Consider the following 68,523-nt stretch of genomic DNA (forward strand, 5'->3'; position numbering starts at 1 on the left):
TCGACCCACTCACCCTCTCTCCACCAGCGGGTCACTTCCTTCCCCAACTACTGGGAGAGTGAATCTTGGGATCTAATCTGCATCCCTTCACACCAGCGATCCAAATCCCACTGGGTTTGTGACAGTAATTTCAGTTTTGAAAATATTGGGTTAAAAGACTGCCATCTTCAGTGTAGCTTAATATTGTCACGTGTACCGAGGTACAGTGAAATGCTTTTTTTGTCAGCTAAAAGACTATGCATGATTACAATCAAGTCATCCATAGTGTACATAGTGATAGGCATATGGATGAGAAGGGAATGGGGGGTTATGGTATGAGTGCAGGCAGGTGGGACTAAGGGAAAAAAAAGTTGTTCGGCACGGACTTGTAGGGCCGAGATGGCCTGTTTCTGTGCTGTAATTGTTATATGGTTGTTATATGTTATATGGTACAGATACAGGGTGAGGAAATAAAGTTTAGTGCAAGGTAAAGTCCGATTCAAGTCAAAGGGTCTCCAATGAGGTGGGTGGAAGGTCAGGACCGCTCTCTATTTGGTGATAGGGTGGTTCAGGAAGAAACTATCCAAGAATCTGTGGTGCATTTTCAAATTCTGCATCTCTTGCCCGATGGGAGAGAGAAGAGGGAGTGATCATGGTGAAACTTGTCCTTGATTATGCTGGTGGCCTTGCTGAGGCAATGTGAAGTGTAAATAGAAGTGAAAAAAGGAGAAAATGGACACAAAGTGCAGGAGTAACTCAGCAGACCAAGCAGCATCTCTGGGGTACGTGGACAGGTCAGGACAAGGACCATCCGAAACATCACCTATCCATGTTCTCCAGAGATGCTGCCTGACCCACTGAGTTACTCCAGCATTTTGTGTCTTTGTAAACAAGCATACGCAGTTCCTTGTTTCTAGAGACAAGATGGGACTAGCTGCATGTTGCAAAGCCCCATATTTGTGATTGGAGATCTCCCCCATCCTGTACCATGACTGTCTGAGACCAGATGTGACTGTTCACACAGTGTGGTCATGCAAATCATTCCATTCTGTCATTCTGCTGCCTCCTACTGCCTTCTGTGAAGAAGGCAGCCCAAGCCAAATCTGTACAGGGCAACTTTAGATGAGCAGCAGATACTGGTCTCAAACTGCCATTTCCTCTCTCCCTTGCTCATATCATTCATCCATTCTGTCTCTCTTCAACCTCCTTTCCCACTGCTTCTCTCTTTCCCACACCTTTTTATCCGCCCCATTTTCTCTCTCCCACACACCTCCTCCAATTGCCAATTCTTCCTCACTCTTTCTTCCATTTCTCTTTCTCACATTCTTTCTCTTTGGCTCTTGCCCATGTCCCCTCTCTCGCACTTCCTCTTTCACTCTGTCTCTCCCTAATCCTCACCCCCCACTTCCCCTCACATAATCTATCGCTGTTGCTCATGTTATGCAGGCAGTAAAACTGTCAGTGAAAGGGTCAGAAGTGATGTGATCAAGCATCACAAGCTGGTCTTGGCAGTAATTGGCTCCAATAAAAACCTTTAACCTGCTTGTGGAGCATTTATGATGTTAGTTATTCCCAAACTGTTTTGCTTGTTGGTGAAAATATGAAAGATAACTAAACAGGATATTAAAAATAATCTCAAATCTTTGCTAAATGATTTGAAAGTCGGTTGATTTCCCAAGCAATTTTATTCCACCGTCATATCTTTACTCTTCAATATAACCTTCCGGGCCAATGTTTACTTACGACCTCAATGTGATTATTCTTTCTGTAAAATGTATTCTACATTATCATGGTGTTTAATCTCATGTACGCACTGTTTGCAAATTCCAAAGCAGTTCTGAAGGTTCGCTGTCTAGTTTTGAGAGATACAGCATGGAAACAGACCATTTGTCCCACCGAGACCACATCGACCATCAATCACTAGTTCTATGTTATCCCACTTTCTCATCCACTCCCTACACACTAGGGGCAATTCACTGAGGCTAATTAACCTACAAGACTGCCTGTCTTTGGGATATGGGAGGAAACCAGAGCACCCGGAGGATACCCACTCGGTCACAAGGAGAATCCACACAGACAGGATCAAACTCGGGTCTCTGGCGCTGTGAGGCAGCACCTCCACTCCAGCAACATATCACAATGTTTAAAAGACATTTAGACAGGTGCATGCATAGGATAGGTTTAGAGGGATATGTGCCCATCGCAGGCAGGTGGGACTAGTGTAGCTGGGGCATGCATGTTGGTCAGTGTGGGCAAGTCAGGCTGAAGGGCCTGTTTCCACGTTGTGTCACTCCATGACTAAATGATCTAAGAGAGGGAGATAGGCAGACTGTGCAAACTTGTGCTGCATCCATGAGGTGAGTTGGAAGCTGCCCACACAAAGTGACGGAGGAACTCAATGGGTCAGGCAGCATCTGTGGAAGGAATGGACAGATCATGTTTCGGGCCGGGACTCTTTTTCTGATGTACACTCCTCCAGTACACTCCTCATGTCCATTCTCAAGTCCCTACATCCACCTCAGATGCCCCTGTCCTCTGCTGACCGGTTACATAACTTCTTCAATCTCCTCCTTAAACTCCTTTCCTTCCCTCCTCCCTTAAGAACCTCCATAAAAATATCCTCCTTTGCTCTGGTGTCAACTTGCTGCCCAGGTTGCTTACAGTCCTGAGGTTGGATCCCAGCCTAAAACATTGACCGTGACTCTGCCTCCACGAGGGTGCCCATGGGGCCCATTGAACTCCTCCAGTAGTTTGCTCTTGCTGCAGATCCTGGCATCTGCAGACTCGAATGCCACCTCGCAATTTACTTTGGAGTGGTTTCTCTCTGCCAAAAGATGCCTATTCAACGCAAGTTGTTATTGAGAGGAAGAATTAATGGGGGGTCAGTGTCCGTGGGGACAGATCTATTTGCTTCAGTTTTCCTGTGTCTGAACATTTTGTTACTGTGTGGCTTACAAGTCGCCGTCACTGAGGTTAATGTTTGTTGCTAAATGCTAAAATTAAGAGCGTTAAGACTCCCTTATTTTGTAAGCTGGTTGATGCTGGACATCTCAGATGATACGGCACAGAAATAACCCATCAGCTCTCTGAGTCCACACTGACCGCCAAGCACCCAATTGTACCAATCCTACACTTTAGTCTCCCCATTCTCCCATCAACCTGCCCCTGAGTCTACCACTCCCCTACACACTGGAGATTATTTACAAACGCCAATTATCCCACCGACCCACGCATCTTTGAGACGTGTGAGGAAACCAGAGCACCTGCGTGAACCCACATGGTCCCAGGGAGAGGTATATGAAATCAGGAGAGGAATGCATCATGAGTCTCCTGCCCAGAGTAGGTGAATCGAGGACCAGAGGACATAGGTTCAAGGTGGAGGCGAAAAGATTTAATATGAATCTGAGGGGTAACTTTTTCACACAAAGGGTGATGGATGTATGGAACAAGCTACGGGGTGGAAGATTGCTACTTTCACATGGTCCGCCATGTTTCGACTAATGCAATCAACTCGACGTGCACAAACAGAAGATCAAATAGAACAAGTTGTCCTACAACTTTAGGCTGTGCACGCCACATGAAAGAAGACGAAGAATAAGCTGCCAGAGGTGGTAGTTGAGACTGGGACTATCCCAACGTTTTAAGAAACAGTTAGACAGGTACATGGATAGGACAGGTTTGGAGGGATGTGGACCAAACGCAGGCAGGTGGAACGAGTGTAGCTGGGATATGTTGGTCGATGTGGGCAAGTTGAGCTGTATCACTCTATGACTATGACCTGGATCACTGGAGCTCTGAGGCAATGCCTGTACCCGCTGTGCCACTGTGCCGCCCTATCTACACCACATTAAATAATGACCACTTTCATAGCTTCACTATGAAAAACATCTTGTTTAGTGACTCCCACCATATCTTGCCAGCTATGAAGGTCTTGCTCAAAGTGCAGCCATGGTCATGATGTATCAAACACAACAGCCAATTTGAACAAGGAAGCTCCCAAAAACAGCAATGGGAAAAAGATCTAGTGAAAGATAAATATTAGCAAGGAGCACACAGGTAAACACCCCGGTTTGTGCTTCAGTTAAATTTAGATGACACTCAGACAAATCTATGGGCTTTAAGCAGCATCTTAACGGGTGAGAGGTGGAGCTATGAAATAATTTCAGAGCTCGGGACCCAAGCTGCTAAAAACACTGCCTTCAGTGGTGAACGGGTTAAATTCCAGGATTTTGAAATCACATTGTGAAGTGCAACATTCTCTTCCAAAGGCTGCAGGAGAAGATTACAGAGAGGGAAGGTCGAGGGGTTTAAAAACTGAGACAGACATGTTAATATCGACTCATTGAAAAACTGGGAGCTTGTGTATTGTAGTAAGTACGGGCGGCCAGGTGGCGCAGCGGTAGAGTTGCTGCCTCACAACGTCAGAGACCCGGGTTCCATCCTGACTACGGGTGTTGTCTGTAAGGGGTTTGCACGTTCTCCCCGTGACCTGCGTGGGTTTTCTCCCAGATCTTCGGCTTCCTCCCACACTCCAAAGACACGCAGATTTGTAGATTAATTGGCTTGGTGTAATTTTTCTCCCTAGTGAGATCTTCGGCTTCCGTCCCACATTCCCACTGTAAGACATGGCTGCCAGAGGAAGTACAGAAGTACAGGGCCTCGGACAGAAATGTGTTCTGACCCGCAAATGGGAGTTACTGGTCAGCATGTACCTGGGCAGAATGGCCTTTTCGTGTGTATGTCTGTCTGCAATGAGGACAGCATCTCCGGTTAGGTCAGCCTCGACCAGAAATTCATTCTGACGCTGAGTCCAGAGACATGAGAACTGAGCAGAACATGAAAGGAGATGAGATGAGACTGGAATGGAATTCAGTAAATCCCTCGGGAAGTGACTCATCCGTGGTGGCACTAGCCTGACCAGCCTCTGTCTCCCAAGAACAGTTTGTGTGTCAGTCTCAAGCATGTTTGTGCGTCTTGACAAGGCCAGATGGAATTAATGGCCAGCAACCTGCCAAGACGTCTCTCCCAACAAGACCATTAATGAAGAGGCCTCTCTTCTCCAAGGGAAGGAAATAAATAAGACATTTATTTGTCTGAAGTATTAACATTGGCCTCTCGAAAACAAATCTGTGAAAGATATGCACTGACCTCCTGAAATATTTTCCTGCCGTAAAGAAAAACATGAAACAAGCTAAAGAACACTAAAAACATACATGACATACTAAAAAAGCAACAAAGAAGAAAGGGACAGACAGACTGTTGGCGAGGCAGCCATTGCTGGTGCCACCTGGTATTTCTATTTAAGCTGAGAGAGGTAAGTTTTAAAGGAGATGTGCAGGGCAAGTTTTGTACACAGAGGGTGGTGAGTACCTGTAATGCACTGCTAGGGGGCGGTGGTGGAGGCAGATACCATAGTGGCATTTAAGAGGCTCTTAGATAGGCACATGGCTATGCAGGGAATGGAGGGATATGGATCACGTGCAGGTGGAGGAGATTAGTTTCATGGCATCAAGTTTGGCATGGACATTGTGGGCTGGAGGGCCTGTTCTTGTGCTGTAGCGTTCCCTGTTCCCTCTTAATATTGTTCCTTAATACTGCCCTGTGCCAAGTTCTCACAGTGGAAACGGTGGACAAGGTGATGATGGGGCTGTGGATAGTGCATCCTGGTTTCCCATCTACTGAACGAGTTCATGCCAACCTTCCGATGGGTGAAAATTCCCCACATTCATCAGCCTAAATTACAGGACATGGCAATTCGGAGAATCGTGGGGGAAACTTAAATAATTAGTTGGAAAGAGACATCTCTTGTCTCTGTGGGGTCCACATTCTTAAGTGAATGAATCAACATGGAAAATACCTTGAAACTCGAAAGAATCGTCAGGGATTATTCTCAATATCCGGTCAGAGAGGAAATCAAAGGCATTTCGAAAAGAATTCAACTAACTAAAAATATCTTCAGGAATGCTATGAATATTGATGCCAAGCAGCAGGAGTGTGTAACTTGTTAGTGAGGGGGGAGGGCAGCGTTGCAGAAACTCCTGCTGCCCCTGGTCCTCTCTCACCCATCTCCTGTCCCAGTGATACACCGAACCACACTGCTACCAGGGTTGGGAGAACAAGGGTCAGGGTGGAGGGGTCATCACCTTTGCACTACCCACGGTCAACGAAAGCTCTGCCCATCAGATGGGGCAGTTGCTGATACTGACACAGGACAAGGCCATTCAGCCAACTAGCCCATACTAACCCCCAAGACAGTAAATCCCTCACATAGTGTGAATGCACAAAGACTTTTTCCCCAGGGTGAGGGAATCAAGAACTAGAGGGCAGAGATTTAAGGAGGGAGGAGAAAGATTTAATAAGAACCTGAGCGGTAACCTTTTCACAAACCGATACTGACACACTGCCCCGTTCTTGAGACCACCTATAAACATTGACAATCATTCATTCAATCCCTGGGAAGCCCTGCTGATACTGACACTCTCCCAGCCCCAGACTACCTTCGTGGGAATGCAAGCCAACTAGAGGGCCTTAGATGCTATAATTGTGCTCTGTGAGGTCACAGAGTACCTCAGCTTTATCATTCAGAACCTGAGCGGAAACCTTTTCACTCCGATACGACACACTGCCCCGTAGATAGATGATACCACCTATAAACAGAAATCTTGACATTGCATCATTCATCCCTGGGAAGCCCTGCTGATACTGACACTCTCCCAGCCCCAGAATCTACTACCTCCGTGGAACTGCTCTGCCATCTTGTGGCCTTACCTGCTATTACAATTGTGCTCTGTGCTGCCCTCTCGTCACAGCACCCTGGTACCTCAGCTTTATCATTCATTGTGGCTCAGAATAGAAAGCGCTTGTGGAACTCAGTGGGTCAGGCAGCAGCTGTGGAGGGCATGGATAGGAACTGGTGGGACAGCATAAGATATCCTATTTGGATAGCTTACAACCTAATGGTATGAACATTGGAGATACAATGAACTGCAGATGTGTAAGAAAGAACTGCAGATGCTGGATAAAATCGAAGGTAGACACAAAATCCTGGAGTACAAAAAAAGCACACAAACGGATCATGCGGCATCTCTGGAGAACGTGGATAGGTGACATTTCAGCTTGGGACCCCTCTTGACAACTTCCACAGGTGTACTTATAAAGCTTATATTGACTAGTTGTATTGTGGCCTGGTTTGGCAACTCGAACGCCCAGGAATGAAAATTATAAAATGCAGTGGACATAGCCTAGTCCATCATGGGTACTCACCTCCCCACCATCGAAGGGATCTACATCGGGAAGAAGGTCCAGGAGCCTGACAGCTGTGATCTCCAGGTTCAAGAACAGCTTCTTCCCAACAACCACCAGGCTTTTGAACGCTGCACAACACTAACCTCAGACTCTGTGGAACCTCTCCGCTTATGGCTATAGTTACCAATTTACTCACTCCCAAATAAGGGACAAAAGGTCAAAGTAAGTGGCAAGTTCCGACGGCAATTCATTGACCGACACGGCCGTGGTTGGGTGAATGATGAGTTGGCCCGACTGCTGGACTGCACACAAAGCCCAGCCGGCCGGCGGGCCAGCTGTGGAGTTTCAGCCCGGGCGCCGGACGTTGCACGCCAGGGCCAAAACCCCTCAGCTGGCCCGCTGGCTAGACCTTGTGTTCTGCTGCACGCAAAGTCCGGCACCCCGTCCAACTCATGAACCGATGATCGGCCATGAGAAGGAGGGGTGGTGGTGGTGGTGGTGTCGGCGGTAAGCGATGGTCTGAAGGTCAGACAGCTGGCCGGGCTGCCGACCAACGGGGCCACGGGCGAGGCGCTGCTGCTTCACTCCATGGGCTGCACTACGTTGGGATGGGTGAGGGGGGGGGGCCGGACGCGGCGCGGACTCGACAGTCCCCTCGACCTGAGTAGTAGCGGTCATATACGGAACAAAGGCAGTCCCCTTTGGGACAAACCTATATAGCCCAATGTACGCTTTGCCCGGCTAATACGAGACAGTTGGGAACCTTACCTATGGCATTACCGACAATTACAATTGTGAATATAGACACAAAATGCTGGAGCAACTCAACGGGACAGCCAGTATCTCTGGAGAGAAGGAATGGGTGATGTTTCGGGTCAAGACCCTGTCCCACTGAGTTTCTCCAGCGTTTTGTATCTACGGTTTAAACCAGCACCTGCAGTTCCTTCTTACAAATTATAATTGTGCTCCGTGTTGCCCTGCTGTGATAGCACCCTGGTATGGCAGCTTTATCATTCATATGGTCACAAGTGATAGGAGCAGATAGACCATTCGGCCCATCAAGTCTATTCCCCCATTCAATCATGGCTGATCTATTTCTCCCTCCTAACCCCATTCTCCTGCCTTCGCCCCATAACCTCTGACACCAGTTCATTGTGGCACAGAACAGAAAGTGCTGGGGGAACTCAGCGGGTCAGGCAGCATCTGTAGAGGGAATAGATAGGAACTGGTGGAACAGCATAGCATATTCTACTTGGATAGCTTACGACATTGGAGACACAAGGATCTACAGATGCTGGTTTACACAAACAGACAAAGTGCTGGAGTAACTCAGTGGGACAGGCAGCATCTCTGGGGGAGGAAATGGATAGGTTACGTTTTGGGTCAGGATCTGAAGGAGGGTCCCAATACATCACCTATTCATTTTCTCCAGAAATGCTGCCTGACCCGCAAAGCTACTCCATCATTTTGTGTGTTTCTTTGGTATAAACCAGCATCTGCAGTTCCTCCTTATTACACAGCATCTCTGGAGAACATGCTTAGTTGGGTTGGGACCCTTCTTCAGGCTGCACTCCTGTCTGATTTCACCTATTCACAAGGTCTCTTTGACACTGACTGCATCTCCACTGACGTTAATGCAGCTTCCTCACTGAGCCCTGTGCCCCAGGACCCTGTGTAACTGACTGTATTGTCACTGACTGGTATGTGTCACTGACTATATCCCCGCTGCAGTTAATCTGGTGACCCTCTCCCCTGCGCCCTGTGTCACTTCTTATTATTATCGAGTCCACACACGGGGTGGAAGATTACAACCTTCACGTGGTCCACAAACAAGATTAGAAGTTGTTCAGCCAGAGTTGAACACGCCACAAGATTAGAGTTCTAATGTGAGAATGAAACAGGAGAGAGATAGGGAGAGAACACACTTCTCGGCATCTGCATGCAATGGTGTCTGTCTTGTGTGTGGCGGTGGGAAGATTGGTGAAAACAGGGCCGCGATCGACGTGAATGCTCTTTCCTTGACCCCCGTGTCACTGACTGTCTCCCCGCTGACGTTAACCCAGCTCACACACACACACACACTGCCACCCGTAGAAGGCCTGCTCTGTAATTGGTCTCAGCCTGGCTGTGAGAGCTGCTGTTCGTGTTACTCGTGGCCACGGAGAGGCCTGCCTGTTCCCAGTCAGCGTAGAGCTGTGATAACATCCCTGGAGGCTTGTGTCAGCTGCGGCCCTAGGTCTGTAGGCGTTGTGTGATGATCCACTGCCTGTGTAATTGGCAGACACCAGCAGTTAATTAGTAACAAATGATGCAGAGGGCTCCCTCCTTCAGGCACAGATTTGCGAGCGCATTCCTCCGTGTGACGGAGAGAGAGAGAGAGAGAGAGAGAGAGCGATTACGGGAGAGGGAGGATTTTCAGGAATGTTGGATGCTGAGGGGAGACCTGATAGTTTATAAATTGATGAGAGACATAGATAGGGTGGGCAGTCTTTTCCCCAGAGTAGAAATACTGTATCAAAGAGGTCATAGAAACATAGAAACATAGAAAATAGGTGCAGGAGTAGGCCATTTGGCCCTACGAGCCTGCACCGCCATTCGATATGATCATGGCTGCTCATCGAACTCAGTATCCCGTCCCTGCCTTCTCTCCATACCCCCCGATCCCTTTAGCCACAAGGGCCACATCTAACTCCCTCTTAAATATAGCCAATGAACTGTGGCCTCAACTACCTTCTGTGGCAGAGAGTTCCACAGATTCACCACTCTGTGTGTAAAAAATGATTTTCTCGTCTTGGTCCTAAAAGATTTCCCCCTTATCCTTAAATTGTGACCCCTAGTTCTGGACTTCCCCAACATCGGGAATAATCTTCCTGCATCTAGCCTGTCCAACCCCTCTAAGACTATCACACATGTAAATGGTGCTGTGGAGATTGAAGGAAATCAGGAGAGGAAAGAAGACATGAAAAGTTTGAGAGACATGGAAACAAATCTGACAAAGTTATGAGAGGAATAGATCGGGCAGACGCACAGCGTCACTTGCCTAGAGTCGGGGAATCGAGAACCAGAGGACAGAGGTTTTAAGGTGAAGGGGGAAAGGTTTAATAGGAATCCGAGGGGTAACCTTTTCACACAAAGGGTGGTGGGTGTATGGAACAAGTTGCTGGAGGAGGTAGTTGAGGCAGGGACTATCGCAACATTTAAGAAACAGACAGGTACATGGATAGGGCAGGTTTAGAGGGATATGGGCCAAACGCAGGCAGGTGGGACTAGTGTAGATGGGGCACATTGGCCGGTGTGGGCAAGTTGGGCCGGAGGGCCTGCTTCCACTGTATGTGGAACGAAATGTAGAAACAGCAAAAGGAAGAGTGTAACAGAGAGACAAATAGATAAAGGGGAAGATACCAATACAAAAGAATTAAATGAAATCATACATTCATTGGGCAGTGTCTATCATTCTCTGTCATCTGCTTCATTCCTGGACTCACGTTACCAAACTAGGTTGCGTCGGTGTGCTCCCTACCATACATGTGTGGAGGTTCGGTAGAGTATTCTGCGGAGGAGAGGCTAGGCTTGGGCTATGACTGTGCCAAGAACTGATGAATAATTGACCTCCTCACTGATCCTGTGTAATATTCAGCAGTGTGTTTATTGTTGATGGCTGCTCATGGAGTACTGCTCTGTGTTCTTGGACCAGGACCAACTCCAAGGGCAGATGGAAGACCATCGGAATAAACACAATGGGCTGGAAAGGGCTGTGGGAGCTGATCCATTGGGGAATTGAAAATAATTCTGTTGGGAAAGCCATGGGAAAAGGCAACAAGCATGGAGTTAATTAGTTGGCTCAATCAAAGGGCTAGCATAAACATTACAGACCGAATGGCCTGCTCCTACGTTGTATGACGGAGGGAAAGTGAAGGGACTTTGGGCTTTTACTGTGAATTATATCCTGTCATTACCTGTGTTGAGCTGAGGAGATGCTGAGCATTTGGATAGTTCCACACAGGTCAAAGCCCCTCGATAGACACAAAATGCAGGACTAACTCAGTGGGTCCAGGCAGCATCTCTGGAGAAAAAGAATGGGTGACGTTTCAGGTCGAGACCCTTCTTCAGACTAAGAGTCATGGGAAAGGGAAAGAAGAGATATAGATGGTGATGTAGAGAGATATAGAACAAAAAATATGCAACAAAAAAAATCAAGGAAAGGTGGAGCCCACACTGGTCCATTGTTGGCTGTGGATAGGTGTTAACGAGTTAGACAGATGATGAAACTCAACAGGATAACAGTGAAGCTAGTACGCTGTCTAGGGTGGGATAGAGATGGAGATAGAAGGAATGCAAAGGTTACTAGAAGCTAGAGAAATCACTACTCATACCGCTGGGCTGTAAGCTGCCCACGCGAAATATGAGGAGCAGTTTGAGTTTGTTCTTGATCTGAAAGTCCTTCCCTTGTTTTAATTCCGATGCGTCGAAAGCCACAAGTGCCTTTGACAACCAGATAAAATACTTCATGATCAATAAGGCTCTGCACATCCACAGCTGGAGCTGCAGGACTTGAAAGAAGAGCTGAAGGTGAATGAGTCATCATTGCTGCCTATACCTGGGATATCTTGTTCCACAATCCGTCCATGAGTCATCCATTCTCTCATCTTTGTATTCAGCAGCTGAGATTTTTACTTCTTGCGCGAGGGGTGTCAGTGGTGCGAATGTAATGTTGCTGACGTCTTCAGTTCAGTTCAGTTTTGTTTATTGTCATGTGTACCGAGGTACAGTGAAAAACTTTATGTTGCGTGCTATCCAGTCAACGGAAAGAAAGGACGTAATTACAAACGGGCCGTCCACTGTGTACAGATACATGATAAGGGAATAACGTTTAGTGCAAGGTAAAGTCAGCAAAATCTGATCAAGGATAATCCGAGGGTCTCCAATGAGGTAGATAGCAGTTCAGCACTGCTCTCTGGTTGTGGTAGGATGATTCAGTTGCCTGATAACAGCTGGGAAGGAACTGTCCCTGAATCTGGAGGTGTGCGTTTTCACACTTCTGTACCATTTGCCTGATGGGAGAGGGGAGAAGAGGGAGTGGCCAGGGTGCGACTGGTCCTTGATTGTACTCTCGGCAGCTCTGGTCCTGGCTGAACCAGCCGCGCTCTGGGTGAGGCACAATACAGTGGCCAGGAACTGTGCTCACATTTCATTGCTCATTTCTCACCTGTCAGTTCCCCTTGGCGTGCGGTGGGACCATCTGTCACTATCTGAATATCTGTCACTGCCTCGCCTCCCCCACAGCACAGCCGACACAGGCTCACACTCCCTCCTCCGCACAGAGACTCAAGAAGCACGCTCACCCACACTGCATATCATTCTGCCCTTCAACTCCATGCCAGCTCCCAGTGCCAATCCCCTCAATCCCAACGCCATCTCCTCCAGGTACGTCAGAGGCTGAGGGGAGACTTTGATTGAGATGCATAAAACATCGTAGATATATGGTGGACAATCAGAAGCTTTTTAGACACAAAAAGATGGAGTAACTCTGTGGGTCAGGCAGCATCTCTGGAGAAAAGGAATAGGTGACATTTCGGGTCGTGACCCTTCGTCAGACTCAGGCTGACCCCAGGCTTATGCCCTCCAGTTGATCACACTACCATCCTGGGAATGTAGTTCTCTTTCTGTGTCTCTCATCATTTTATATACTCCTTCTAGGTCACCACTCATCCTCCAGCGTTCTCCAGAAAACAATCTGTTTGTTTGGTTAGTTTTAGTTTTTGTCATATGTACCGAGGTACAGTAAAAAGCATTTGTCACGGGCTAACCAGTCAGCGGAAAGACAATACATGATTACCATCGAGCCATTTGCAGTGTACAGATACATGATAAGGGGATAATGTTTAGTGCAAGGTGAAGCCAGCAAAGTCCGATCAAGGATAGTCCGAGGGTCACCAATGAGGTAGATAATACTTCAGGATTGGTCTCTAGTTGTGGTAGGATGGTTCAGTTGCCTGATAACAGCTGGGAAGACACTGTCCCTGAATCTGGAGGTGTGCGCTTTCACTCTTCTGTACCTCTTGCCCAATGGGAGAGGGGAGAAGAGGGAACGGCCGGGGTGAGACTGGTCCTTGATGATGCTGCTGGCCTTGCCGAGGCAGCGTGAGGTGTAGATCATGGAGTCGATGGGACCAACCTCTCCTTCTAGTTAATGACCCTAATCCATGCAGCGTTCTGGCAAACCTCTTCTGCCCCTTTTTTATTTTATTTTATTTTTTTAGTTTACAGATACGGCACAGACACAGGCCTTTCAGCCCACTGACACCACAACGCCCAGCGATCCCCGCACACTAACACTACCCTACACACACTAGGGACAATTCACATTTACACCAGGCCAATTAACCTACAAACCTGTACGTTTTTGGAGTGTGGGAGGAAACGGAAGAACTCAGAGAAAACCCACGCAGGTCACGGGGAGAACGTACAAACTCCGTAGACAGCACCCGTAGCTGGGTTCGAACCCTGGTCTCCGGCGCTGTGAGGCAGCAACTCTAGCGCTGCTCCACCATGCCGCCCAAAGCCTCCAAATCCTTCCTGTACTGGAGTAACCAGAACTGCACACAATCCTCCCAATGAGACTGAACAAGAGCCCAATGGAACTGCCTCAATGTTCTTCAGGGGGACACTTTCTCCTCTCCCTCATGTAACATTGTGACCTCGTGATTGTATCTATTTAAACCCGGTTGTCACAAAAGCTTCTTACGTCACAAAGGACCAACTTTTCATTGATGTTCTGAGCCCCAAAGGCATGGAACTCGCTGTCAGGCTGCAATATTGTGAGGTCGTGACTATTTATTTACAGTTTTACACTGTTGCTCAGTAACAGTAAGATCGCCAATCGGTCTAACCGAGACACTCCCTCTGGGACCATGCTGGCAAAGCTGGAACTGGTCCACACCCAGAGAGACACCAAGTGCTCCTTCCCTCTGGGTCCATACCCGCGCTATACCTGGATCCACAAGGACACGCCGGAGGATGGGCTGGACAAGGCTTGCTACGAGATCTGGAAGCGGGTGCAGCAACTCTCAGCCCAGCTGGACTGCAGCTCCAAGGAGGTGACGGGCTCCGAGCCAGGCCAGGCCGAGGATGCGGGCGATACAGTGCGGGGCAAGGCGGGCAAGAGGGTGGCGGACAGCTGTGGCAAGGATGACGTCTCCCTGCTGGTGCAGTTGGAGTATCTGAGCATCGTGGCGGAGAACAGTGGGGGCGTGGACCTCCAGCAAAACCGTCTGGAAGGGAACGACCAAATGGTGTCCATCCTGGAGACCAAGACGAAGGAGCTGCAGGACTCTGAAGCAGAATCTCTGGATAAGACCAACTTCTTGAATAATTTCCTGAAGTCCGGCAGTGGGACGGAGCTGAGCAAAGACAGCCTGGCCAAGGAAGAGGTGGCAGAGGAGAAGCAGGTGAGGTGTGGCTCAAAGGAGGATCTGGAAGTGGGCAGCAGAGTCTCGGTGGCATCCAACAAGGAGATCTGCCAGTTACTGGCCCAGTTCTCCCTCAAGCACATCCACGAGTCAGAGGCCCCGGACAACAAGGTGGTGATGGAGGAGGCCCAGATCATCAAAGACTTCCTACAGAACAGCATGTTCAGCTCTGCCGGGGACAAGAGGGCCCAAGTGTCGCCGCCGCTGCCCCTGGCCTCGCGGGAGCCGCAGGACGAGCAGGCCCGGCGCCAGCTCCCCGTCTTTGCCAAGCTGTGCGAGGAGCCACCGGCCTGTGAGGACGAGGGCCACAGTGAGCCGCTGGCTCTGACCTCGGGCCCAGGCCTGGCTTCGGGCCTAGCCCAGGATAGGCCGTCATCGGGCAGCGAGCTGGTACGCCTGCTTTGCGGGGCGCCGAGGGAGGTTTACCGCAAGGAGGCCGAGGGCCGCGACTCGCCAGAGGCCTCGTCCCCGGATGCCAGGCCCAGCCGCTCGGAGCACAGCTACAGCACCAGCCGCCACTCGCTGAAGGGCCTGGCGCCATCAGCACGCAGGGCCGGGCCCAAGGATGTGACCAGACCCCGGGAGCTGGCTGGGCCCCAGCACCTGCTGGCCAGGCGAGGTGACGGAGGCAAAGACCTGGCCCCTGAAGCAGCCGCAGCAGAGGGAGATGCCGGGAGTACAGTGGAGGCCGAGGCTTCGGGGAGCGGCGGCCACTTGGGCCCTGAGTTCCCAGACATGGAGCGGCACCCGGTGGGTCCTGGGCCTCACAAACACCGGGCCGGCCGTGAGATGGAGGCCGATGCCTCGGTCCTAGTGGGCTCCAACCCTCCCCCTCCCCCTCCCTCCTCCCCCTCCTCCCCCTCCGCTACCCGACGCTGGCTCCAAGTACAGCAGCAGCGGCTTGTACCCCACCCGCTACCCAGCCCTGCCCGGCCGGCCGGCCCTCATCAACTACCCAGCTGCTCCGCCAGCCCCCGCTCCCCCCACAGCCACCGCCACTGCCTCACCAGCTACCGGCTACGGGCAGCAGCCCCCCTTCTACCCGGGCCGCGGCCTGCGCTTGCCGCTGCAGCAGCCTGCCTACCCGCAGGCCGCAGGCTGCTTCCTGCGCTCAGCTGGCCCGGGGCCCGGTCCCGGGGCCTACACCTACGGCCAGGTGGCACAAGAGTTTGTGCCGCGCCACGCCTACATCCGAGCTGCCTACGCCCCGCTGCTGGGCTACTGGTCCTTCGTGCCCGAGTACCCCTACAGTGCCCGCGGCAATGCCACCTCCGCTAAGCCCCTGGCCTCTGCCGCCGCTGCTGCCGCTGCCAACAACCCCCCGCCCATGGCCGGCGACGGCCCGCAGTGCCTCTTCCAGCCCGCCTACGGCTACCTCGACACCAACCTGACCGCCACACGCTTCGGCTCGGCCCGCTCCGGCCCCCTCTACAGCGGCAGCAACTTCCAGGTGTACTACCCCGCCGACAGCAGCGGCTACAACTGCTGGTAGCAGGCGGCACAGACAGGGACTCCCCGCCCACTTGCCCACCCCACCACCAAGCACCGAGCCCGTCCCCACTGGCACCCACTCTGGGGGTCCAAAACAACCCTGTTTCATAGATTAATCTCCCCACACTAAACTTCCTTCAAAGTCTGTAACCTTTATACAACTTCACCAGTCCTTTGTAAAGTTATAACGCACTATAACTTCACTGTGCCTTCCTTAAAAAGTCTAACTTTTATACTTCACTGTAATTTCCTCTATGATGTTACTATAATTTCCTTAAGTTTAAATATTCTGTTACTTCACTGTGCCTCCCTTAAATTACTCAACTTTATAAGTGGTATAACTTTACTATGACTTGCTTAACAGACAATACTCTATAACTTCCTCAAGTTACGATACTCTTGAACATCACAATGCCTTCCTTAATTTACAATCCTCTATAACATGTATGATTTCCTCAAATTACATACTCTATAAATTCCATGTCTTCCTTAAGTTACAAAACGCTGCCTTTTGTTTAACTTCAATATAACTTCCCAAAGTTACAATACTCAATAACTTCACTATGCTTTTCTCAAGTTACAAGACTATAATATTTGTAGAACTTCACTAAGACTTCCTTAAGTTACAAATGTCTGTATAACTTCACTATAACCTTTTCTGCTATAATTTCCTTGAGTAAGTTACTAAAGTCTGTAATATTTCTGTTTGTCATTGTTACTAAAATGCATAGCGGGCTCCTGTTGGATATAGATGTCCCTCAGTCTATCTAATGTATGCTACAGATGTCTATAGATCACATTATATCCTCTGTATTCTATCTATAGCATACAGTGGATCCCCAGATGGCTCACACATATCTCTGCAGCTGTCTGAAGCACATTTTAGACCCATATGAGGTCCCTATATTTTATCTGGAGAAATTTGCGTCTCACCAATAGCTTCCACAACTCCTACAGCATAACCAAAGGGAGCTGTGGGCCTCGTTGTTATGCTGTTGGAAGGGATTCGGTTGGAATTGGATAGTTTTGGGAGATTTGCTGGCTCCCTGGTATATGGAATGGTGGTTAACATTGAGCAGCCCCAGTCTGCAGCCACAGGGACAAGTCTTTGTACGACCGTGAGCATCTAGCGAGGTGTTTCAGACAAAAGTGGCCTCTCACCTACTGGAACTCCCTGCCCCTCATCGAACAGGCCTGATTACTGACATGTTGGCAAATACTCTCCTCTCTATCGCCCACAGCTTGGGGCAGTTCGGGATGCCTATTGGTGGTTACTAACAAATAAATAAATGTATTAAAAAATGAGGTTATTCATTTCTCTTCTTTGCCTTTCTAAATTATCTTCCTCAACTATTGTGGGAAGTCCAGCAGGCAATACACAATGCAATACTGACCAGGACAGTATTTTGATTAGATATGGGTAGGAAAGAACTGCAGGTGCTGGTTTAAATCAAAGAAACACACAAAATGCTGGAGTAACTCAGCGGGACAGGCAGCATCTCTGGAGAGAAGGAATGGGTGACTTTTCGGGTCAAGACCCTTCTTCAGATTTCAACCGTTAACCTTCCGACACACACGTCTATGAGACGTGGAAGGAAACTGGGGCACCCGGAGGAAACCCACACAGTCACGGGGAGAACGTGCAAATTCCACACACAGACAGCACCCGAGGTCAGGATTGAACCTGGGTCTCTGGCGCTTGGTACATGTGATAATAAAGTACCATTGAAACCTTTAAACTTTCCCTCATTTGATGCCCTTGTGATTTGTAATTAAAGTGCTGTTTGTGTATGGCACAGAATGGGGCAGCCTTTGCCTCTCAATTAAGAGTCTGTGTGGAGTTCTGACATATTTCCTTGTGATAGATGCACTGCCATGCTGACCCAAGGTGCTGCCCAGGGCACCTCATTCAATCTGTTACCTCCAACCTTTGCAGCTTATTATAGAGTTATTTATTTCCCCATCTGTGCTCCATCCTGAACTAATTGGGAGAGCGGGAGAGTTGAACCTCTGGTGGTGACGGGCCGGGGCAGAGAGGGCAGCAAGCCTTGAGCGGGAGATGGACACAAAATGCTGGAGTAACTCAGCGGCACAGGCAGCATCTCTGGAGAGAAGGGATGGGTGATGTCTCGGGTCGAGACCCTTCTTCAGACTCTGAGAGGTTGAGATTCTGCCTGTCCCACTGAGTTACTCCAGCATTTTGTGTCTACCTTCGATTTAAACCAGCAGTTCATTCCTACACAACAAGCCTTGAGCAGGGTTGGTGAGAGGGGCAATCTCCCAGCAGAGCGAGATGTCCGTCGGGGAATGTAGACTGCAGGAGTACGTGCTGAGGGACGCACTGAAGCTCGGTGCAGCCAACGCCAAGGCTCGGTGGGGGAGGTCCACAGTCTAGGGTCCTTCCACTGCGAGGGGGAAGAGGGACCATTGGGACAATATTGAATACTTTCGTAACGTTGTTGGCGTCGTAAACATGGCGACTCTTTGCACACTTGTGTATTGTGTGCAGAACACAGAATTGCCCTGTACCGAATACGTGTGCAATAAGTTATCAATCAAGCCAATCAATCATCCTACAGAAAGGGAACCTGCACGTCTTGGGAGTGTGGCAGATCAAATTTTAGGAGAACCAAAGATCTCAGAGAAAACCCACACAGGTCACGGGGAGAACGTACAAACTCCTTACACCGAATGTAGCGCCAGTCCCGGGTTCGCCAGTCCCGGGTTCGACTACTACGGGTGCTGTCTGTACGGAGTCTGCACGTTCTCCCCGTGACCTACGTGGGTTTTCTCTGATAACTTCAGTTTCCTCCCACACTCCAAAGATGTACAGGTGTGTAGGTTAATTGGCTTGGTATAAATGTAAATTATCCCTTAGTGGGTGCAGGGTCATGTTAATGTGCGGGGATCACTGAGCGGCACGGACACGATGGGCCGAAGGGTCTGTTTGTTTCCCCCCTGTATCCCTCAACTGAATTTTTTTTAAACGCAACATTTTGTGTCTATCTTCAGCGACTTGCTGCTGTCATGGGACAGATGGTCTCTGCGTGCCCTGTGTATTATCCTGCCTTCTCTGACAAGGACACGCGCCAAGCCTGGCCTTGCAAAGCTGCAAGGAGTTGGAGGAGGGGCAGCGAGGAGGAGGGGGGGTAACACTGACGTACGACACGGGGACTCAGCTGTTCCTGCCTGCCCTTGATGGCTAATGAACATTCAGCCCTGTTGTAACAGAAGGGCAGCTTCTGCGGAATTTACATCACCAGGAATTTTAAATGACCGGCTGATTGATGTATGAGTTCGCCATCCTAATTAAGACCAGTTATTTTAGTGAATCAAGGACTGGTTTTCTTGTTTTTTTAACTAACCAATATCTCCCAAGTGATTACAAACACGGAAACAGGCCCTTTCGCCCAATTAGTCCATGTCAACCTGCACTCCCCATTAGCTTACATTTGGCTTGTATCCCCCCCTCTAAACCTTTCCTTTCTATGTTCCTGTACAAATGTATTTTAAATGTCGTTATAGTCCCCGTCTCAACCACTTCCTCTGGCAGCTCGTTCCATACACCCACCACTCTCTGGGTGAAAAAGTTTCCACTCGGGTAATCGCAATAATGCAATTTAGTTTTTGTAACATTGTCGGTGCCAGAAACGTGCGACTCTTTGTGTACTGCCCAGGTGAGGTCTGCTGTGTGATTTTACCAGATTGTGTACAAGAATAAGGAATTTCACTGTACCAAGGTACTCACGGCATTAAATGATCACTGAATCATTGAAACTCTGAAGTTTCCATCTATTAGAACTTTGCATCAGGAGTCATAGTGATACAGCGTGGAAACAGGCCCTTCGGCCCAACCTGCTCACACCAACCAACATGCCCCAGTTACACTAGTCCCACCTGCCGGCGTGAGGTCCATATCCATCCAAACCTGTCCTATTCATGCACCTGTCCAACTGTTTCGTAACATTATGATAGTCCCAGCCTCAACTACCTCCTCCAGCAACTTGTTCCATACATCCACCACCCTTTGTGTGAAAAGGTTATCCCTCAGATTCCTATTAACCCTTTCCCCCTTCACCTTAAAACCTCTGTCCTCTGGTCCTTGATTCCCCCTACTCTGGACAAGAGACTGTGGGCGTCTCTACCTGATCTATTTCCGATGAAAAGTATGAGCCTAATGAGCCTGTCCCACTTGCGCGACTTTTTCGGTGACTGCCGGCACCCGTCATAGGACGTTACAGGTTGCCGAAAATTCTCAACATGTTGAAAATCCAGCGGCAACCAGAACAAGGTTTGACTCTTTGGGCGACCACTCACGACCATACAGGCTTCACCCTGCGACATGTCGCCAGGGTGTCGCCTGTACGGTCGTGAGTCGTCTCCTCAGTCGCCCAAAGAGTCGTAGCGTCTTTCTGGTCGCCGCTGGATTTTTAACATGTTGAAAATTTATGGCGACCTATGACGGGTGCCGGCAGTCGCCGAAACAGTCGCGTAAGTGGGACAGGCCCTTAATGCAAGGAAGTTCCAGGCAGCTCTGTTCAGTGATAACAAACAAACGTGGAGAAAGATGCAAAAGGGGAACGGGTCCCAGGGGTGAGGAGTTTTTGTGAGAAGAATGAATTCTGAGAGAGAATTAGTCCCATACGATCTCTATTTCTTGGAGAAAAATCACCTAATTTTTTTCAAAATCCCACTAAAAACTGCAAAAAGAATGAAGCATTTTCTGCACTGGATTCATCTTTGGGCGTAGGTCAAATAACTCTCGCCTACTTTCTCTTAAATAACTTCCAAGTCAAAGAACACGTGTGTAACTAAAATCCTTATCTTGCACTAAATGCTATTCCCGTTATTCCCTTATCATGTATCTGTACGCTGTGAATAGCTTGATTGTAATCATGTATTGATTTTCCGCTGACTGGTTAGCATGCAACAAAAGCTTTTCACTGCACCTCGGTACACGTGACATTAAACTCAACTCAACTAAACATTTATTTCACACCCCCTTGGGTATTTTCCCTGCCCAGAACAGCAGATTGGATATTTTACCTAAATTGACAGAGATATCACAATTCCGGAGAAATGGTCAGAAATCTAATGACACCCCGCTCTCGTCACATGAAAAATGCATCAACACAGACTCGGCCTTATCCATTATTTACGCGGTTAGCAGGCGGTCTGTTGCATTTCCACATAGTGGGTCCCCCACCATTCCTGTTCCCCACCTCCACACATCTCATCTCCATCCACTCCCCACTCCTTCCCCTCCCCCCATCTCCACACCCCACCCAACATATTACCCTCCCCCTCCCCCTCCCCCACCCCACCTCCACTCCCCTCCCCCCCCCCCCACTCCGCACACCCCCTATCCCTTCCCCACCCCCATCACCTGCCCACCCACATATCCCCTGAGCCAGAGGATTAGAGGATTTGGTCTCCATAACTCTGCCGATGACATCTGTTCTATTGCACGCCGTCCTGGCGTTTTGAGCTCCTGGACTTTCTACGTTTTCTTTCCTTCCTGCTGCCATTTGTTGTAAGCGATCCATATTGAAGATGGTAAATCTGCCCGGCTTATACTCTTATAGAGAAAAAGATCATGAAAAATCAGATCAGAGCCAGCCTGTGGTATTCAGGGAAGTTTAAGAGGCATTTGTCACTCCCAGAGTTAGTCTGACAGAAGATGCAGGGGAGACAGTGAGGAGATGGTGAGGAGAGGGTGGGGGCATTATGAAATTATTATCCACCTCCCACCTATTTTCCTTTCCCTCTTTCTATATATTCGTTCCATTTTTAACATTTGCTTATCAATTGCTATTAATTTCTATGCAGGTATGTATAATGTGTTCATCAATCTACCCAGTAATCTGTCTTATCTATCAGTCTATCTGTGAATGAGTCCAGCTCCCTCATTGCCCCCTGTCTCCCAGCACCCTGTGTCACTGACTGTGCCCCTGCTGGTGTTAATCCAGCTCCCTGGTGAATGATGGCAGCTGTTAACCAGTCTTTTATTTGCTGAGAAATTGGGCAGAATTTGAGCGTTGAGCTCCTGGAAGCTGACACCGCAGTGTGGGGGGGGGGGGGGGGGGTTTACAAAGGCAGAAGTGATGCCCTGCCACACACGAGCTACGCCTGGGACCCGATCAATAAATCATATGGATATAGGCTGCTCGACGACATCAATTGTGGATGTAATCGTAGGCTGGATAGACCTCTTGGGAGCTGAGGCGGCCTCAACCTTGCTCCTCCACCAGAGCTGAACAAAGAGCAGCTCATCAAAATTTATTGCGCGCATCGACTACAGGGCTTGTAATACGTGAAAATGACATTAAAATGTCTTCTCCCAGGGCAGACTGATTGAATTATTTATTTGTCAGTGCGCTCCTAAATCTGTTTGTAAGCAGCATTCCGGTGTTCCCTGCCTCTTTCCTTCACACTTGCCCTGCCCACACTCTCACCTACCCTGAGAGAGGGCAAGACTGTAGGTGGGCTCCAGTGGATAGTAGCTGAGCAGCCAAAGCAAGGAGCCAGGATTCATTCACAATGTGGGTGTTGTGGTCAAAGGAATGTACTGGGCAGTTTCTTTTATTTTTTAAAAGAGGGTTTACTTCATTGTAAATACTTTAATCAAATGTGAATTCTCTCAGTCCTTGCTGATCTCTCTGCATCGAGTCCTAACAGACCAAAGCCCCCTCCGTAGAAGGTCAAAAAATAAAGACACCTAGTGTTTAGTTTAGTTCAGAGATACAGCGCGGAAACAGGCCCTTTGGCCCACCGAGTCCACTCCGACCAGCGATCCCTGCACACTAACACTATCCCACACACACTAGGGACAATTTACAATTTTTACCAAAGCCAAATAACCTACAAACCTGCATGTCTTTGGAGTGTGGGAGGAAACCGGAGCACCCGGAGAAAACCCACGCAGGTCACGGGGAGAACGTACAAACTCCGTCCAGACAGCATCCGTGGTCAGGATCAAACCCGGGTCTCTGGCGCTGTGAGGTAGAGTTGATACCGCTATGCCACCATGCCACCCAAGTGCTGTAGTAACTCAGCAGGTCAGGCAGCATCTATGGAGAACGTGGATAGGTGACGTTTCGGGACAGGACCCTTCTTCAGACTTTTCAATACAATGCCGATGGATTTAAGTCCTCACTTCTTTCCTCATGTCTGCATTTTCCTTCTGCTTGTGCAGAATTCCAGTGGATGGAAGCTTTCTTGTTCCCTCCCCTCGGATAGTACAGATGTAGAGGGATATGGGCTAAAGGCAGGCTGGCAGTGAGACTAATGTAGATGGAGCATGTTGGTCGGCATGGGCAACTTGGGCCCAAGGGCCCGTTTCCCCCACAGTATGTCTCTATGACCCCTTATGACTAGAATTCCATGGATGAATGTCTTTCGCATTTTTGTGTGGAGTTCCCTTGCTCCACATCCCTTCCACATTCAGTGAGCATAGACTTCCAATGGTCCATATCTGTTACCATACCTCCCTTGCATCAGATCTCCATGGGTTCCCTTGGACCTTGGTGATTCCGATTTTGCTCGGAAGTCCTCAGATGTCTGGAGAGTTTCATTGGTACTAGAGGCTCCAGTGCAAATGTGGAAATCCCAGCCTTCATGCTCATACTTTATTCAATCCTGCAACCAAAACTGTTGGGTCTGGGAAGTGGATGTCATGGGTCAAACTCTTCAAACCAGTTTCTGGGGAGAATGCTGGTTTGCAGACCCGAGGCTCCCATAAAACCCATCCTCAAGAACATTGGAAAAGTGGAAAGAGTTAGCAAAATATAGATGAAAGTAAACTTATCCCTTTATCTGTAAATGTGTTATGGTGCGAGATCCGTCACAGTGTGTATAAGCAACATTGACCCCGATCTACTTTCATACCGATCTGTTTATCCGCTGAATATTATCCAAAATCCAAAATTAAATTATTAAAAAGCCTCCTTGTGTGATATTTTTTATTCCATTTTTTCCAAGATTGGGGAATAACAATAAGATTCTGCATTCAGGGTTTGTGAAGGAGATAGACACTGGTGGAGTGGGAGCATAGTTATACAAGGGGGGGGCTTCACATCAGATCCACGTCCGGTCGGGAAGGGGATTGGGATGGGGCTGGAGTCCAGTATCTGTGCGGAGCAAGAGGACAGAAAAAGGCCGTTTGGCCTCTCATGACGGTACTATCAGTCAGTGCCATCATTCCTGGTCTACTTTTCTATGTATCTGCCTCAATTTCATGGCCTTTAAAACACTTACCAAATAAAAATGGTTGGCGTGCACCTCGCTCTTGCCTAGTTGATGTTCCCTGTCGATGTTGAGGGCAAGGGCAGATGATCCTTTTCCGTCGAAGAGTAATATTGGTCACTCCGACACTTCACTCCCACCGTCACTCTCTGCTCCCAGTCTGTGTGTCCTCTCCCCCCCACCACCAAGTGTTGGCTGCTGCACAAGTGGGTCTCGGATTCATCCATCACCGTGCAACCTGGGTCTTTAGGCTTGAGAACGGTTGGGAAATTACCCCCGGCCCCCACACTCTGTGAAACATTTCTCTCAACCAGAGTCACATTATAAACCTCCCCCCCCCCCCCACACCCCCAAGTCACCACTCTCTGCGCAACTTCTAAGCACTTTCCTCAAACCCCACTCCCTGAGTCACATCTTGGCCTCCACTGCCACAGAGGGCAGTGGAAGTCAAGACACTGGATGGATTTAAGAGAGAGTTAGATAGAGCTTTAGGGGCTAGTGGAGTCAAGGGGTATGGGGAGAAGGCAGGCACGGGTTATTGATAGGGGCCGATCAGCCATGATCACAATGAATGGCGGTGCTGGCTCAAAGGGCCGAATGGCCTCCTCCTGCACCCATTTTCTATGTTTCTATCTAAACTCTTCCCCCAGTTACCACTCCCCGAGTCACATCTAAACTCTTCTCTCAAACCCACTCCCTGAGTCACATCTAACCACCCCCCTCATTTACCACTCCCTGAGCAACATGTAAACACATCCCTCAGCTCTCACACCATGAACAACTTCTGCAGCCGTCCCTCACTGTGTCCCTCATTATATGGGGGTCTGAGGTTGAGGTTTACAGTTGGGAATGACTGGGTTCCATCAATATCACCTGGGCCACCAGACTGAATGTTGTCAGTTGATACAGCATTAAAACATGAACACACTTTGGACCAACTCCTCGTGCTATAAAACATCGGGGTTTATAGTTGAAAGTCTCTTTATCTGGTCAATATGAGAATGGCTAAGTTTAGTGAAGTGATGAATTAATGGGATCACTAACCATTGACCTGTTTGACCTGATGGTTTGAGGTCCACTGGACCTGGAGATGAAGGGATTGGTGGTTGGGGGTTTACTGCACCAAATAATTGGGACATGTTGGCAGGCCGTTGGCCTGGAGGTTGGCACCTTCTTGGACCAGGTGTTTGGCGGTTGCTGGATCCAGATGTTGGCGTTGCTATGGTTTTGGTTGGAGGTTTGGTAATTGGGTGCTAATTTACCACAGCCAATTAACCCGCATTAGTAGGTTTACAGGTCATATGGCCAAGGGACGGGGGGGGGGGGGGGGGGTCACGGAGAATGTGCAAACTCCACACAGTAGGTCAGGATTAAACTTGGAATTATTGGAGACGTGGAACTACGCCACAGTGGAGGTACCCATACCAGGTACCTGACTTTGACCCCCAACGACACTAAACTTTTGCAGAGTCCCTGGAAGATTTGGACAATACTTCTCTGGTGAATGCAGGAACAAACTGCAGATGCTGGTTTACACCAAAGATAGACAGCAAATGCTGGAGTAACTCAGCAGGTCAGGTAGCATCTCTGGAGAAAAGGAATATGCAATGTTTCGGGTCGTAACCCTTCTTTAGACCTTTTTTTAGCGACTGAACATCCATAGTAAAGAAGAGGGAACGGGGGCCTGGAAAGCGAAGGTTATTAATGGGGCGAAGGGCACAAGGGATCTCGGACCGAGCTGGGAAGGGATTGGGCAAGCGAGGGATAGGATGGAATCGTGGCATGTGGAAATTATTTCCAGTGGGGTTGGAGCAGGCAGAAACAATGGGTCTGTCTGTCTGCCAGGGCAGTTCTGCTTATGGGTTTTGGGGAGAAGGCAAGGGCGGGACTGGAGGCTGTGGAGGGCAAATAATTCTGAAGTGTCCATCTCTGATCATCTTGGGCAGCCCATGGACCCTGTAACAGCAGTCTGCTGCTCCCTTTATTTCAGCTGGTCCTCACCTCTAGACTGTGTTCACACTGGCGGTGTCTCGGTAGGTCACTCATGTCATATTAAACTGACTCATTGCAACCACGAGCATACAAGATGGAACCCATCCTTGAGTGATGGTTCCATCATGTGGCCATGACCTGTGATCTACTCACTTGGTTCAGTAGGTCCAATCATGGACATTGGGTCAACTACTCATTTATGAAGCCATACAATGACTGTGTGTGGGAAGGAACTGCAGATGCTGGTTTAAACTGAAGATGGACACAAAATGCTGGAGTAACTCAGCTGGTGCAGGCAGCATCTCTGGAATGGGTGACGTTTCAAAGGTCTGAAGAAGGGTCTTGACCACACCACAGTTATAACTTGATCTTCACTCAACAAACGGTGTCACACATCGTTGGAGTAACTCAGCGGGTCAGGCAGCATCTTTGGAGGGAGGTCCACAGAGGGCGATGTGGGTCGGGACCCTCCTTCAGACACCGCTCTGCCTCAACCAGCTAACAAAAGTGATGAATCTCTGGCCCCAAGACCAAGAGAGGGGATAGCATGAACGAGAGGGGCCAAGGAGGGGGATGGCTTGGTATCCAGGCCACAAGTTGAACGAGGGGTGGGGGAGGGTTCACTCACACTTCTCCCAGAACAAGGACCTTTACACAAACACACACTCACACACACCTTGCTTCAGAGGGAGAAATAGTCCGTTAAACACTTGGTTACTTATGTACAGAATATTCTACACGTCTTCTCCACTAAAACGGTTCGCTGCTGGAGTTTTGAGCAAAGCACAAAGTACTGGAAGAACTCAGTGGGTCAGGCAGCATCTGTGGAAGGTAAAGGACAGTCGACGTTTCGGGTCAAGACCCTTCTTCAGACTGATGGAGGGAGGGGGAGAACCTTTTCAAAGTAGGTGTGCTTTCAGGAGATTCCGCAGTGGAGCGGGAAAATCAGTCTGAAGAAGGTTATTTGATTAGTACGGATGTTAGGGGAGAAACCTGGGCACCCGGAGAAAACCCACACGGGTCACGGGGAGAATGTACAAACTCCGTACAGACTGCACCCGTAGTCAGGATCGAACCCGGGTCTCTGGCGCTGTGAGGCAGAGAAGGCAGGAGAATGGGGTTGAGAGGGAGAGTGATTGAATGGCAGAGTGGACTTGATGGGCCGAATGGCCTAATTCTGCTCCCAGAAGGATCCCGGCCCAAAACTTCGTCTGTCCATCCCGTCGACATCCACAGATGTCGCTTGACCTGCTGAGTTCCTCCGGCACTTTGTGCTTTGCTCAGGATTCCAGCGCCTGCAGTTCCCCGTGCGGGGGAGCGGTGGTAGGCCGTGGTTTAGTGGCGGTGTGTGGGGGGGGGGGGGGGGGGGGGGGGGGGGGGGGGGGGGGGGATATGGTGACCAGCGCGCTGCCCCTCTCTCAGGGCAGGTCCCGGTCCTCAGCACTGCCGTACATGTACACATCCTTGCCCTCTTCCTGCACCAGCTGCTCCTTCTTGTCCCAGTCACTGGCCCAGCCCCCGTTGGTGACCTGAGTGGTGTTGGTGGCACCGTAGCTGCCGTAGCCCTGTCCGCCCGCCTCCGTCTCCTCCGCCAGCTCATCCTCGTGGATGAAACCGCACTTCTCCTCGCTCTGATCCTCCGGCTCGGCCCACGGCTGCTTCTCGCCCGACGCAAACAGCCCGTAAAAGATGACACCGGCATAGTGAACCAGCGAGGCGATGAGGAAGACGTACTGCCACTCCTCCCGTGTCTGACACCCGTTCCGTCCCGTCCGAGGAGGGGAGTGATGTGGGGTAGGGGAGGGCATGGCAAAGGGGGCAGAAACAACAGCAACAGCAGTGAGAGAGGCTAACAGGTTGTGTGATTGTTGTATACACACAGACACAGACACAGACACTCTCCAGTCACACACACACACTCAGACACATGCACACTCACATACATGCAGGCACTCTCACACATACACTCACTCACATACACAGACATGCACGCACTCTCACACAGACACACACACACACACACACAGCAGTGCTGAACTATTCATTGGTGACCCTCAGACTATCCTTGATTGGACTTTGCTGGCTTTACATTGCACTAAATGTTATTCCCTTATCATGTATCTGTACACTGTAAATGGCTCGATTGTAATCATGTGTTGTCTTTCTGCTGACTGGTTAGCATTCAACAAAAGCTTTTCACTGTACCTCGGTACACGTGACAATAAACTAGACCGAACCAAACACTAACATACACATGCACACGCACACACACGGTTGAACATGCACACTCATGCATACTCATACTCATGCACATACACACACACACTGTTGAACATGCACACTCACGCACGCACAGAGTTGAACATGCACACTCAGACATACACACTCATGCACACACACACGCACACACACACACTCAGTCACACACACATTCACCCTCACACACGGCACAATCCCGCCTGTCCGTGTTCCTGGCTGCTCACCTTGTGCTTGGTCATGGCACCCACGATGAGCGGGCAGACCATGCCCGACAGAGTGCCCACACCATTGGACAGTCCCATCAAGATGCTGGCGTAGCGCGGGGCAATGTCCAGGTGGTTGACGTTGAACCCTGGAGAGTAAACAACAGACAGGAGGCAGAGAAGCGGCAAGCGGATTAAACCTCAGTCGTGCTTCTGTCTGTTCGATCGCCAACAAATTACACATGCTAATGTATGGTAATATATGATAACGCAGTCACGTTTATGCTAATAGCTGATTCAGGCCATCTACATTTTTGCTAAGATGGACACAAAATGCTGGAGTAACTCAGCAAGACAGGCAGCATCTGTGGAGAGAAGGAATGGGTGACGTTTCAGGTCGAGACCCTTCTGCAGACTGAGAGTCAAAGGGGAGGGAGATACAGAGATAAGCATGGGTAAGGTTTTGGAGATGAGACATCAAAAGAGATGAGGCTCAAGGAAACTAGAATGGTTCATTGCTAGCTGGGAGAAGGCGACAACGAAGTATACAGATATAAAATGTAATAAGGGGACAGTCAAACTGGTCTGAGAACAGGTAAGGGGGGGGAGGGATGGAGAGAGAGTGGGAAAGCAAGGGCTACTTGAAGTTAGAGAAGTCAATGTTCATACTGAAGGTAGACACAAAATGCTGGAAGAACCTAGCGGGTGAGGCAGTATCTATGGAGAGAAGGAATGGGTCCAAAATCGGAAGGGAGGGGAGGAAATGGTTAGTGATCGGGAGATCCAGCAGGCCTTGGTGTCACCCATTCCTTCTCTCCAGAGATGCTGCCTCACCCGCTGAATTATTCAAGCATTTTGTGTCTACCTTCGATTTAAACCAGCATCTGCAGTTGTTTCTTACACTCAATATTCATACGGCTGGGGTGCAAGCTGCCCAAGCGAAGTACAAGATGCTGTTCAGATGATGACTCACCTGAGATTGCGAATCCACTGAAGCCCACGGCCAGAACAAGGAAGGAGATGGCGACGCCTTTAGTGTGGGAGAACCCTACCACCAGCAGGAAGGTGGCTTCCATGCCGAAACCTTCAAACAAGAGGAGAGAGAGTGACAGAAGAGAACAAGGTCAATGGAAGGGAGGTAGAGGTCCTTGGTGAGGTTTGAGGGACATGTGAAGCTCGGTGCAACCAAAGCCAAGGCTCTGGCGGGGGAGGACCACAGTCTGGGGACCTTCCGCTGCTGGAAATTGAGGAGCAGAGTATGACGGAGACACCCCTCAATGAATAATGGGTCGGCCATTTAGGACTGAGATGAGGAAAAACTTTTCCACCCAGAGAGTTGTGAATCTGTGGAATTCTCTGCCACAGAAGGCAGTGGAGGCCGATTCACTGGATGTATTCAAGAGAGAGTTAGGTTTAGCTCTTAGGGCTAAAGGAATCAAGGGATATGGGGAAAAAGCAGGAACGGGGGGTACTGATTGGGGATAATCAGCCATGATCATATTGAATGGCGGTGCTGGCTCGAAGGGCCGAATGGCCTACTCCTGCACCTATTTTTCTATGTTTCTCGGTTTCTAACAAGGGATGGGATATCACCACAGGTGATCAAGAATGTCAATGATGCGACATGTAAAGAGAGGTAGTAACTAACACCCCTTGAGCCTGCACAGTGGAGCAGCAGTAGAGTTGCTGTCTCACAGCGCCAGAGCCCCGGGTTAGATCCCGACTACAGGTGCTGTCTGTACGGGCACAAAGGGGGTGGAATGGGAGGGGGTTAGAGGAAAAATGAGAGTAGTGGGGGGGAAGTGTTTTGTAGTTACCTAAAAATTGCCAAATTCAATGTGTACACCTTTGGGTTGTGAGCTACCCAAGTGGAATAAGAGGTGCTGTTCCTCTAGCTTGCGTGTGGCCTCACTCTGGCAATGGAGGAGGCCCAGGACAGAATGGACAGTGTGGGAATGGGAAGGGAGGGGAGGGAATGGAATGATTAGTGATTGGGAGATCCAACAGGCCTTGGTGGACCGAGCGTGGGTGTTGGGTGAAGCGATGGAAGATGTTTCCACTCCAGCCCCTCCGCAGAAACAAACCTCCGCAGTTCATCATCTTCCTGACGTTGGTGGTGGACATGAGGTTCTTGCTCCGGAGGAAGTCCGCCAGCTGCCCGCCGATGGGGACGATGATGGTCATGACGAGGTGGGGCAGAGCGGACAGCAGGCCCACCTGGTGCAGGGGGAGAGGGACGTGGGTTATCCATCCCAGATGCTCCCGCGCTGGCAACAACTCTCGTCTTCAGCCATGGGTCGAGATGCAGCAACCCCCCCCCCCCCTTGGCACCTGCCAGCTGTGAGGTGGCACTGTCTGAGTGTGCTCACCTGGTCACCTGCTTACCTGGTATCTAGTCACCTGGTGCCTGATCACCTGGTGCCCTGATCACCTGCTCACTTGCTATTCCGTCCCCTTGGTAAAAGAGTCACCCTATCTATTCACCCTATGAGGGGACTCCCTCAAGATTTTATACAGCTCTATAAGATCACACCTCATCCTCCTGCGCTCCAAGGAGTAAAGTCCCAACCTGCCCAACCTTTCCCTATATCTCAGGCACTCGAGTCCTGGCAGTATCCGCATAAATCTTCTCTGCACTCTTTGCAGCTTCATGCAACTTTCTTAGTGCATGGTGACCAGAAGCAAACACAATACTACAAATACTAATTTACTGAAATAATCGAGTTTAAATTCTCCAGCTCCCATCTGGATTTGGACTTACCCCACAGATCAGTGTTCCAGTATTTGAGCCATTACCAAGTGACCAGGCAACCAGGTAACCAAGTGACCAGGTGACCAAGTGACCAGGTGACCAAGTGACCAGGTGACCAAGTGACCAGGTGACCAGGTGACCAAGTGACCAGGTGACCAAGTGACCAGGTGACCAGGTGACCAGGTGACCAGGTGACCAAGGTGACCAGGTGACCAGGTGACCAAGTGACCAGGTGACCAGGTGACCAGGTGACCAGGTGACCAAGTGACCAGGTGACCAGGTGACCAGGTGACCAGGTGACCAGGTGACCAGGTGACCAGGTGACCAAGTGACCAGGTGACCAAGTGACCAGGTAACCAAGTGACCAGGTAACCAAGTGACCAGCCAGGGACCAAGTGACCAGGTAACCAAGTGACCAGGTAACCAAGTGACCAGGTAACCAAGTGACCAGGTAACCAAGTGACCAGGTAACCAAGTGACCAAGTGACCAGGTGACCACACCTATAAATTATAAAGTTATGACGTTAAGATGGGAAGGAACTGCAGATGCTGGTTTAAACTGAAGATAGACACAAAAAGCTTGAGTAACTCAGTGGGACAGACAGCATCTCTGGAGAGAAGGAATGGGTGACGTTTCAGGTCGAGACCCTTCTTCAACTAGTGTGAACGGGTCATCAATGGTTGACGTGGGCCGAATGGCCTGTTGCAATGCTGTACCTTTAAATTAAACTAAACTCCACATGAAGTGTGGGTGGCGCGGTGGTAGAGATGCTGCCTTGTAGCGCTTACAGCGCCAGAGATCTGGGTTCAATCCCGACTACAGGTGTTTTCTGAATCTTCAGTTTCCTCCCACACTCAAAGACGTACATGTTTGTAGGTTAATTGACTTGATAAAAATGTAAATTGTCCCTGATGTGTTTGTAGGATAGTGTTAACGTGCGGGGGCTGGTTGGAGCAGACTCAGTGGCAGATGGGTCTGTTTCCGTGCTGTATCTCTAAACTTCACATGAAGAGGAATGGGTGACTGAAGAAGGGTCTCGACCCAAAACATCACCCATTCCTTCTCTCCAGAGATGCTGCCTGTCCTGCTGAGTTACTCAAGCTTTTTATGTCTATGGTTTAAAGCAGCATCTGCAGTTCCTTCCTACACAAATCTTCACGTGAAGAGGGTGCAAGTTGTACCTTGCTGATTTCGAATCCAAACACCTCCTCAAAGTAGGCGGGCTGGCTGATGAGAAGCAGGTAAAATGTCCAGCTGCGGCAGAAGTTGGCCACGATGATGGCATAGACGGGCATCGAGGTGAAGAACTTGCGCCAGGGAGCCTTGAACTTCTGTCGAGGGCACAATGGAGAGGACAATGAGGTCAAGGCAACATCAAGCTGAGACCGCACCAACACCTTGCCCAGCCTGTCCCCTATCTCCAAATAGGAACAGAAAGGGCTGCAGGGTGGTGCAATGGTAGAGTTGCTGCCTTACACATCTCACAGCGCCAGAGACCCGGGTTTGATCCCGACTACGGGTGCTGTCTGAACCTTCTCCCCGTGATCCGAGTGGGTTTTCCCCGGGTGCTCCGGTTTCCTACCACACTCCAAAGATGTACATGTTTGTAGGTTGATTGGCTTGGTGTGTGTAAAATCATCCCTTGTGCGTGTAGGATAGTGTTAGTGTGCGGGGATCGCTGGCCAAAGAGCCAGTTTCCATGCTGTATCATTCAACTAAACTAAACTTTAATAGGAACCTGAGGGGTAACTTTTATTACATGAAGGGTGGTGGGTGTATGGAATGAGCTCCCAGAGGAGGTAGTTGAGACTATTGCAACGATTAAGAAACATTTAGACAAGTACATGGATAGGACAGGGTTAGAGGATATGGGCCAAACATAGGCAGGTGGGACATGTTGGGCAGTGTGGGCAAGTTGGGCTGAAGGGCCAGTTTCCACACTGTATCACTCTGTGACCTGCTGCTCCCGACTTCACTGGGAAGAGGGCATTTGAGGCCTTTTCCAAACACGGCTCGCTCTCAACCTGGGGTCCACAGTGACTCCCCCCATCTCTGGACTAGGGGGGTCTGGGCTGGACCTCCCACCCTCTGCTTTGGTCGGTATGGGGGTTACGGGGGTGGGAGCTCATTCGTACTCACCACCAGTGGGTTCATCAGGTTGCCCCCTTCCCCGATGGCCTCCTCGATGTAAGTCTTCTCTTCTTCAGTGATGGTGGGATGTTTGGCTGGACTTTCGAACGACACCAGCAACCAGAATACGTACCACACCATGCCAAAACTTCCTATGGGAGCAAACATAATGATGGAAAAGATGAATATTGTGGTTTAGAAAATCCAACATATTCTGTCCAACCCTATCATTATTGTTTGGTGCAGGAATTGTTGGTTTGTAGACCAACTGGTTTCCATTGAAAAAATTGTCGCTAGTGTGTCGGATATTGTACCTTCTCCCCGTGACCACGTGGGTTTGCTCCAGGTGCTCCGGTTTCATCCCACACTTCAAAGACGTGCACATTTATAGGTCAATTGGCGGCCTGCAAGTTGTCCCCAGTGTGTGGGCGCGCAAGGGCGTGATAGCTGGTCGGCGTGGACTCAGTGGGCTGAATGGCCCGTTTCCACGCTGTATCTCTGAACTAGACTAAACTATAAGAGTAGAACAGCTGGCACCAGTTAGGTACGGTCAGCTGGTGAAGTACAACAAGGCTGCTCAGTGGTGCAGCGGTAGAGTTGCTGCCTTACCAAGCCAAAGCTGGGCTTCATAGCGTGAAGGAGTGAACATTGGGACACGCCGAGCTAAATGAACTACAACCAGGATAGTCGGTAGTCCCATCCTGTAATCATGTGCCTTGCTGAGATAGATAGATTCTTAATTAGTGCGGGTGTCAGGGGTTATGGGGAGAAGGCAGGAGAATGGGGTTAGGAGGGAGAGATAGATCAGCCATGATTCAAAATGGAGGAGTAGACTTGATGGGCCGAATGGCCTAATTTTGCTCCATCACTTATAGACATTGAGCGAGTCGGACCCCCCCACATACATACCATAGACGTAGAAGACTGAAGGCCACCCTGAGTATTGAACAAGGACGCCAGCCAGAGGCATGGCCACCACTGCCCCAGCATAGGAACCTGCAAGGAAACGGACATGTGAGGCAGGGCAGACAAGGGGACCAGAGACACACTGATCGGTGGAGCATGCCCACATCCCCGCTACTCTTTAAGATTGAAGCTTCTTCCCACTTCCCCACTGAATATCTGGGTGACCCTCGCATATCGAGGGGTTCAGGTTAAACCCACTCCCATGGGGAAAAACAAGAAGAGTCCTGACTCGAAACGCCACCCACTCTTTTTCTCCAGAGATGCTGCCTGACCCGCTGAGCTACTCCAGCACTTTGTGTCTATCTTTGGAAAAAACATTGGCTCAGTTTCCAGTCCAGGAAAGCCGTCAGTTAATCTTCCCCACACCCCCACCCACTGCTTCCGTCTCTTTTTATAACATAGCATCCGATCTGTCTGCAGAACATTCATCGAGGCTCAGGAACAAGGAACTGCCGATACTGGTTTACAATGAAGATAGACACAAAAGGAAGAGGTGACGTTTCGGCTTGAGTCCCTTCTTCAGATTGAGCGTCAGGGAGAACGGGAAACTAGTGTACGGAAAGGACTGAAGAAGGGACTCAACCCAAAACGTCACCTATTCCTTTTCGCCAGAGATGCTGCCTGACCCGCTGAGTTACTCCAGCTTTCTGCATCTTTCAGTGAGTTGACGACATTCAGGGAGAGTCCAACCTACCTAGACTGTCCTTCTGGTGAAGTGAGGAAGTTCCACACTGGCTTCCGCCCCGCGAGCAGGGGGACTAACACGCGAACGGCATGAGTCCCACACGCATATTTACCGCAGAAGGAGGTGGTGGCCAGTCGGCTTCGCTCCAACGGAGGAGCCCACTTGCTCCAGATTCCATGGCAGGCGGGATACGTCACCCCCTAAAGCCAAACAAACACACATGAAGGTCAGCCACACTGGCCTGACCCTGACAGGAGCAAGAATATGGCAAGAACAGGTGGTGTGTGTGTGTGTGTGTGTGAGTGTATACCTGTCAGTATGTCTACCTGTGTATCTGCATACCTGTGTGTATACCTGTGCATGTACATACCAGTGTCTGTGCATACCTGTGGGTGCATACCTGCGTGTGCATACCTGCGTGTGTGCGTATACATGTGCTTGTGCGTACCTCTGACAGGGCATACCTGTGTATATGCATACCTGGGTGCCTGCATATCGGTGTATGTGCAGAACTGTGCCTGTGCATGTGCATACCTGTGTCTGTGTACATGCCTGTGTATATGCATACCTGGGTGCCTGCATATCTAGCCCAAGTCTCTGCAATAACACCCATCAATCTCTCCTCATAGCAAAGCAACATCTGCACTAACCTGCTGAAGCTTTGCCCTCACTACCAGGGGCATCTTCCCAGATGGACAATTGTTGTGGGGGCCAGGTGATGGAAAGGAATGAAAACCAGGCAAATAAATGAACGCAAGGAGCCTTGCACCAACTTCCTTTGATTCACCTTACGGGCGGCACGGTGGCGCAGTGGTAGAGTTGCTGCCTCACAGCGCCAGAGAAGCGAATTCGATCTTGTCTACGGGTGCCGTCTGTACGGAGTTTGTACGTTCTCCCATGACCTGCGTGGGTTTTCTCCGGGTGCTCCGGTTTCCTCCCATATTCTAAAGGCACGCAGGTTTGTTGGTCAATTAGCCTTCTGTGAATCGTCACTAGTGTGTGTAGTATAGAACTCGTGTACGGGGTGGTCAGTGGCGACTGAAGTGGCCGAAGAGACTGACTTTGGTGCCTTCCCACACAGTGCGAAACTTTGGTTCTGCTGTGTGGGATGTTTTGTGTGAATTCTATAGTGTGTTGAGTCCTGTTTATTTTTATTGTATGGCTGTATGGGAATTCATTTCACTGTGCCATCTGGCACACGTGACAATTAAATTCATCTTGTATCTTGTATCTTGTATCTCAGTGGGCCGAAGGGCCTGTTTTTACACTCTTTCTCTAAACTGGGATCAACAAGCCCATCAGGAACGCTGGCTCCATCCTGGGGGGTGGAGTTGGAGTTGGATTCACGGGGGGTGGGTCTTGGAGGGGAGGGATGCTCCTCAAACTGCAGAGCATCCTGGACAACACAGCTCACCCCCTCCATGACACACTGGTCAACCTGAGGAGCACCTTCAACAACAGACTGGTCCCACCAAGATGCAGCACAGACGCAGGGTGTTGAATGTATCCTCAATAAGGATTGTATCATAATTGTATAATAGTTTATTATGGATATATGTTTGTATTGTATTTATGGTGGTGGGTCCTGGCTTGTTTTATTGCAGTGTAAATATTGAATACATTTTTTGATTTAAAAAAAAAAAAAAAAAAAAAAAAAAAAAAAAAAGATGCAGCACAGAACGCCACAGGAGATCCTTCTTCCCTGTGGCTATCAAACTGTACAACTCCTCCCCCTTCTGTCATGGGGTAGACTGAGACTGTAGGGCCCGTCCCACATGATGATTTTGTTCGGCGATTTCCGGCATCATTGACTGACATATCAGGTCACCAAAACATTTGTGGCTTGATGACGTATCGAGGCACAGTGTTTTTTCAAGTTTCGCAACATTTTTTTGTCGCCGCTGGATTTTGAAATGTTCAAAACCTTTTGGCAACCCTGACATGATGCCGGCAGTCGCTGAAAAAAAATCGCCAAGTAAGACTAGGCGCTTAACTCCCCTCCTCAATCTTTGCACATCCCCCAATCCTTTCCACTCGTCACTTTAATCTCATGTTTCACTTATTTTGTGTTTTGATGACTGTTGGCAGATCAATATCCCTGCTGGGATAAATAAAGCTCTATCGTGTCGTATTGTAAACTAAACTAAACACTTGCCTCAACCAGGCCCTGCAGAATCCTGACCAATATTACGCAGCTGTAGTGGGCTTTGGCTGCAGAGGGAATCAGCATGTTGAGTGAAGATGTGGCTACGATCGCCCAGCCAAACACTCTGTGGGAAGGAAACACAAATTTGCTTCAAATGGTTAAAAAAAAGATTTTAGCTCAGTTGGATGGCCACCTGTTCACTAGAAAGACCGCACCCACACCTTGCCCAACCTGTTCCTCCCACCCCTACTGGGGGTCTGAGGCAGTGCCTGTGCCCGCCGTGCCACTGTGCCGTCCCATCTAGTTTGGGTACTGATTGGGGATGATCAACAACGATCACATTGAATGGCGGTGCTGGCTCGAGGGGCCAAATGACCTACTTCTGCACCTATTGTCTATTGAGTTGGTCAAGGTGACCACAAGCTGGGACCACAGGTCACATTGAGCCCCGATTCTCCAGGTCTCTCTTCAAACTAGCATCAGTCACGGAGCGAGCCGCAGAAATAGAAACATCTCCTGTTCTGGGTTTTAACGAGTTCCCATGGGGTGGGAGCATCACTTGTGAATCTTCCAGCACGCTGCTGATTCAACTGCGGGCTTTCTGAGGAATGATGGTCATTACCCCAGAAATAGTCCACCTGCGTCAGAGACGGTGCCCAGCGCCGGCGTTAACCCTTTAGCCGCCACCTCACACTGTCGTCAACATCTGCACTGTTGCGGGAGGCCCACAGATCTAGCGTGATCTCTTCGCCTCAAGTTCACAAGGGCTAGGAGCAGAATTAGGCCATTCGGCTTCCGTGGAACTGAAGTTAAAAATAGCTATCCGTTCAATGCTGTTGTTGCTGTGTATCCCATCATTGAGGAAGCAGCCTCACGCCCAGATCATTAACGCAGGGCAGGTCAGAGTGTGGGCGGATTTAGGTCATGGGTCATAAGTGGCAGGAACAGAATTAGGCCATTCAGCCCATCAAGTCTACTCCACCATTAAATCATAGTTGATCGATCTCTCTACCTAACCCCATTCTCCTGCCTTCTCCCCATAACCGCTGACACCGCACTAATCAAGAATCTATCTCTGCCTTAAAAATATTCACTGACTTGGCCTCCACAGCCTTCTGTGGCAATTAATTCCACAGATTCACCACTTAAGAAATTCCTCCTCATCTCCTTTCAAAATGTCCTTTAGTTCTGAGGCTGTGACCTCCAGTCCTAGACTCTCCCACTAATGGAAACATCCTCTCCACATCCACTCTATCCAGGCCTTTCACTATTCGGTAAGTTTCAATGGGGTCACCCCTCATCCTTCTAAACTCCAGCGAGTACAGGCCCAGCTCCGTCAAACGCTCATCGTACGTTAACCCACTCAGTCCTGGGAACATTCTCGTAATGCAAATGGTAAATGGTTACCAAATGGTAGAAGGCTTGGATAGAGTGGGTGTTTCCACTCGTGGGAGAGTCTCGGACCAGGGGGTCTCGCTGATGTACAGGAGGCTACATCGGGTACACAGGAAGCAGTAGATGAGGTTGGAGCCATTTTTCAGCAGCTTCTCCTCCGAAGAGCAGAAATTGTGCTCTGAAGTAGGAAAGAAAGTTTTGGAAGGAAAAGAGGAATGATCAGATGGTGTGAGAGTCGGGCAGATGGGTTAACTGCAGGTCTGGGCAAACGGCCAACCCCCCTGCTCCAGCTTTGAAAAACTGTTAACTAATCTTACCATCAGCATCACAGTGGGAAGTCTCTCTCTCCCACACGATATTTAATCATTTGTTGAATATGTAATACTGTCTCTGCAAAGATAGCAGATGTGAAACTCATCTTGACGTAGGTTTAGTTTAGTTTAATTTAGAGATACAGCGTGGAAACAGGCCCTTACCAGGTCAGCACCGACCAGCGATCCCCGCAAACTAACAATATCCTACTCATACAAGGGTCAATATTTACCTTTACATCTTTGGAGTGTGGGAGAAAACCGAGAAGAGAACGTACAAACTCCGTACAGACAGCACCCGTAGTCAGAATCGAACCCAGCTCTCTGGTGCTGCGAGGCATCGGCCCCACCCGCTGCACCACCAAGAGAGCTCACGGCATGCTATCCAACAGCTGCCTGTCATTATACTTGAAGTCTTCAGTCTGAAGAAGGGTCTCATCCCAAAACTTCTCTCCAGAGATGCTGCCTGTCCCGCAGAGTTACTCCAGCGTTTTGTGTCTATATTTGGGGAGAGAGAGAGAGAGAGAGAGAGGGTGTGGGGAGAGGAGAAATTCCTACCTGTTGGCAGCAAACCTCTGTGAGATGTATCCTCCGGGAATCTGCGTAACGATGTAGCCCCAGAAGAACGAACCGTGTATCATCCCTACTGTCTCCGGGTCCCAGTTAAAGATGGCTTTCTGCGGAGAGAAGGGAGAGGGATGAGACCTTTCTGTTCTCCCCCTCTCCTCTTGGTTCCAAAGTGGCACTGAAGAATGTTTTAGTTTAGTTCTCAAACTTGCAGGAAAGGTTTTCCAGCATCTGCAGTTCCTTCTTAAACAAGAATAAGGGGTCTGCCATTTAGGACTGAGACGAGGAAAAACGTTTTCACCCAGAGAGTTGTGAATCTGTGGAATTCTCTGCCACAGAAGGCAGTGGAGGCCAATTCACTGGATGTATTCAAGAGAGAGTTAGATTTAGCTCTTAGGGCTAATGGAATCAAGGGCTATGGGGAGAAAGCAGGAACGGGGTACTGATTGTGGGTGATCAGCCATGATCATATTGAAGGGCTCGAAGGGCCGAATGGCCTACTCCTGCATCTATTTTCGACATTACTATGTTTCTTAGTTTAGTTTAGAGATACAGCACGGACACAGGCCCTTTGGCCCACCGAGTCCGTGCACACCATCGACCACCCGGTAACTAATTCTGTTGTCCCAGTTCTGCATCCCACATTTCTATGTGCCGGCACTGTGCCCTGCATTGCTATGTGTATGCACCATGCATTTCTTGCTGTGTGGTTGCACTATGCCCTGCATTAATGTGTGCATGCATCGTTCCCTGCCTTCCTGTGTGCATGCCCTGTCACCTATGTTGTGGACTGCATGCACCATAACCTGCATTGCTGTGTGCATGCACCATTTCCTGCGTTGTTGTGTACATGCACCATTTCCTGCCTTGCTGTGTACATGCACCATTTCCTGCCTTGCTGTGTGGTCGCACTCTGCCTTGCATCGATGTGTGCATGCACCATTTCTTGCATGGCTGTGTACATGCACCATTCCCTGCCTTGTTGTGTGGTCATACTCTGCCTTGCATTGGTGTGTGCATGCACCATTTCCTGCCTTGTTGTGTGGTCATACTCTGCCTTGCATCGATGTGTGCATGCACCATTTCTTACATGGCTGTGTACATGCACCATTCCCTGCCTTGTTGTGTGGTCATACTCTGCCTTGCATTGGTGTGTGCATGCACCATTTCCTGCGTTGTTGTGTACAAGCACCATTTCCTGCCTTGCTGTGTACATGCACCATTTCCTGCCTTGTTGTGTGGTCGTACTCTGCCTTGCATTGGTGTGTACATGCACCATTTCCTGCCTTGCTGTGTGCATGCACCATTCCCTGCCTTGTCGTGTGGTCGTACTCTGCCTTGCATTGGTGTGTGCATGCACCATTTCCTGCGTCGTTGTGTACATGCACCATGCGGTGCGGTGCGGTGCAGTGCATCTCTCACCTCCATGACCAGCTTGCCATTGCGTTTGACAGAGTGGCTGTTGACCATGCTGACGATGGCCACGCCCAGGTTGCAGCGGATGCCGAAGGAGATGCAGAAGCCCAGGCCGCTCATGACGGCGATGAGGTAGCGCTTGGGCAGCCCGAAACAGGTGCAGTCCAGCAGTGGCTTCTGCTTCTCGGCCACGCCGACCACTCGCCCCTCCTCCGTCAGCTCGATGGTCTCGCCCACATTCTGTCTCTTCTCCAGCACCCTGACATGAGAAAAAACATCGTCACCCAGACAGCTGTGAATCTGTGGAATTCTCTGCCACAGAAGGCAGTGGAGGCCAATTCACTGGATGTTTTTTAAGAGGGAGTTAGATGTGGCCCTTGTGGCTAAGGGGATCAGGGGGTATGGAGAGAAGGCAGGTACAGGATACTGAGTTGGATGATCAGCCATGATCATATTGAATGGCGGTGCAGGCTCGAAGGGCCGAATGGTCTACTCCTGCACCTAATTTCTATGTTTCTATGTCAGGTAGCAGCTCTGGAGAGAAGGAATGGGTGATGTTTCGGGTCCAGCTTTTTGTGTCGATCTTCCATTTCTGGAAAATATTAAGTTGCAGGAAAAGTCGTAATCTGAAACATCGCTCTGGAAGTGTGGAGAAGCTGAGGATAGTAACGCTAACTGGTTAGACAGGTTTGGAGGGATATGAACCAATTGTGGGCAGGTGGGACTAATGTAGCTGGGATATTGTTGGCAGGTGTTGGGCAAGTTGGGCTGAAGGGCCTGTATCATGTATCTGTATCATATGACTGTACGGAGATGGGGGGGGAAACACTTTTTCACACAGAGAATGGCGAGTCTGTGGAATTCTCTGCATCAGAGGGCGGTGGAGGCAGGTTCTCTGGAAACTTTCAGGATTGAGCTAGATAGGGCTCTTACAGATAGCAGAGTCAGGGGATATGGGGAGAAGGCAGGAACGGGGTACTGATTGTGGACCTTTGATCACATTGAATGGCGGTGCTTGCTTGAAGGGGTGTATGGCCTACTCCTGCACTATTGTCTATTGTCTATTACTTTAAACCTGGAGGAATAGAAAGAAGGATTCTGATCTATTTCACTTACCACAGAGATGAGTGAAACTGAAAGATTGGTCATTGCGATTTCTGAGTGATACGCGCTGTATCACTCTATGACTCTGTGACGAACTGGCTGTCAGTGTCATGAGGACAACAGGTTTCAGCGATGGGCAAGATTAATCTCCCGGCTGGTTTTATTTATTGTAGGAATAATTACCCTCTGTGAACACAAGACTGCTTTGCAAAGACATGCCGCACTTTAATCCGGATTAAAGACGGATCAAGGCTTCCGTGGAACCGAAGCTAAAAATAGCTAGCCGCTCAATGCTGTTGTTGCTGTGTATCCCATCATTGAGATAGCAGCCCCACACCCAGAGCATTAACGGCAGGTCAGAGTGTGTGTGGATTTAGGTCATAGGTGATAGGAGCAGAATTCGGCCATTCGGCCCATCAAGTCTCCTCCACCATTCAATCATGGCTGATCTATCTCTCCCCCCTAACCCCATTCTCCTGCCTTCTCCCCATAACCCCCGACACCCGTACTAATCAAAAATCTATCCGTCTCTGCTTTAAGAATATCCATTGACTTGGCTGCCTTCTGTGGCAATTAATTCCACAGATTCACCACCCTCTGACTTAAGAAATCCCTCCTCATCTCCTTCCTAAAAGAACGTCCTTGAATTCTGAGGCTGTGACCTCTGGTCCTAGATCCCTCCACTAGTGGAAACATCCTCCTCTACACGTCCATTCTATCCAGGCCTGCACTGCCAGGCTTCACTGCACCTGTATCTGTTTCCATGCTGTATTTTTAAACTAAACCAGCTGAGCAGTGTGGAATAACATGTCTATAATATCTGATAGATCCAGAGTCTACAGCATTTTGTGCCTATCTTCGCTCCAGATATGCTGCCTGTCCCGCTGAGTTACTACTGCAGCATTTTGTGCCTATCTTGGGCTTGTCACACTGACTGAAACCATTGTGTGCCTCTCAGCTGCAAGGCCAATGTCGGCTCATCCTTGAAGGATGGTCACGAGTTTTCACTGATGTAGAGATGAGTCACTGCAGCAGCAGCAGCGAAATACTCCAGGTAAATGCTGGCGTCAGTCAGACCCCTTGGCTTCACGAAATGCCCTTCAGAAATTAGTCACCCGCCGAAACATAGGGAACAGCTTTGACCACAAACTCTTCCAGCTTTCTCCCCCACCCCCACAATTAGTCAGAAGAATAAGGAATTGCAGATGCTGGTTTGCCAAGGAAAGGCACAAAGTGCTGGAGTAACTGTGCAGGTCCGGCAGTATCTCTGGAGAACACGGATAGGTGACGAAGGGAAGACCGTTTGAAGAAGGGTCTCGACCCGAAACGGCACCTATCCATGTTCTCCAGAGATGCTGCCTGACTTGGTGAGTTACTCCAGACTCATGAAATAGGATCTGAAGGGTCAGGTGCGTCAAGTCTGGACTAACCAGAAACGTCACCTGTCCATGTCCTCCTGAGATGCTGTCTGACCTGCCGTGTTCCTCCAGCACTTTGTGTTTTGCTCAAGATTGCAGCATCTGCAGTTCCTTGTATCTGCATTTTAAAAGCAGCTTGGTTGACCTTTCACAGTGAACATGGTTTTACCAAGTAGACAAAAGTGCTGGAGAAACTCGGTGGGTGCAGCAGCATCTATGGAGCGAAGGAAATAGGCAACGTTGCCTATTTCCTTTGCTCCATAGATGCTGCTGCACCCGCTGAGTTTCTCCAGCACTTTTGTCTACCTTCGATTTTCCAGCATCTGCAGTGCCTTCTTAAACTCGTGCTTTTACCAAGTATCACCTCATGGCCAATTACTGCTGGCCACAGCAATTGGGGGAGGGATGGGAGGGGGGGGTGGGGGCACAACCTTCGATACATCAAAATACACAATAGCAGCATTTGGATCGCCAAGCTAATAATGAGCAGAAATAGGAAATTGACATTACAACAAACTGTACACAAGCAGCAAGTAATATCAGAGACTATATCCCAATACAACACAAACCTCTACATTGTCATTCACTTTCAAGCAAGGTTTTCATAATGGTTGGCGCAGTGGTGGAGTTGCTGCTTTACAGCACTTGACATCCGGGTTTGATCCCAACTACGGGTGCTGTCTGTACGGAGTTTGCACGTTCTCCCCGTGGCTGTGTGGGGTTTTCTCCGGGCGCTCCGGTTTCCTCCCACACTCCAAAGACGTACAGGTTTGTACGGTAATTGGCTTGGTATGAATGTAAATTGTCCCTAGTACGTGAAGGATGGTGTTGATGTGCGGGGGGCATCAACATCATCCGTGGTGGTGGTCCGTGTGGACTCGGTGGGCCAAAAGGCCTGTTTCTGCGCTGTATCTCCAAACTAAACAGGGAGGTTGAGAGGGAGAGATAGATCAGCCACGATTGAATGGCGGAGTGGACTTAATGGGCCGAATGGCCTAATGATGCTCCTGGAACCTATGAAGTTATGGACGAGGAATTCTGTAGATCAGTAACGTCAATAAGAACAACACTAACTTACGCTGACACTGGTACCGAGGAGAAGGCCAACCTGTGGTGCAAGACAAACAAGTTGTTTCGATGTAAACTGGCCAGAGGGAGATCTGAGCCCAACACAGGGTAACGTTTGGGAGTGACGAAGCACAAAGTGCTGGAGGTACATCTGTGTGTTGCAGCATCCGTGGAGGGAATGGACAGATGCCATTATGGGTCAGGACTCTTCTTCAGCCTCTTTCAAACACTTGGGGGAGAGAATCTGACCTTGTTCTTTTGCAACTAATGCACGTTGTATCTAATATGACTGCTACTGGCTTCATTAACTTTGAGTAAGAAGTTGGGGGCATAAAGAGAAGGCAGCAAACTGGTGTAGGTAGACCAAATGCCCAACCTATAGAGTGATACAGTGTGGAAACAGGGCCTTCAGCCCAACTTGCCCACACCGGCCAACATGTCCCAGCTACACTAGTCCCATCTACCTGCATATGGCCCATGCCCCTCCAAACCTGTCCTATCCATGTACCTGTCTAACTGTTTCTTAAATGTTCGGATAGTCCCTGCCTCAACTACCTCCCCTGGCAGCTTGTTCATACACCCACCACCCTTTGTGTGAAAAAATTACCCCTCAGATTCCTATTAAACCTTTTCCCCTTCACCTCCACTGGTCCTCGATTCCCCTACTCTGGGCAAGAGACTGTGCATCTACCTGATCTATTCCTCACATGATTTTATTCACCTCTATAAGATCACCCCACATCCTCCTGGGCTCCAAAGAATAGAGTCCCAGCCTGCTCAACCTCTCCCTATAGCACAGACCTTCTAATCCTGGCAACATCCTCGTAAATCTTCTCTGTAACCTTTCCAGCTTGACAACATCTTTCCTTAACATGGTGCCCAAAACGGAACACAATATTCTAAATGTGGCCTCACCAACATCTTGTACAACTGCAACATGACCTCTACTCAATATTCTGAAGCCCAATGTGCCAAAAGACCATGCTCCTGTACTCCTAGATCACTCTGCTCTACAACACTAACCAGAGCCCTGCCATTCACTGTGTAGAGATTTCCACAAAAGCATCACCTTACATTTCTCCATCAACCATTCCTCAGCCCACCTGGCCAATCGATCAAGATCCTGCTGCAATTTTTCACAACCAGTTTCACTATCTGCAAAACCACCCAGCTTTGGAGTAGCAGGTTGGTCAAACACGGAAAAAAAGGTTACACAAGAAACTGCAGATGCTGGAATCTTGAGAAAAATACAAAGTGCTGGAGGAACTCAGCGGGCAGGCAGCATCTGTGGAGACATTTCTGGACAGATGCCATTTCTGGTCGTGAGACTTCTTCAATCTAGGACAAAAGTACTGACCTGAAACGACACAGACAGACACACACACACACACACACACACACACACACACACACACACACACACACACACACACACACACACACACACACACACACACACACACACACACACACACACAGTGCCTGACGCTTTGAGATCCTGCAGTAATTCTGTGTTTTGATTTTAAAAAGTATTACTTAGCTTTGGGAGTGATGGATTAGAAAGAACAGAGACAAAAATGTGGAGTAACTCAGCGGGTCAGGCAACATCTGTGGAGGAAAGGAATAGATGACGTTTTGGGTCGAGACCATTCTTAGCGGACAGGTCACCTTGATATCTTCAAGTTGGTGGGCAGCTACTGACGGAGTCGTGAGGACCTGCATTGAGCCTCAGCGACTCTAAATTTATATCAATGCAAAAATGTTCAAAGAATAAAAGATGCCCTCAAGTGTGTTGATGCTGCTATGCTTGATGGAAAGTGAGAAGGATGCTAAGGATTTGCAAAAGGTCAAGTGATTCAGTATGGAACTGGCAGGCAGATTGCTGGGCAGAGTGAGAAACTCATCAATGTTGGCACACTGTACCTTGGGCACGATGAAACACAGAGCTGGCAAAGTGGTGGGAGCAGGCATCTAGTGATGGGGACAGAGCACCTGTCAGAATGAGATGGAGGACAAAAGTACTGGAGAAACTCAGCGGGTGCAGCAGCATCTATGAAGCAAAGGAAATGGGCAACGTTTCTGGGCGAAACCCTTCTTCACACTGATGTAGGGTGGGGAGAAGAAAGGAGAAAGGAAGAGGAGGAGCCCGAGGGCCGAGGGAGAGCTGAGAAGGGGAGGAGACAGCAAGGACTACCGGAAATTGGAGAAGTCAATGTTCATGCCGCTAGGGTGCAGACTGCCCAAGCGGAATATGAGGTGCTGCTCCTCCAATTTCCGGTGGTGTTCACTCTAGCCATGGAGAAGGCCCAGGACAGAAAGGTCGGATTCGGAATGGGAGGGAGAGTTGAAGTGCTGAGCCACCGGGAGATCAGGTTGGTTAATGCGGACCGAGCGGAGATGTTCGGCGAAATGATCGCTAAGCCTAAGCTTGGTCTCACCGATTTTCCAGCATCTGCAGTTCTTTCTTAAACAGAATGGCAAGGAGGTTGAAGTGTAAGAGGGAGGAATTCTAGGTCAGTGCTTCTTAAACTATTTTAGTGTCATTCACTGCCTTCTGTGGCACATAATTCCACAGATTCACAACCCTCTGGGTCTATTTTGCAGAAACAGACCTGCGTTAGAGCCCGTGCCCCACCCTGGTAACTAAAACCCATGAAACTTCTTAAATGTAGCAAATAATCCTACAGCAATTGCCCACGGTGCCTTGAAACAAAAGCGACGTATTGGGACAGAGGCGGAGATTTGGGCAAAGGATGGGTCTTTAAGGAGGTAAGCGAGGCAGAGGCACAGGGAATCACAGCTTGGACATGAGGAACGGCAGTTGCTGGTTAACAAAAAAAAAGACACAGAGTGCTGGAGTAACTCAGCGGGTCAGGCAGCATCTGTGGAGAACATGGATAGGTGACGTTTCACAGAGTGCTGGAGTAACTCAGCGGGTCAGGCAGCATCTGTGTAGAACATGGATAGGTGACGTTTCACAGAGGGCTGGAGTAACTCAGCGGGTCAGGCAGCATCTGTGGAGAACATGGATAGGTGACGTTTCACAGAGTGCTGGAGTAACTCAGCGGGTGAAGCAGCATCTATGGAGTGAAGGAAATAGGTAACGTTTCGGGCCGAAACCCTTCCGGGTTTCGGCCCGAAACGTTGCCTATTTCCAGAAGAGTTTCAGCCCGATACGATGCTGGTTCATTATGATGATGGACACAAAATGCTGGAGTAACTCAGCAGGTCAGGCAGCATCTGTGGAGAACATGGATAGGTGACGTTTCACAGAGTGCTGGAGTAACTCAGTGGGTCAGGCAGCATCTGTGTAGAACATGGATAGGTGACGTTTCACAGAGTGCTGGAGTAACTCAGCGGGTCAGGCAGCATCTGTGGAGAACATGGATAGGTGACGTTTCACAGAGTGCTGGAGTGACTCAGCGGGTCAGGCAGCATCTGTGGAGAACATGGATAGGCGGTTTTGGGTTGGGACCCTTCTTCAGACTGATGTGGGTGGGATGGGGGGGGGGGGGGGGTGGAGGGAATGAAAGCTGCAAATGAGGAGGGCTATGGACAAAGCCTGGCAAGCGATAGGTGGATACATGTGAGCGAGGGAGAGGGGAGGTTGATAGGCAGATGGTAAACAAATGCCAGGGATGAAAAAACAAAAAGTGCGTGAGTGGAGGTAAGGATAGAAGAGGTACGGATTGTGAAGCCAGAGGAAGGAATATAGGGGGAAGTGGATAGACAGGGACAGGGAGGATGAGAAGAGTGGGGGGATCTTGTGTAAGTTGGTTATCTAAAATTGGAGAATTCAATATTCATACTGTTTGGTTGTGTGAGCTATCCAAATGGAATACCAGGTGCTGTTCCTCTAGTTTGCGTGTAGCCTCACTCTGTCAGTGGAGGAGGCCCAGGACAGAAAGGTCAGTGTGGGAATGGGAAGGAGAGTTAAAATAGTTAGCAACCAGGAGACAAGAGCCTGCAGTGTTGATAGCTTAGAGATGAAAAACATCTTACAATATAAATAAAAATAAATTCCACTACTTTTTCAAAGAACGAATATACTTATCAGAGAGAAATCAACAGCGCAGGGAAAATCAATTTGCTTTTAGCGGCAGACAAGTTGTTAAGCAGTAATTATAGATTAGCATTCTGTTAAATGCTTAGCTACACCTCATTCAACAAGAAGTTACATTTTCAGGCCGACTAGAAGTTTAAAAAAAAAGTTCAAATGCTAATCAAACTAAATTGGTTCAGCTGGATATTTTCACACTGAAACATCGCTGCCAACATTTCCCCCAATGGGTCCCGGCAGCAATCCAGAGGTTGCAAACTCCGCAGCGAGTGGCTCATCACTCATCTCCACACGTCCTTCCTCACCAATTATACAGCCGTCAAAGAGTGCATCTTCACTTGACCTTGAAAGGTGCAGCTCCGGCAACAAGGGCGGCAGCGGTAGAATTGCTGCCTCACAGCGCCAGAGATCCGGGTTAGAAACATAGAAAATAGGTGCAGGAGTAGGCCATTTGGCCCTTCGATCCTGCACCGCCATTCAATATGATCATGGCTGATCATCCAACTCAGTTTCCCGTACCTGCCTTCTCTCCATATCCCCTTAACCACAAGGACCACATCTAACTCCCTCTTAAATATAGCCAATGAACTGTGGCCTCAACTACCTTCTGTGGCAGAGAATTCCACAGATTCACCACTCTCTGTGTGAAAAATGTTTTTCTCATCTCGGTTCAAAAAGATTCCCCCCTTATCCTTAAACTGGATAAGGGGGAAGGAAGTCTTTTAGGACCGAGATGAGACAAGCTCGGGTCTGATTCCATCCCGACCACGGGTGCTGGCTGTACGGAGTTTGTACGTTCTCCCCGTGACCTATGTGGCTTTTCTCCGGGATCTCCGGTTTCCTCCCACGGACGGGTTTGTAGGTTAATTGGCAATTAACAGGATAGCGCTAGTGTGTGTGCGCCAATCGCTGGTCGGCGCAGCTTCGGTGGACCAAAGGGCCCCTTTTCTCACTGTCTGTCTAAACTGAACTAAATTAAATGATTCGGTTTAATTCAATGATGATACTCCATTGTCACGTGTACCGAGGCACAGTGAAACGCTTTGTGGTACAACTCGGTAAAGCCGTACAGCAGTCTTCACACAAGAGTTTCTGGTGCCAACAAGATTACAAAGTTGACCCAAGTCACTCAGGAAGCTAGATGTTAAATCTGGGTAAAACATGTACTGTTCTTGGTCCCTTACCCACCGTCTGTACACATGGCCTCAGAAAGGAACAGATTTTTTTTTTAAATAATTGTTTGTGTTTTTTTTTAGAGGGGCTAAGTTTAGTTTTTATTTTCTTAGTGATACAACAAGAAATCCGACCCTTGTAGAGAAGTCTGCAGCGACCAGCGATCCCCTCACACTAACACTATCCTACACACACTGGAGACAATTTACATTTAAACCAAAGCCGATTTAATTACAAACCTGCACGTCTTTGGAGTGTGGGAGGAAACCGAAGATATCGGAGAAAAACCACGCAGGTCAAGGGGAGAACGTGCAAACTCCGTATAGACAACACCCGTGGTTGGGATGGATTCCGGGTCTCTGGCGCTGTGAGGCAGCAACTCTACCGCTGCACCACCGAGGCACCCAGGTCAAGGATGGAGCGAGGGTTACAAACTTCCACGATCTATCTATCTCATTCCAGAATGGCCTCTCTTCAGTCTGATGAAAGGACTCGACCAGAAACATCACCTATTCCTTTTCTCCAGCGATGTTGCCTGACCCGCTGAGTTACTCCAGCTTTTAGTGTCTATCTTTTAGCCTCACTGACCAGTGACTGCTGAATCTCTTTAAAACATAAGTAACAGCAAGAATGGACCCAGTAGCTCCACCACCCACAAGATCACAGCTGGCCATTTTGTTCAACTTATTTAGAACTTAGAGATACAAGGAAATGCAGATGCTAGTTTACAAAAAAAAGGCACAAAGTGCTGGAGTAACTCACGGATCGGCAGCATCTCTGGAGAACAAACTGCTGTGGAGGCCAAGTCATTGAGTATGTTTAAGGTCGACATTGACAGATTATTGATTAGTATGGGTGTCAAGGATTATGGGGAGAAGGCATGAGCATGGGGTTGAGAGGGAGAGATAGATCAGCCATGATTAAATGGCGGAATGGACTTGATGGGCTGAATGGCCTACTTTTCCGTTCCTATGATTTATGAACATTCTCCAGATATGCTGCTTGACCCATTGATTTACTCCAGCACTTCATCTTTTTTTTAAATTAGATCTTAATTAGATCATAACTCAACTAAACTCCATGGAATGCAGCTCAACTTAATGCAAATCATTTTGTAGGTGAACCTGTTTCACCTTCACTCCTGGTGGTCGAGGACATTTGTAGCTCTTAACTTCATCGTCTTTCAACCGAAGATGACCCTAACGATGTTCAAACATCAATAGATTTGTAATTGGGTAAAAATATCAGCGATTACGGACAAAATCGGTAAATAATGAAGGACTGAATCATTTATTCCTGTGCTCTGGTATGACACAATGTTTAAGGCACACACTTAGAGTCATAGTCACACAGTACAGAAATAGGCCCTTCGGCCCAACTCGTCATGCCAGCCGAGATGACCATTTAAGCGTGTCCCATTTGCCTGTGTTGGAAGGAAGTGCAGATGCTGGTTTAAATCGAAATACGAAATACTGGAGTAACTCCGCGTGACAAGTAGCATTTCTGGAGAGAACGAATGGGTGATGTTTCGGGTCGAGACCCTTCTTAGAAACATAGAAACATAGACAATAGGTGCAGGAGTAGGCCATTCGGCCCTTCGAGCCTGCACCGACATTCAATATGATCATGGCTGATCATCCAACTCAGTATCGTGTACCTGCCTTGAATAATAATAATAGATCAGCCACGTTTGACTCAATGGGCCGAACGGCCTAATTCTGCTCCTTTGTGTTATGGTCTTACACATTTCCAATCAATTTACCTGCCTACATCATTTAAATATCTCAACTATTTCCCCTAGCAGCTCATTCCATATACCCATCGCCCTCTGTGTGAAAAAAAATTGCCCTTCAAGTTCCAATTAACTCTTTACCTTATGCGGTCTGGTTCTTGGTTTGCCTTACTCTAGGAAAAATACTCTGTGCATTCACCCTATATATTGCCGAATGATTTTATACATCTCTATAAGATCGCCCCTCATCCTCCTGCACTCCAAAGAATAGAGTCGCAGTCGACCAAACATCTCCCTGTTGCTCAAACCCTCAATATTGATGTAAACCTTTCCTTCAGCCTTTCCAGCTTAATGGCATTTTTGCTACTTTAACAACCTTTCATTCTGATCTAGATACTATTGACGCATTTCACGCATTTAAATCTCATCATCATTTTGAAAGTCTCCAAATGTAACTCTTGCAGATATTCACAAAATGGCTGATCGTTCACGAGGCGGTTACCGCATTAAAGGTTTGGTTTGGCAGTGACCACAATTTCAAGGCTAAACTAGACGGTAAAACACTGGGACTGGATGGAACAGCAACTCTTTGTCACCCAACACTATTCCCCCAGAGCAGCGATGAGGATTAAAGTAATGCAAGGTGTTAAACCTGGGATGGATCCGTCTCAAAATGAACCATTGGGCTGAAGCTGCTCTGGAGTAACTCAACGGCCCAGGCAGCATCACCGGAGATCATGGCTAGGTGACGTTTCAAGCCGGGACGGTTCAATCAGAAGAAGAGTCACAACCCGAAACGTCACCTATCCATGTTCTCCACAGATGCTGCCTGACCCGCTGAGTTACTCCAGCACTCTGTGAAACGTCACCTATCCATGTTCTCCACAGATGCTGCCTGACCCGCTGAGTTATGGTGCAGCAGCATCTATGGAGCGAAGGAAATAGGCAACGTTTCGGGCCGAAATCCTTCTGGAAATAGGCAATCGTTGCCTATTTCCTTAGCTCCATAGATGCTGCTGCATCCGTTGAGTTACTCCAGCACTCTGTGAAACGTCACCTATCCATGTTCTCCACAGATGCTGCTGCACCCGCTGAGTTACTCCAGCACTCTGTGAAACGTCACCTATCCATGTTCTCCACAGATGCTGCTGCACCCGCTGAGTTACTCCAGCACTCTGTGAAATGTCACCTATCCATGTTCTCCACAGATGCTGCCTGACCCGCTGAGTTACTCCAGCAATGGAAACAGGGAACTGCAGATGCTGGTTTCCACAAAATGACACAAAGTGCTGGAGTAACTCAGCCGGTCTCTGGAGAAGGCGGATATGTGACGTTTATGAGCCGGGCCCCTTCCACAGTTCCTCCGGCACTTTGTGCCTTTTCTTGTCAACCCGCATCTGCAGTTCCCTGCGATTCCACCTTGGTGTCTTCACGTTCGAAAGATAAAAGAAAGATTCGAAACACACCGTCAAGGGTTCTGTGGCGCATGCGTCAAGCATTAGACTGATGACCTTAAAGTCTTAAAGAACAAAGCGTTCTTGAAATAAAGGCTTGACTATAACACGAAGGCCAGAGCTCTGGTGATTCTGCGGTCAGAGGGCTGTAGCCCAGTCGGGATGCAAAGACCCACGTCCTGGGGTCAATTGGATAATATAGAATGAAAAACATTTACAGATAAATAAAGCAGAGCAAAGGGAAACAGGCTGATAACCTTGCCTGGAGTTTGTGCCATGGTGCTATACAATTGTGGCTGACAGCTGCTTCTGCAGGGGGGGGGTGAAGAATTCTGGCACCATCTCAATAACTTCAATTCAGTGTCAGTCGATCCAACGTTGACGGGAACATCATCTCACTCCTGATCAAATATTACGTCAAACAGCCTCTGACGAATAACTGCATCCTCCAAATGCTTTATTGATTAATTAAGATATATGTTGAATCGCGGCGGACTTACATTTAGTTTAGTTTCGAGATACAGGAACAGGCCCTTCGGCCCACCGAGAACGTGCCGACCAGCGATCACCCCTGTCCGCTAGCACCGTTCTACACACACTAGGGACAAATCTACCATTATTACAGAAGTCAATTGACCTACAAACCTGTTTAAGAAGGAACTGCAGATGCTGGAAAATCGAAGGTAGACAAAAATGCTGGATTCAGATTCAGATTCAATTTTAATTGTCATTGTCAGTGTACAGTACAGAGACAACGAAATGCATAAATGGAGCGAAGGAAATAGGCAACGTTTCGGCCCGAAACCCAAGGGCCTATTTCCTTCGCTCCATAGATGCTGCTGCACCCGCTGAGTTTCTCCAGCATTTTTGTGACCTACAAACCTGTACATCTTTGGAGTGTGGGGGGAAACCAGAGCACCTGGAGAAAACTGCGTCACAGGGAGGACAGGGAAACTCCGTACAGACAGCGGATCGAGCCCGGGTCTCTAATGCCACGGTGCCTTTCTATAGTGCCTTACACATCCTTCTCAAAATACTCATAGGAGATAGAACAGTACAGTGCAGGAACAGGCCCTTGCGCCCACCATGTCCACGTCGAACATGCTGTCAGATTTAACTAACAGAATCAAGAACCAGGGGACATAAGGTTTAAGGTGAGAGACAATTTAATAGCAACCTAAGGGGCACCTTTTCCCCACAGAGAGTGGTGGGTGTATGGAACGAGCTGCCAGAGGTTGTTATAGCACCTAGTTGAGACAGGTGCTATAACAACATTTAAAATACATTTGGACAGGTACACGGATAGGAAAGGTTTATGTTGTGGACCTCTCGGGTTCCTTTTAAATCTTTCTCCTCTCACCTTAAACCCATTCCCTCAGGATCTTGATTCCCCTACTGTGGGAGAAAGAGTCTGTGCATTCACCCCACCGATTCTCATCGTGACTTTATGCACCTCCATAAGCTCATTCCTCGGTCTTCTGAGCTCCAAGGGGAAAAAAGTCCTAGGCGGCCCAACCTCTCCCTGTAGCTCAGGCCCTCGTTGAGAGCCCTCATTTGCAAGGTACTTGATATCCAAAAACCGCTGTAGGGCGGATAAATTGCTGAATCTCGTTCCCCAGAGGAATTCTCTGACCTCTTGATCAGATCACGTGGAAATCTGAAATCTATTATTCATCTCGGTTCCTGTGATCGTGGTGACATTGGCCGTTTTACCCATCCGTAAGCCGCCCTTGAGAGATGTTGTCCCTTGAACTAAGGACGCCCCCCACGGCACGAAGGTTTGCCGCGCTTGTTGTGGAAATAACCGGCCCGGAATTTTGATTGAGAAATAATCGAAAAAACCGACGGAAAATCGCCATCTCCGACATCTTAGAGTTCCGGTTATTTCCAAATATTCCCCGTTCCAACATTAAATCCGCCTGCCTGCGCCAAATTCAGACTGAACCAACACATCGGTATAGATCTGACTAATGGCTCATCTTCACTGCTTTCCATTCATTATAAATGGACATAACTATAGGAACATTCAGAGTATGGGCTATAGGCAGGGATTGAATTATGGATGAGTTAGAGCAATACTAGTGAGTTCTGGGTCCAACCCAAATTTGGAAATCTAACTGTGTGGGAAGGAACTGCAGATGCTGGTTTAAACCGAAGATGGACACAAAACTCAGCGGTCCAGGCAGCTTCTCCGGAGAGAAGAAGTAGGTGACGTTTCGAGTCTGAACAAGGGTCTCGACCCGAAATGTCACGTACCCCCTTTTCTCCAGCGATGCTGCCTGACCCGCTGAATTACTCCTGTATTTTGTGTCCACCCTTCATTCCCTTTCATCCGAGTAGAAATGGTTTCCTGATATTGATGTTGCAGCTTGAATTATTTTTGAGTCTACCTTTGGAAAGCTAACTCGTTTTGTAACGAATATCTGGAGGCGCGTTGCCGACAGAATCCCACCGGGGAGTGTTAGCTGGTCGTGGGAGAAAGAAGGGGGGATTACAAAAAATAAATTTGCCAGTGGAAGTTTGCGTCGTGGCGAGGCAGGTTGATATGATTCAGTGTGCCAAGATGGAACTGGTCTACACCGAAAATAGATACAAAATGATAGAATAACTCAGCGGGACAGACAGCATCTCTGGAGAGAAGGAATGGGCGACATTTCGCTGAGTTATTCCAGCATTTTGTGTCTATCTTTGGTGCGATTCAGTGTGTACACGAACAGCCTCCCCAACACACGCACACACACACCCCTCCCTCTATTCCCTTTAGAATTGGAAGCCTGATTCTAATCCCATCCGGTACAAGCAATAATCCAGGAATCCAATTCATCAATCTTAATCCTCAGCACGCGAACAGTCGTTTGACGTGGCGTTGAAACTAAACAGAAACGGATTTTTAATCAAAGATGATCAGATAAACATTGCCCCAGAGTTGGCCTGATTAATAATTTCGTCGCATTTTTGCGTTTTGACAATAATCCCCCCTGCAAACACCATCTCCCCCCCCCCAAAAAAAAATGTTTGGTTGATACCTTTTGCCAATGGCTAACTGAATTTTGAATGGTCAATTCTATCTACAACAATGAATAACTAGATCGGATAGGATCTCAGACCAGAACAAGGTTTACAAAGAACTCACAGATATTTAGATCTCAACACAACTAGGGATTTCTATATGCGGATTCAATAATTAGACTGGAAGAGATTCAAACGAAACCCTGCCTGGCCGGGGACTAATTGATCACATGAATTATTAACGATTTTGGTTATCATTAACCGATCCGCCCTTGTAAATGTTAGATAATTGCGTTGATAACACAAAGCGGCAATTTGCTCAGATTTCGTGCCGGCGTCTACCACGTTTGTTGGTCGCCGAGCCAATGGTTTCAGGCTGATTACCACCAATTCTCGACTTTTTTTGATGAAGTTTCCAATCGGAAACCAGACTCGCCATTCACATTCACACGGCATCGTCGGACTTCATTCCACCACGTTTTTTTTAGGACATTTAAAAATGGCACTCTTTCAAAGAGGAAGCGGTTGGAAGGCGTTCGAGACCAGTTTTTAGATGGGCAAGTTTCAGGGTAGGTCTTGCACGGGGAATGCCCCAGATTTACACTGAAATATTGAAAATAATCGTATCGAACAATGCAGTCTTTAAGTGCCTGCTCAGGTCCCCCGAGTATGTAACGGGAGGAGAATGGGGTAACGTTCTGAAGATAGACACAAAATGCTGGAGTAACTCAGCTGGACAAAATTCAGAAGGTTGGGTTTAATAAAAAGGGTTGGATCGGATTCAATAAAATTGCTGAATAAATCGTCACTTTCTTGTATTTTAAAACTCCTCTTGGTTGTCTGTTAGTGACATAATTCCCCCAAACTATGTTACTACGTTTTATACCGTGGTTAACGCCGGCTTTAGAGTAACACGAGGTAAATGGCGAAACCCTCAAATTATTAGTATTTGCAGCTCCTAGGTTCAACATTTAACTTGAAAACGATGTTGCTTTGATAACTGGCAGCTGTTTAAAATAAAAATCAACCCCTTCACCGTTCAATATTTCCAACTTCACTTGTGGAATTACAATTTAGAGAGGGGGAAAATCACTCAACGCTCCATCCAACCCCCAGTAGGATTAGAATGATAATATGCTTGTGAAATCGTCACAAATAATCAGCCTTTCAGCCAAGAGCTTGCCATCATAAGTACATTACTGTCTGCAGAACATGTATGATGCAGATTACTAAAAGCAGGGCTACATTTGGCGAAATCTGCCTGCGTTCGTGATGGAAAATGGTCCAAATGTAGAAAGAGAGGGATGATTAGAGAGGGTGAGGACAGAAATGCGCTGCACTCGCTTAAATTATTTATCAGCCAGAGATCATTTCTTTTCTACGGGGAATGACTTTCAGCCAAGCTAAAAGGGAAGGAATTCAAAACAGGATATGATTCAGAAAATCGCTTGTTTGCAATGGTATTTTTTTACCAGAGAGTGCAGCCATTAAATTGCAATTAGTGTAAGCTAATCGCCGAAGGAACGGTTTAAACCTGTGCCATATATAAATCAGATAAGTATCTTATTTTAAACTTCAAGAGCAAAATTAACTGGACGTGTATCGGGCAAATTTGTGGAAGGAAAGGATTAAATCACCCAACAGAATGGCCAGGCGCAAGGCTGGGGCAAATGAGTCCGTGACACGATACACCAGGGTATCAGAGTTAAATTGATGCAATATTATCGCAAAGTGGCCGATTTTCTGCTATATTGCGTAGAAGGAATCGCCCATATTTGATGAATTCACGAGTAAAAAAAAAACAGACTCCCATTTTCCTGTCAAGTCAATGCCCTTTTTGACTTTGTAAAATAAAGATGTCGTATCCTTGGCCGGTGCAAGCCGGCACATCCTTCATTTTTCTTTTACTATTGATCGGGTGGATGGAACACGATTAGGGGCGGAAAAATGAAGCATTCGAATGTGCACATCTTATTAGAAATGTCCCTCAATCCACCAAAGTAGCGCCAGGTAAGGATATGTCAGCAATGTGGGGGCGAAGATGGATTTCCCCAGAGATAGTTAACACGAATATTAACATTATAAACTAAACAAATCTCGCCGGGCTAATTTAATAAAAACGAAGAAATCCAAACACAATAATTGGAACAGGAGATGTAATCTTCGTTAAGGGATGTGGAATTTCACAGCCCGTTTATAGAAAGCCCACCCAGCTAATCATTAACCTACGATATTCGTTCTTCATTTTGAGCCCGTCGCCTTGCAAGTCAAATAATAATTGATAACATTATTATAAATAAGGGTGAAAAGGAGTGATCAGAATTGCAGGCATCGTGGAAAGGCGCCGGCGAAGGATTCCAGGAGTAGGTGTGGGCATTTCTAACCGGATCGCAGGGCAGTTTACCGACACATTAGACACACGCTAATTGCAAGAGAGGCAATATTCCTGGTGTATATTCAATATCTAAGATGTTAATCTCTCATTTGGAAACACCCGGAAGAGGAAGATCAGTCGGTCTGCAACGTGCGCGGGGAAAGCAACGAATAATTCTGCCTTTAAACACGCACGGCAGTTGCACATATCAATTATGGGGCGACTCTTTCTCGGGAAAAAAAACCCCACTCACCTGTGCAGGCGTCCCAGGCCGTCACCAGCCAATTTCCTCAATTGTTCCTTCCTTATCTCCATATTGCCGCCAGCTACGACCCCGCCGCGAGTGTGTGCAGTTATTCTGATCAGCGGGTCGCCCTAAACAATTCCAGTTGCAACCATCGCGAAATTTAAGGCCGCTCGGAATATATTATAAGAAGTTTAGTAAAGTGACCGCTTTTTCTTTCCCAACGTCCTTGATAATTCTATTGGTGGGTTGTAACAGGAATATAACGTGTCCCGTGGACAAGATAGTAAAATAGAGACATGTTTTTTTTTTTCTTCCGACGGATTACATGTGCTCAAGGCACATTCGATTCGATTGGGTCATGGTTTCACGGATTAATCTTGTTGTCGGGGGCGGTAAGTCCTTTGTACCCACGCCTTTCGTCAGTCAATTTCCCTCCTGGGATAAATAAAGTTCTATCGTATGGTATGGTATGGTATCGTGTCGGGGGAACAAGCCGTGAGCTACACGGACCAAGTTGAGTGGAGTCGAGTGGAGTATTTCAGCACCGCGGCAGCCGGACAGCTCCCTGTGCGCCTTTCAGCACAGCGGACAGCTCCAGTCTCCTCCCCACTGAAACTTCCCCGGCACTGTCCTCTCAATCCCACGCCCGGGCCAACGTTAAACTTCACGGCATTTACCAATCCCTACCAACCCCGCTTCGCTTGAATGAGCCGGCCATTGGCTCTCCGTACCGCCACTCTCCTCTATCTGTCTGGGTTGAAGCCAATCGGTCTTGGTTTCCCATCGCGGATGCTATGGTAACCATCGAGATTTGATCATCTTAACTGCTGAGAGCATATGGTCACACATTGCAAACTAGCAGCGTACAACAACGCGTCTATCTGTGCAATCTATGCACAGTGAAAACGTGTCAGGGAATCTGAGTAGTGAGAAGGAATAAATCTGGAATGAAAATTTCAAGTGAAACTTCTCTATCCATTCTCCTGTAGAGCACTGTAGAGCTAATTCCATGGATGGGTTGAAAGGAAAGCCAAGATCAAGTGTAGTCAAGAAATTACTATTAAAACATAAAGTACTTGTGCTATAACGCCAGGATAGGCTTTCAACATTGAAAACCAAGCCCAAAGCCAAAGTAGACAAATGACAATAGACAATAGGTGCAGGAGTAGGCCATTCGGCCCTTCGAGCCAGCACCGCCATTCAATATGATCATGGCTGATCATCCAGAATCAGTACCCCGTTCCTGCCTTCTCCCCATATCCCCTGACTCCACTATTTTTAAGAGCCCTATCTAGCTCTCTCTTGAAAGCATCCAGAGAAAGTAGTATCAAACCCACTCATGTTGAAGACAATGACTAACTCCATATGCAATAATAAGATAACTACTTGTTAAACAACACATACAGAATGATTGTGTAGATTCAAGTATAGTTGCAGGAATGTAAGGATGGAAACATAGAAACATAGAAAACAGGTGCAGGAGTAGGCCATTCGGCCCTTTGAGTCAGCACCGCCATTCAATATGATCATGGCTGATCATCCAGAATCAGTACCCCATTCCTGCTTTCTCCCCAAATATCCCTTGATTTCATTAGCCCTAAGAGCCACATCCAACTCTCTCTTGAATACATTGTGTGAATTGGCCTTCACTGCCTCTTGTGGCAGAGAATTCCCAGATTCACATCTCTCTGGGTGAAAAAGCTTTTCCTCATCTCAATCTAAATGGTCTACCCCTTATTCTTAAACTTTGTCCCCTGGTTCTGGGCTCCCCCAACATCGGGAACATTCTTCCTGCATCTAGCCTGTTCAATCCCTTAATACTTATATATGTTTCTATAAGATACCCTCTCATCCTAAATTTCAGTGAATATATAAGCATAGAAGCATAGAAAATAGGTGCAGGAGTAGGCCATTCGGCCCTTCGAGCCTGCACCGCCATTCAATATGATCATGGCTGATCATCCAACTCAGTATCCTGTACCTGCCTTCTCTCCATACCCCCTGATCCCTTTAGCCACAAGGGCCACATCTAACTCCCTCTTAAATATAGCCAATGAACTGGCCTCAACTTCCTTCTGTGGCAGAGAATTCCACAGATTCACCACTCTCTGTGTGAAAAATGTTTTCCTCATCTCGGTCCTAAATATAATCCAGTCGATCCATTCTTTCATCATATGTCAGTTCTGCCATCCCGGGAATTAACCTGGTGAAACCACGCTGCACTCCCTCAATAGCAAGAATGTCCTTCCTCAAACTGGGAAACCAAAACTGCACATAATACTCCAGGTGTGGTCCCACCAGGGCTCAGTGCAACTGCAGTAGGACCTCCTTGCTGCTATACTCAAATCCTCTCGCTATGCTGATCGTTGGTATATTGAGCTAGTCCCATCTGTCTGCATTTAGCCCATATCCCTCTCAACCATTTCTACCCATCTATCTGTCCAAATGCTTGTAACTATTTCTATAGCCTCCTCTGACAGTTCATTCCAGATATGGACCACCCTCTGAGTGGAAACGTTGCACCTGAGGTTCCTCTTAAATCAGTCCCCTCTCACCTTAAAAGTCTATGCCCTCTAGTTTTAGAATCCTCTACCCTGTGAAAAAGACTGTTAGCATTCACTTTATCCATGCCCCTCGTGATCATGTGCACCTCAATAATGTCTCCCCTCATGCTCCTATGATCCAAACAGAAATGTCCCATCCCATCCCATCCTATCCTACGTCTCTCTATATCTCAAGCCCGCAAGCCCAGGTAATATCTTGGCAAATCTCTTCTGTATCCTTTCCAACTCAATGACATCCATCCTGTAGCTGGGTGAACAGAACTGCACACTGTGCTCCAAGTGTGATATCAGCAGTATGCTGCAGTGAAAGTGGTTGGAGGTTTATGGAGTATTAAGCCAGCAGGGGATTTAAATTTAGCTAGATGGATATATTTGGAATAGAGAGGCAGTATCACGAGCATCAAGCAGGAAGAAACTATTGGATCATTATGAGAATCCATCTGGATATGAATGCTTTCACTGCCTAGTCCAGTTTGGTTTATTGTCACGTGTACCGAGGTACAGTGAAAAGCTTTTTTGTTTTGTTTTAGTTTCGAGATACAGCGTGGAAACCGGCACTTCAGCCCACCGAGTCCACACCGACCAGCGATCCCTGCACGTTAACACAAGCCTGCACAATTTACAGGTATACAAACACAAACCTGCATGTCTTTGGAGTGTGGGAGGAAACCGAAGAACCAGTTTCCTCCCACACTGGTCACGGGGAGAACGTACAAACTCCGTACAGACAGCACCCGTAGTCGGGATCGAACCTGGGTCTCCGGCGCTGCAAGCACTGTCAGGCAGCAACTCTACCGCTGCCCCACCGTGCTAAATAGCCCGCTGCATGGAACGTGTTACAAGCTTGTGCGGGCCGGATAACATGTCATGGCGGCTTGGGCCGGATGTGGCCCGCGGGCCTTAGTTTGGAGACCCCTCCCCTATTTTATGGGAAGGCTGGCCTGTAGTCTGATAACATCCTGAATCTGATGGTGCATGTTTTCAACCTTCTGCATCTTCTGACCAACACCAGAGGGAAGAAGAGGGAATGAGAGGGGCAGTGGGTGCTGTTTGATTGTGTTGTCTGCCTTCCCAAGGCAGCGTGAAATGTAGATGGAGTCGATGGTGGCGAGTCTGGTCTGGTCTGGTCTGATCTGGTCAGTGTGATGTACTGGGCTACATCCACAATATCTCTGTACTAGTTTCTTGCAGTCTTGGGCCGAGCTGTTGCCAAACCAAGCTGCGATGCATCCAGATAAGATGCTTTCCACTGTGCATCTGCAGAAAGTGGGGAGAGTTATGGAGGACATGCTGAACTTCCTTAGTCTTATGACATTCATTAATGTGCATCGATGGCAACATCTGCCTGAGCAATAACCATGGTAACGACAACTCCCTTATCATTGGCTAAGTATATAGGCTTAAATACATTCATAGCTACATATTCCATAAATAAATGATTAAAGGCAGCACTCTAAAAGCATTGACTGAAATCACTCTATGCTTTTTATAGGACAATGTTACCATGTCAGGAAATAGCTTGAGAGAACGTATAGAGAGATGTGGGGAGCTAGATAGATGCAAACTAATGGACATAAAGATAATCCCAGAGGAGAGACATTGATAAATGGATGATGCAATGGGCACAGTATAAGATGGGCTATTTGGCACTCTAACCATTGATTAGCAGTAACCAGCACTGGAACATAGAACATAGCACAGTACAGCACTAGAACAGGCCCTTCAGCTTTGTCTGTGCTGATAAAGATAGATAGATAGATAGCCTTTTATTGTCATTCAGACCAAAGTCTGAACAAAATTGCAGCAGTCATACATATAATACCATACAATAAAACAACAATAAACACACATTAACATCCACCACAGTGAGTCCACCCAGCATCTCCTCACTGTGATGGAGGCAAAAGTCTTAGGTCGCAGTCTCTTCCCTCCTCCTCTCCCTCTGCGCTGGGGCCCCCCCCCCCCCCCCCCCCCCCCCCCCCCCCCCCGGGCGATGTTAAGAACAGTCAAGATCATAAAGATGCCAACCATCACCTATCTGCCTACTTGTAATCCATTGTAGACACAAAATCAACTCAGTGGGTCAGGCAGCACCTCTCACCTCTGGAGCCGAGGAATGGGTGACATTTCGGGTCGAGACCCTGCTTCCGACTTCAGACATAATCCATTTCTCTCCATGTTCATATTCCTATCCAAAAGTCTCTTAAAGGCCACTATTGTATCTGCCTACACCACCACCACCCCTGGCAGCGCCTTCTAGACACTCGCCATGCTGTGTGTAAAATAGTGCCACAGTGATTGGGATGAACGCCTAGCCTCTGAACACATTGGCCTCTGAATGCACAAACCCAGAGGTGTGGAAGTCATCCTCATCCAGAGGGACTTCCTCAGGAAAGGCCAGGGTCACCCAGTTATTAAGGTGCTGCTTCAAGCCCCCAGTTAATAGTAATTTAGTTTCATTTAGTTTAGACATACAGCGCAGAAACAGGCCCTTCGGCCCACCGAGTCCGGGCCGACCAGTGATCCCCGCACATTAACACTATCCTACACACTGGGGACAATTTACAATCCTTACCGAAAGCCAATTAACCTACAAACCCAGACGTCCTTGGAGTGTGGGAGGAAACCAGAGCACCCAGAGAAAACCCCACACAGGTCACGGGGAGAACGTACAAACTCCGTACAGACGGAGCTCGTAGTCAGGATCGAACCCGGGTCTCTGGCGCTGTGAGGCAGCAACTGTACTGCTGCGCCACCGTGCCGCCTCAGTGGGTCAGTGGCTTCAGTGTGGGTAGTGGAGGGGGAAGGGTGTGGATACTAGATTAGGGCTGGAGGAGCCATAAGTGGAAAAGACAAACCATTGCATTGCTTTGTACAGCCTCGATGGACTCTCACCAGTACTATCCACAGCCTGCTCTATGATGTTATCTGAGATCCTGATCTGATTATTGGCTGTGATCAATACAGGCCCACAATTTTCCAATTGACAACTCATCATCCTCTTGAATGTTGACCCTTTGGTGTTTTACATTAGTTGTGAGTTTTTGATGAAATTCTGCTCTCCACAGAACTCATATTCTCATCATTTATCTTCTGACAATCCCAGTGTACAGCCCAGCTCATCCACAACTACCCATACAAATCCCACTTGTTCTATCCAAGTACATCCAAATACATTTTAAATGTTGTCATTATATCTGCTCTACCACTTCCTCTGGCTGTTCATTCCAGATATCCACAACTCCCTGTATGGATAAACTTTCCCACTCAGATATCCTTACATTTTCTCCTCTCTCACCTTAAACCTGTGCCCTCTAGTTCGAGACTTCCTGGTCCTGAGAAAAAGTCTCTGACTCCCCACCCTTTAAAAAAAAAAACTATTTTAGAGATACAGCGCGTAAACAGACCCTTCGGCCCAACGAGTCCGTGCCGACCAGCGATCACCCTGTGCACAAGCACTGTCCTCCACAATTTAGATGAAGGAACATCTCCAAGTTTGTGGATGACACAAAGCTGGGTGGCAGCATGAGCTGCGAGGAGGATGCTGTGAGGCTGCAGGGTGACTTGGATTGGTTGGGTGAGTGGGCAGAAGCATGGCAGATACAGTATAATTGTGGATAAATGTGAGGTTTCCAATTTGGTGGCAAGAACAAGAAGGCAGATTGTTATCTGCACAGAATCAGATTAGGAAAAGGGGTGGTGTAATGAGACCAGGGTGTCCTTGTACATCAGTCACTGAAAGTAAGCATGCAACTACAGCAGGCAGTGAAGTGTGGGCCTTCACAGCAAGAGGATTTAAGTTTAGGAGCAAGGAGGTCCTACTGCAGTTGTACAGGGCCCTGGTGAGACTACACCTGGAGTATTGTGTGCATTTTTGGTCTCATAATTTGAGGAAACACATTCTTGCTATTGAGGCAGTGCAGCGTAGGCTCACCAGGTTAATTCTTGGGATGGCGAATCTGACATATGATGAAAGAATGGATCGTCTGGGCTAGTATTTACTGTAATTTCAGATTTCTATGTTTCTAACCCACCCTTTTATTAATTTGAACTGAATGTCCTTCATGTAATGACAATCTGGATTGAATTTGCCACTCTGGTAACATTGACAAATGTAATTGATGACAAGGCATTATTCAGGCTTGTGATATTAACATCCTCACTCTGCAACATAGTCACAACACGCTCACATCTTGCTAGTGTCTCTATTAGACTGCGTCTAATTGGTAAAGTGTAAAATGCCTATTTATATTTCAGGGCAGAAGTGACTTCCCATTTCCCCAGGGTCCAATGTCAGTGAATCTCACCAGACGTGTTTAAATAGATTTTTCACACTGGTTATTACACTTACTATTCATACCAGAATGGTGTAGCAAAGTTAATTAAGCACAACTGCACCAGCAGGGAGTAGAAATCAAACTTGGAATTCCCAGAGGCATTGAGACCAAATCGCTTTCTGCTTCGACTAAATTAATTTGGTTACAAATAAAAGACAGCTTTAATTCCCATCCAGATCTATGGTCGTAAACCCATGCATGTTTGCAATTGAAAGGGTCGCTGGCAGTAGTGAAGTAGATTGTCTGTTTCAGTCCCCTTGTTCCTGACTTTAATATCTTCGCAATGATACGATGATCGGAGATGTCGTCTGCTCTCTCAGAAGTAGAAAATGTCACGAGTACCTCTTGAAGAACAAGAGGGTTGTCTGGGGAACCAACCAATATCTCTTCTCACGCCTACCATCGGGATGAAGGTACAGAACCTCGAGAACCGTGACCTCCAGCTTCATCCCAGCAACAATCTGTGTAGATCGGTCCAATGGTTTATTTATTATCATGTATACCCAGGTACAGTGAAATACCCTTTTGCATCTAATACAGTAAGACTACCAACATAGATGAGCACAATCCCCCCTGAATACTCCAGAATGTGTAGAACAGCCCACTGAGTGTAGGCAAGAGGCTCCATTTTGGAACCAAATTACAGTCCCAGCTGCAGCTGTTCTCAGAGGCCACGGTGGAGCAGCGGTAGAGTTGTTGCCTTACAGCGCTTACAGTGCCAGAGACCCGGGTTCGATCCCGACTACGGGTGCTGTCCGTACGGAGTTTGCACGTTCTCCCCGTGACCACGTGGGTTTTCTCCAAGATCTTCGATTTCCTCCCACACTTCAAAGGGCGAACAGGTTTGTAGGTTAATTGGCTTGGTATAAATGTAAATTGTCTCTAGTGTGTGTGGGATAGTGTTGGTGTGCGGGGATCGCTGGTCGGCGCCGACTCGGTGGGCTGGAGAGCCTGTTTCCGCTCTTTATCTCTAAACTAAACAGCCACTGCCACCATCCCGGATGTCCTGCAAACCATTGTTCACTGCCTTCATGGCCCCCTTCAACCCTTATTCACCAGAGGGGGGGCTTCACCTGCATCTGACCTTGAGGGCGCAGAAAGTAAGACCCGCGGTACTTCTTACCGGGCCCTTTGCCCACAACCCCTGACCACCCGTACTAATCAAGAATCTATCTATCTCTGCATTAAAAGTATCCACTGACTTGGCCTCCACAGCCGTCTGTGGCAATGAATACCACAGATTCACCACCCTCTGACTAAAGTAATCCCTCCACATCTCCTTCCTAAAGGGACATCCTTTAATTTTCTGGTCCTAGACTCTCCCACTGGTGGACACAGCCTCTCCACATCCACTCTATCCAGGCCTTTCACTATTTGGTAGGTTTCTATGAGGCTCCCCCTCATCCTTCTGCACTCCAGCGAGTACAGGCCCAGCGCAGTAAACACACTCATGACACTCCCACTCCATCCACTCTAACCAGGCCCAGCTAATTGGACATTGGGGTTAATGTCCTCTGCCTGTGGCCTGTTTAGCTCAGTGTTGTCCAGGGGGCTGGAGTTTTCGGGCAGACAGTCCCTGTCCTTGGTGCTTGAAATCCATCCTCCTGGCCTGCAGAAACAATATTAGACGATAGAACTTTATTTATCCCAGGAGGGAAATTGATCTGCCAACAGTCATAAAAACACAAGATACGTGAAATTAAAGTGCCGAGTGGAAAGGATTGGGATGTGCAAAGATTGGCGATGGGTATGGGGTGGGGTGGGGAGAGTCAGTCTCAGTCTCAGTCTACTCCACTACACACCAAGCGGGAAGAGTTGTACAGTTTGATAGCCACAGGGAAGAAGGATCTCCTGTGGCGTTCTGTGCTGCATCTTGGTGGAACCAGTCTGTTACTGAAGGTGCTCCTCACGTCGGTTAGTGTGTCATGGAGGGGGTGAGTTGCATTGTCTGCCAGTGACCCGGCTTTTTGGAAGAATGCGTGGCCACACCTCCTGATACAAAGTTGTGAGCTGGCTGTGTCGTCTCCCATGCCCGCCTCTGAGGTTGCACGATCTAATGCCGACAGGTTGTATTTCCCCTATCTCCACCCCCACTAATCTCTGCGTTATTAGTTTGCTGCAATGCTTAGGGGGGGGGGGGACAAACCGAGCCGCAGAGGCGGCTGCCAGTTCTAGCATCTCAGCACACTCAAGGTCACAACAGAAGCCGTGAGCCGTGCAATCACATATTCTCTGCAAACTTAAGTGCGTTTCCAACACTTCCCCCGAGACTCCAGATTTAGAATCTGTGGCGTATGTATCCAATTTTGAGCTGATACAGTGAGGTGTCATGTTTCCCAGGAAATTTTTTTTCTGAACATTTAACAGCAGTTGTGTTCCACTTCTCATCTCCTACGGCTGCAATAAGTCCACGGGAGCCTGCGCCGAATGGCTGAGAGCCTGCAGTGAAAACGGCACGGGCCTTAATGAGGACCCTGAACACTGATGTGATAATGTGATAGCCATATCAGTTTCACAAGAAGGGTCAACGTATTAACAGGGAATGAATATTTGGGATTTGCGCGGATAATCAGATGGAGTTGAACAAGGAGATCTAATTAAGGCCAAGTTAAAGTGCACTTACGTTGCAAATCAAAAGTCTACTACACTCCTTAAATCAATGTATTTGTAATAACATGAAGAAGCATTGCAGAGAGATGGCATTTGATCACATCACAACAGTAAGCTTTCCT

General features: G+C 48.3%; 2 protein-coding genes across 2 annotated transcripts; one reads left to right on the plus strand and one right to left on the minus strand.

The window, feature by feature from the left end:
* Positions 1 to 13,412: 13,412 nt before the first annotated feature.
* Positions 13,413 to 17,488, plus strand: LOC129713969 (uncharacterized protein C1orf94-like). Its single transcript, XM_055663402.1, is given in 2 exon segments — positions 13,413 to 15,608; positions 15,610 to 17,488. Coding segments are annotated over 2 exon segments (2,049 nt in total). The 5' UTR covers positions 13,413 to 14,135; the 3' UTR covers positions 16,186 to 17,488.
* An 8,803-nt stretch (positions 17,489 to 26,291) lies between these two features.
* On the minus strand, positions 26,292 to 59,719 carry LOC129713970 (vesicular glutamate transporter 1-like). The gene is made up of 12 exons (XM_055663403.1): positions 58,897 to 59,719; positions 41,258 to 41,510; positions 39,827 to 39,945; positions 37,572 to 37,686; positions 35,529 to 35,616; positions 34,675 to 34,761; positions 33,775 to 33,917; positions 32,817 to 32,966; positions 30,967 to 31,099; positions 29,856 to 29,966; positions 28,904 to 29,031; positions 26,292 to 28,171 (listed from the first exon to the last, which is right to left on the minus strand). The coding sequence occupies exons 1-12, from the start codon at positions 58,956 to 58,958 to the stop codon at positions 27,839 to 27,841; spliced, it is 1,722 nt and encodes a 573-aa protein (XP_055519378.1). The 5' UTR covers positions 58,959 to 59,719; the 3' UTR covers positions 26,292 to 27,838.
* Between the last annotated feature and the right edge of the window lie 8,804 nt (positions 59,720 to 68,523).

This window comes from Leucoraja erinacea, chromosome 37, assembly GCF_028641065.1.
Source record: "Leucoraja erinacea ecotype New England chromosome 37, Leri_hhj_1, whole genome shotgun sequence".
In the NCBI taxonomy this organism is placed as follows: domain Eukaryota; kingdom Metazoa; phylum Chordata; class Chondrichthyes; order Rajiformes; family Rajidae; genus Leucoraja; species Leucoraja erinaceus.

What these genes read in the sequence shown, in the direction of transcription:
- LOC129713970 (XM_055663403.1), bottom strand. Translation starts at nt 58,958, where the DNA reads ATGGAGATAAGGAAGGAACAATTGAGGAAATTGGCTGGTGACGGCCTG. An exon ending in GGCCTGGGACGCCTGCACAG is followed by an intron (nt 41,511 to 58,896) that starts GTGAGTGGGGTT and finishes TTCTCATGTCAG; the next exon opens with GGTGCTGGAGAAGAGACAGA. An exon ending in CAGTGGATTCGCAATCTCAG is followed by an intron (nt 29,032 to 29,855) that starts GTGAGTCATCAT and finishes TTTACTCTCCAG; the next exon opens with GGTTCAACGTCAACCACCTG.